Source organism: Corylus avellana, chromosome ca8 (genome assembly GCF_901000735.1).
Source record: "Corylus avellana chromosome ca8, CavTom2PMs-1.0".
In the NCBI taxonomy this organism is placed as follows: Eukaryota; Viridiplantae; Streptophyta; class Magnoliopsida; order Fagales; family Betulaceae; genus Corylus; species Corylus avellana.
The window spans coordinates 2,410,154-2,481,140 of NC_081548.1; the positions used below are offsets into that span (position 1 = coordinate 2,410,154).

Sequence of the window (70,987 nt, forward strand, 5' to 3'; positions counted from 1 at the left end):
GAGTAATAAGCTTGAGGAGATGATGAAGAAGCTTGCTGGAAATTCTGATCAAACCTGGAATAACACCTAGGAGCTGTGTGCCCATGTTTTCCACATATCTGACAAATGTGGCGTGGGGCAGCATTGCTGTTGTTGGAGTAGAAAGATCCCCGAGCATGGTTTGGAGAGAAGGTTCCACGACCTCGAGAGCCACCACGACCTCTAGAGGAGGATCCACGGCCACGGAACCCACGGCCACGATTGAAATAGCCACGAGCAGTAAAGTGAGCTGCTGGTTGTGAGGCATCAATGAATGAGAGTTCTTGTTCCAGCCGAGCTTCATGTGCCAATAGATGGCCATAGACTTCTTCAAGAGACATGGGATCAACCCGTGTGGTGACTGAGGTCACAAAGGTATGATAATCGGGGCCCAAGCCAGCAAGTAGGAAGGAGAGGCTTTCAAAATCGTTGAGTGGCTGTCCAGCAGCAGCCAATGTGTCACTCATGTACTTGATTTTCTGAAAATATTCTGTGATGGTGGAGTTACCTTTCTTGGCAGTGGCTAATTGAAAGTGGATTTGCATCACCCTAGCACGTGATTGGGAAGCAAACATGGAGACTAAAGTTGTCCATAAATCATAGGCCGTTGCACACCCCACGGCATGTACTACATAGGCGTCCGAGAGGGTGGAGATGAGTATACTAAGGATCATCTGATCCCTCTGAGTCCATGTGAGGAACTCAGGATTGGGAACGGTGTCTGGAGCACCTTCTTCTTTGCTCGTATTGGAAATCATCTTTGGTGGAGGAAGAGAGGATCCATCCACAAAGCAATAGGCATCCTGCCCTTTAAGATAGGCCAAGATCTGAGTACGCCATGACATGAAGTTGTCTTTGGCCAGTCGAATATGAAGTGAATGATTCATATTTGGAATTGTGAAGGCCACAGCTTGGTGGTTGTTGGCTGACTGATTTGTGGTGAGATTGGTTGAGCGTGGTGATTCCGAAGAAGAAGATGAAGATGAAGCGGAAGAAATGAGAGCAAGAGACGTTAGTCTATGAGGGGCTCTGATACCATATAATAGCACACAATTTTGTGATTGAATTTGTAAATCACCGTAATTGAATTCACGGTTTGCATGCTATATATATATAGTGATTTACAAGAGCAAGAGATTACATAGAACTCCTAATTCCTATCCTATAATACATTGGATAACTATTCAAGATTTTAGATAGAGTCCTAACTCCTATGATATTTATCCATTGGATAATTATCTCTAGAGTTTGGATAGACCTAAACTACTAGTAACCAGAACACATTAGATAATTATCTCTAGAGTTTAGGTAAACCTAAACTACTAGTAATCGGATAGGAATGTGCTTCAACAAAAACAACCAAAAATGTAAGGAATCAAAATAACTACCTATACTAAATATATCGCATAATGCCTAAAATTTTACAGTTGAATAGAAACTTTTCCAATGGAAGGAATCAAAAGCTAATAATGTAAAACAACTTTGGGATACAGAGGCATAGGCTTCGAGACTAAGAACAAGGCCAATGATGCCACTCATTCCACACTTTTTTATTATGATAAACTTTTTTTTAAATAAGTAATCGATAAATATCATTAAAAACATAAGGCCCCTTTTCTAAGTATACAGAAAGTATACAAAAGGAACACATAAAAAGAATAAGCAAAAAGAACAAGGAACTCCCAGCTAAAAACACCTGCAGAAGCCCAGATGGAAAAACTACAACGTATCTAAAGGTTACAGCCAAGGTGAAATCCCCAACACACTTTTCCACCACCCTTATGTCCCACATAAACAAAATACCCCATGAAGCCCCAATGGAAACCAAGCAACACCGGACCACAAGATGACATCCCAGACATTTCTTTCCCTCATTCAACACTCTCACAAACCAGGCGCGTAACCAAGGCTTCATCAAAACATTGAAAGTACCCTCTCCTTGCCTATGCCACAGCTAGAACAATTATCTCTAGCATCATAGTTTATGGAGCACTCCAAATTTTTTAGCTCCCTACTACCAAGTATAGATTGAGAAGCCAAAACCTCATGATTGTGTTCCTCTTCAAGAAGTGTCAAAAGAGCCAAAAACTGTTTCCCATGACCCACACATGAGATCCCCACAATAGGATAGATCTCCTTCGCACATTGCACAACCTCTAAGTAGCCGAATTCACCCACCTCTCCAACCTCACCATCACCCACCTCATCTAACACATCCAAGACACCTGAAGTAGGACCCACAGCCAGGATCTCCCCAGCCCCATCAACACCACCATTGTCCAACCCGTCCAAGGGGCACAAAGAGACTTCTTTTCCCTTCCCCTTCTTTTGCTTATCAACCCCCTTAGCACCCACAATCACTTTTGAACTACCTTGCATAAGGCAGGCGTAAGAGGGATACTTCTCAGAGGACCCGGCACCTTTGACAATCCCACCCCATCCAAGAAACACGGTTGTTGTACATGCCCCTTAGCATTTGCAGCCATATCTGAGGACTGCAACAAGCACGCGGTTAGAGGAGAAGCCTCCTCAGAAGAAAGGGCATCTTCAGCATCCTCACCTTGTCTACCCGGACACAACAAACTTTCCAGCACTACAAAGAGAAGGCAAGAGGAAGCCGCTCCAGCCAGGACACAATCAGGGGCGAAATAGGAACACAGCCCCCAAGCAAGGATGCACTGATGTCTCCGGCTATTTTTGGGAGTGAACCAAAGCTGCCTGCAAGTCCAGGAAAAGTGCTAGAACTACCAGAGAAGATAGATGTTGCACCGCTGGGTTTCGCACAGCTACCACAACCATCGATGAGGAATCTCCAAGCGGGTATGCTCCTCGTCGCCCCCAAAGAGAGCTGTGTTGAGACCCATTACAGTTTTCCATGCTGTGCAGGGCTCCTTCTCTCCACCGTGGAGCTCTTCCTCGAAGCAGATGGGTGGTGGACACCTAGGTGCACACTAAGACAACCCTTGTCCTTCAAAGTCCACTTTAAGATGGCCTTGACATGGAACATATGGGCCTTAGGGCCCCAAAAAGCCGTTGGTCCCTCTACCCACTTGAGCTTGGGTTTGGCATGAAATGCATTGGCCTTAGAAGCCAGAATAGCCTTTGGACCCTCAACCCCACACGCCTAGTCCTTTGAAAAAGGCATAACATGGGCCTTTGAACCCTCCTCCAGTCCACATGCTTTAAGCTTCTCATCAAACGAAAGAGCTAGGTCCACTTCCCCTTTTAGTTCGTCCAATTGATCGCTCCAGTTACAACGTAATTGACTTAGTCTCTCCACTTGATTCTCCTCACCATTGTCAGCGCAAAAAGAGGGCAGGGACTGCAATGCAGGCATTGCAAGCACTTCAACATCAGCCTTACCCAATGGTCCTAGGGTCCAACCAAGAAAACCTTCGAAAGCCATTGTTGTCTTCCCCTTATGTCTCATCACCTCCGCAAAGGACCTATAACCAACCCCAGAACACACCTCCTTCCCTGATGAAGAGGGGACACCAAGCGGTTGGTGTTGCACCATGGAGGAGATTCCTTTCCCTACCAAGGAGTCAAAGAAAGCCTTCACCTTTCTTAGTTGGGCGGCAAAAAAACTCCAACCCAGCCTTCTCGTCCCTCCGGGATCATGAAGAATCCTCTCCAGCCACCCACCACATACACCGCCACCTACAAAAACCAATCAGACCTGTTGGAGCCTCTATGAACGATGAACACGTTGGATCCCTCTCTAAACAACTTGAAGAACTCCTTCGTTTTTGGATTGCACACAGAGGCCTCCACCGTGTATTTCAACCAAGCAGTACACAACTTCCCCAAGAATGCAACACGAGCCATGCCCCTCCTCCTTAAATCCATCTTCACCAAACAACTCAAAGCCCTTCACACCTACCCACTAGCAGAACAACACCATGCACACCTTCACCGGCGAAGCCAACAACTAAGCAATATCCACAGACAGCGACAAGGACCTCATTCCATAGAATGACGGAACCATCCAAGACCTTACTGCTGCAGAATAGAGGGACAAGAGAGAGAACTAGTGAGATGCGCCTGCACGCACCACCACTAAGAGAGAGAGAAGAAAAGTATTGCTAGGTTATATTTGATTCACAAGAAAGTTGACCAACTGGTGGAGGTTAAAGTGTTCAACCACCTTGACTCCTTTCTCAACTTGATTTTCAAACTCTGAAATGAAAAGCTATCTATAGATACTAAACTGTTGAGACCTTGATTGGGTACAATCCAGAATAAAAGCTGCATCAAGCATACCAAATTGCACCGGGATGATCATAGGAACAAGCTTCATAATGCCATCCTTTTTTTTTTTTGGTGGGGGGGGAGCTAAAGGAGAAGAAAGAAGCATATTGCATGAGCTATTAAATTTTAAAAATCATCAGTCTTGGTGGTCATTAGAAAAGATCACTTGACACCTTTTGGAACTATTCCAAAATGTAATTCAAATCTTGTCAAAGAATTCAACTACTTCGGAAGTTTGAAACATTTAGTCTTTCCAATTCATGTGCCATGAAAGAATATCTAGTCAAGCTGCAACCACAGATACAAAGGCTATATAGGAAGAAACAAAAAGAAGCTATTATTCAAACTCACCTTCTCTGCACCCTTAATTAAAAAATAACCTCCATGATCGAAATCACAATCACCTTTCTCAGCTTCTTTCATCCAGCACAGGTCAGACTTCACCATAACAGGGATCCTCCCGATTATGATATCCCTATTATCTTCACTTACAATACTCCTGTCAATATATTGATCTTTTCCAGTTTTAAACTTGTCACTTCTTACAAGTTTTTGAGTATAAACCTGGTAAATTACATGAGTGAAACACACCATTAGATAATAAATTATTGTCAGCAGATAATGACAAACATACATAATATAATATACACAAAGAATTCGTCAAATTACAATATTTGGCAGCATACTTCCCTGCAGGATCCTTTTCTTAAAGAGTTCTCACTTTAAAAAAAGCAACCAGTAACTGTGTCATATTTTTCAGAAAGAGGGTATAAAGTACAAAAACAAACAAAGAAAAAAAAAAAAAAAGATAAAAAATAGCAGTTTATTTGCACTTAATAAGGAATAATACCATGTCCTGTAGAGGAGGAACATAATGACAAATCAGGATATAAAAACGGTTGTGTTCAAAGAACAATCAACAGAACAATGTTGCACTGGTTAGTTCAACTTTTAAGCCAATCATGTAATCAACCATCACACATAAAAATAAATAAATAAATAAAATAAATAAAATTATTGCTAGTAAGGGCCAAGTCAGTCGAGGAGATAAAAGAGAGCAAACACTCGTGCACCTAACCAACTTCAGCTAGGCACTTGGATTACCTCATATCCTGAAAAGCAATGAAGTGGTGCATTTTTTACTAACACAGCATAATCTAAGAACTCCACTATCCTCTACTAAAATAACAAAAATGTTAAATCAGCATTTACTTAGCTAATGCATACGGAAATAATGATACAAAACCTAGCCATGAGATGGGACAGTTATATCATCAACCCAAATGCCAAGCACTTGTCAGAATGAAATGGGAAAAATTGTATTAATTTAATGGTATTCACCTGAACACGAATATTCACTTTCATCTTTGATGAGTATGTCATGTTCTGAAGCCGGGCATGCCTAGGAAGCATATCGTACTCCTTCCCATTTCCATCACCACTCTCACTACCCCAGAAGTTTGGCTTTTCAAGATCGACCTTCCCAAACCTAACCGAAGCATATCGCCACTCACTCTCTCCTTTCTTTGATGGATCATAGCCAGGCTCAACTACCATCTCACCAAAAGAATCAATGATCTTCTGGAGGTTATTTTTTATGAAATCGTTATACGAGTTGATCTGATGACTGATCAGACCATACTCGTTAAAGAATGACATTGCTGCCTTCTTACAAAAACTACTAAGAAACTCTTCATCCAAATCATGGATGCTACTTGAGTCAAGAAATTCGTCATCATCTAAATCCATATCTTCCTTGGCATCTGATGACACCCCCATCAGCTTCAAAATCTGTGACAGAAAACAAGGACAACAAGATTAATAATAAAATTAAACCCATTTAAGGGTGCATATTAAACACCCTAATGCCCCCACTTACCCGTGGAGACACCAGTGGCAAAGAAAAGAAAAATAAAACTTACACCCATTGAGTCCATTCAGCAGCTGAATAGAAACCATTTCTTGTTTTCTCATGACAAAATAGAGAAACCACAGAGACAAAGCATGCAAAGTAAATTTTCCAAAAACTCGTCATATACCCAAAAGCCCAAGCATAAAGAAATCAACATACCGACGCAAGAAATGCACCACTTTATTCCCCTGTCATCTGACTCTCTCTTTTCAAATTGTGTAAGAGGCAGCTTCACATTAATCAATTATTGACTCTAATCCCAAAAGATCAAAGACTGACTTCCAAACAGACATCTTCAGCACGCCTCTTTAATGTCATAACCCTTATGTATCTTAGTCAAGTACATAACTTTTTAGATACAAACAGACCTCTAGAAATGCTAAAAATGTGTTCATATTTGCGCTACTCACAAACTAAACCTTAAACCTTCAAACACTAAGAAAAATCACATTTTTGCATAAGCTCTAGACCCCAAGCAGCAAAATATAAGCAAAATGAAACAAACCCACATGCAAAAAGCAACTTCTTCCTCTACCCTTAAACTTTTCCTTCCCAAAACAAAGCGCATTCTGAACATATTTGGGGACTTGGCTTTTCCTTTTCTTACTTCCTTTCCAAAACACCACAAATAAATAAAAATTAATCATTTCCTGAAACCAATCACTTCACATCCACCAGTTGCTTTCAACAACGTTCTTCATACTAAAATCTGATGCTTTTTCCCCGAAACTCCAACTTAATCATTAAAAAAAAAACAGACAGAAAAATATAATTTGTATTATGAGAGAGAGAGAGAGAGAGAGAGAGAGAGAGAGGCTTACCTTTTAGCTTTCTGTGAGTGTGATTTAGCTCGAAGACAAAACCCTAAACCCTTCTCCGTTGAAATCTTCCCTATAGGACTTCCAAAAAAAAAGCCCAAAATTAGTGATTTCTCGGGCTTTTACACTCCCTACTACACAATGTGTGTGCCATTTCTAGGGTTTTTTCACACTACACTCTCACTTTCACAGAGGAATCGGTTTGGTGAGAGTGTAGACGAAGACGACGAATGCTTTGAGAGTAACGTCCCCGGAATCGGAACTGACCCACTTTTGTTGGGGGGGGTGGGGTGGTAATGGGGTCCTCTTTGGGACCAAAAGGACGATTTTGTCTTCCTCACGCGAGTTGGAGTCACGACTCACGAGAGTAGTAGTGCGGTACTGCGCGAATAGAAGGAGGCCTAAAAGACGCATGTGTCCTTTAAGGGTCAAAGTCAATGCTTGGTTGGGTGAGTGGATTTGTGATTTAGATGATACTTTGGTAATTTTGAATGTCAGTGAAAGAGTCCGTTGGTCAAGGACTCAAGGGTACGGAGAGAGAAGACCAATAATGTGAGGATAGAATGGGAACAACATTGTGTGTAGTGCATACCAAGATCAATATGCTGCCACTTTAATAATTTTTCTTGTGATTTTGAAGGATGAGAAATGGAAAAATGCTTATTTTTTTCTTATAATTCTTTTCTCATATTTTTTTTAAAAAATTATTATTGAATTTGTACTTCGGTCTAGATCTCACACATAGGCCTCAAATTTAATAGTAATTTTAAAAAGCGGGAGAATGAGAGAATGTACTATCTCATAAGAAATGCAATGCTTTCTAAGTTTTTATTAGGTTAAATACATTTTTGCCCATGTAGTTTAACAATTATATTTTTTGTTCCCTCGGTTTTGTATCATAAATGGTACCTAAATAATAGTTAAAAATGAATATGGTACTTTTATCTAAATTTCGTCCAAAAATTGATAGAAATTCACATCAGCGCCCCATAGCCCTCTAGGTGGTTCAACCACCCCTAAGGGTTAATCCTAAATTTTTTATTTTTTATTTTTAATTGGCCTTTTGAGGTGGTTCGGCCACCCTAGGCCAAACGGGGGTAGCTAAAGTCACCCCCAAACCGGCCAAGGGTGGCTGGAGTCACCCCTTTTCTGTTTTTATTTAATTTAATTTTTTAATGTTTTTAATCATTTTAGATTTTAAAATTTTTATTTTTTTCATTTTTAATTATGTATATGGACAGATGTCAAGTTTTTTGGTGTGCTGATGGATTTTCGTCAATTTTTTAACAGAATTTAGACGAAGGTATCATCTTCCTTCTTAACTATTATGTATCATATGTGATACAAAATGAAACCGATGGGACAAAAAAATAAAACTGTTAAACCGCATGAGACAAAAAAGTATTTAACCTTTTTTTTTTCTTTTACAAAAGTTAGCTCTAAAGTGATGTTTCATCGTCTCATGTGATAGTAACACATTTTTCAAAATACTAAATTTTATTCATGATGGCACATTATTTTAAAACTATTTTATATATAAAAGTAAGTAAAACACTTCTCTTTTAACATTATACGTTATGAATTCATTTTAATACCACATAACATATTGACACATAACATATTGACAGGTATTTGGCTTTGTTTGTTAATGATTTTTTCATTCTCTCATTTTTTTTTTCTCAAAATAAAGACATTAACAAACAACCTAAAATACAAAACATTAAAAACAATTTTCACCTTGGCGTTACATCAAACATTTTTTCAAAAAAAAAATTAAAAAAAAATACCCACGAAAAAGCATTAACAATCATAGCCTTATAGTTTTGTAATGCTTGTATGATTGTATCAATAATTGGGGTTGTAAGACTCAAAAGCTTCATTTGTTTACCAACTTTGAAGGCATCATCACTAATGAGCACACATATATCTAATCATGCAAACACATATTCACGAAGGTATAGTTTCTTAAATAAACGCAAATTTATTTGCGAAATTTATTAAAATGATGTTATCTTACAATCAAATATAGCAAAAATGTAAATGAGAAAATTTCGATTCTTCATAACATCATAATTAGTTGATACATGAAATGAAAGGGAAAGTAGGCTTCAATCAAGGCGGCGTAGGAGGTACTCAACTTGCACAAGCTTGGTTAGAGGCATCACCCACTCCGCATAGAGGCGAGAAAGAACTGATGGATCAACCTTGTACTTCCCGTTGCTGCCATCAGTCGAGTTCAAAGTCACTTCTTGCCCAAACACCATGGCCTTCTTGGCAACTCTCTTCTTCACTGCTTCTTCTACGCTCTCAACTGTCAACAGTTTCATCAGAGCATCTCTGTTCTGAAACAACCAACAAATTATCATACTAAGATGCATAATCATTTGGCCTGGTTGGATAAAAACACAAGCTCCATTTGTTAACTCCTTTTTTGGGTGTTTTTTGTTTCAAATAATTGTATTTAGTACACTGTCATATAACTAAAATGACTTGATAATGAAAAATAGTCAAATTGTATAACAGTCTACTAGACTTTGCCATTCAACTGTTATTTTGTTTTTTGTTCGCCCGAAAAGGCAAACACCGATTGATATCAATGCAAAAAGAACAAAGGACGATTCACTATCCTTGCAGCCACTGATATCAGTCATGATAAAAGCCTATGGTGAGAAGATGGTTCACTGTAAACAAAGGATACGATATCAGAGTAAAAAAGAAAAGTGAGAAGGAGTTAACAAATGGAGCCTGTTATTTTCCCTTCAGAATTAGCACAAACTAGGAAAATAAGATTTTCTTACAAAAATTTCAACAATATCTTCTCATTTTTCTCAAATGCTTGTCATGGAACTCATCATTATAAATATGATAATAATGAATTTAACTAATTGTTTTGCTGTAATGTTTAATGATTCATCCATAATACCTTGGCACGAATTGCAGGCTCATATTCTTTAGGGGATTCCTTGAATTTTACCTCAGCTACGAACTTTCCATAATGAATCCTTCTGGAAAGGGCCTGCAGGTAAAGGTCATATTACTCCTTATCAAAATATGATAAAAAAACACTCCTTTCTCATCCAGACATCTTCAAAACCTGAACTTACCAAATAAAAAGAAAAAAAAAAAAAAAAAAAGAGACTTTGCACAAGAAAGGGTGTCCAATTGATCATCAGCAGCCGTAAGGTGGTAACTTTGACAACAGCATAGTACAAAACGACGGAAAAGTTACACAACGGAGACACCTTTACCTGTAAACACACAAGATCGCTAGCAGCAGTTGCAGCATAATTGCCATCATCACCCGGGACAGCAAACAATGCAAGCAGTTTATCAAAATAGAAGTCCCATATGGACTTGTTTATGTTAATGGAAGCGGCTGATGGATGCAAAACCTATAATGGGAATTAGATCAAATGAAAATTGACCTTATCAAAATTGAAAAGCAAAAACCAGAGTGTTGGGCATGTCATTACCCCCGTATGGTTTTGAGATGGCACAAGGGAGGCTGGTAAATCTTTTGGAAAAAATGGATTTTCTTCTGGGCTTGTAAATCTACCAGCCTGCAACATTCCAAGTCATGTTAGCAATAAAACTGAAGTAAGGAGTGATAGCATGATCCAAACCCGACAAGGCACTTCTGACTCATTGCCGTGGGTTTACCAAGTTTACATTTGACATTGGCTTATGAATAAAAAAAACATAAACATCCAGGACACATAAATTAAAGAAGAGAAGGCTAAAACAAACTAAATTAAGTCCAACGGAGAAATTTATTAGTTCAGTGTTAAGATTTTCAGATCCTGTGTTGAAATTATGGCTGACAATTTTTTATACGAATCACGAACCTAACACAAAATTAGCAAGTTAAGGTTGAAGGGTATAACATATTTAATTAAATGGGTTGCGTTAGAGTTTATCTATATAGTTTATACTTATGTTTTGATATGACTTGAACCCAACATGTGACATTTAAGTCTGAAATTGTTTGACATGCCGCCCGCGAATTCGACACGAATCCACTGCGAAATTAGCAAGTTAGGGTTGAGGGGGGTCTAGCCCATTTAATTAAATTAATCGAATAAGGGTTGACCTATATAGTCTTAAATCCATGCTTCGACACAACCCGAACCCAACAAGCAAACACGAATTGCCATCTCTAATTGAAATGGTATTGGCTTGGGGTACTCTAAAAATCTATTTTGCTATTAGTCTACTCAAGGTGCTAAAATCTAATTCAAGCATTGGGATGCAAAGGCCCTGTTTGTAAAACAACATGGCACAACACGGCACTGATCATGCATTTTAAATAATTAACAAAAAATAATAATAATAATAATGATTAGTATTGAAAAGTTGAAAAATTTTGTTTTGTAATAATTTTTTGATTTGAATAATAATAAAAAGTAAATAATGTTATATAAAAAGTAAGAATGTTTTTATGTTAATTTTTTGAAGAAAAAAAAATTAAATGAATAGTGTTTAGGGGAGTGGTGGTGTTTACCAAAGGCTTGACAAGCCATTAACACCATCTTTGAAGCCGCATTGTAATTAAAAAATTGGTTGCACATTGTTCAATTAAATACTCACCAAAGAATACAACCATATCAAATTAAACTATAGAATAATGTTAAGAGAAAGACCTATGCTTTCTTTGTATCGACTCTTAAAATTATCATTTGATCAAAATTTACAAATTTATTGATAGTTTTAAAATACACATTAATTTTGAGATGACACAAAGAAGACATGGGTCTTCCTTTTAGACTTTACCCTAAACTATATCCTTTGCTATGAAGCATGCATTGTCAATGATGCACCTAGAGAAACAATAAGCGACAAGGTCGTGGATATAAATAGGCAAGAGTTTCAAAGCAAGGGCTATATCTTTTCCATGGAATTAAATCATGAAAATACTTTTCTAAAACAAAACCTAAATATAGAGAAATAAATTCCAGTACCTAATTTTTACTTATCAAAAAAAAAATATAGAGAAATAAAATCCTGTAATTTTTTTTAAGATAAGCTTGATAATTACTTTAAATGACTCAAAATATATCATCTCAGAATATCAGTTTCAAAAGTATCTTTATTTTTTTATTAATTCATTATAATTTATATGTTTTTAAGTTATATATTCAAATTATAAAATTTGAATCAATTAATTTAAAATAATAACAATTAACAATTACCGTAGTGGGGGTTTTCTTTTTAATTTATAATTTGATATCTCATAATATAAAATATCATCCACATTGTCGACAGCAAAAGAACAGAGAAAAGTGACCCCTCGTCGTCCTCGATGGGCCCAAATATTGAGGCGGTGGATTCCACATATCCACACGCACAACGCGGACCGTCCGATACACGACAAGCCCAATATACGGAATCTTTCGTACCAAACGATACCGAATAAAACGAACCACGACATGGAAAGAGACAGAACGAAAGTGGGGTTCCACGAGACCACCTTGAAAATCAGAATGTGATTTTAAATGGTTAAGAGTGCATTTCACACTTCCATCTTGCAAATTAAAATGTGATTTTAAATTAAATTATAGAAAATATATTATTTAGAAGTGTGTTTTTAAAAAATTGTAATATTAGAAAAAAAAAAAAAATTGCAATTTGAAAATAGTGATAATACTAGAAAATCTCAACACTTTTTTCTAAATTTTTTTTCTTCAAATAATCTGGTCCATTCAATAAATATATATATATATATATATATAAATGTGAGGTCCAGATCATTTGGGAAAAGAAATTTGAAAAAAAAAGTGTTAGAATGCCTAACATCCCCATGAAAATGTATATGAATGCATTTTTAAAAACACACGATTATAAATGTTAGATTCAATTTTAGAGGTCAAATTACAATTCTGCAATAAAATTGGTATTTTTGAAATGAAAAGAAAAAAAGCTAAGGTACCAATTTTTTTTTTTATCAAGAGATGAATACTAAAATAATGTATAGCATATTTATTGGTAACAGTAGCATTTTTCTTGATTTTGATCATTTTCAATAAATAAATTTCACATCACTTTGGCACCCATGATATAAAATTTTGTACCCATTTTTAAATGAGGCATGTTACACAATCATTTTTCAACCATCTGATTTTATAAATTCAATAGATCAATCATTAGATTTGTAAACTCATGTAAATTCTATACAAATTCAATAATAGATTCATCCATTCATTATGAAGATGGTTAAAATATAATTAAAAAATAATGAATTCTATCGTTTCTTATTTTTTAAATCGTTCATCTTAAAATCACAAACACCAAAAAGACCCTTAGTGCAAAATTTTAATTTGGTGGTTTTAATAGGTAAATTTTTCTAGGCCTTCAAACCGATATTATTATTTTTATAATCACACTTTTAATCAACAAAATAAATAGTAAAAAAAAAAAACTCTACAGTAAATTTTTTTTACAAAAAAGGCATTTGTGACAATAGATCCAGTAATGGGCCGAGGCCCATAATAGCACATACCTTAGCTTGGAGGGCCTCAGTTTCATGAGCAACGAACTGAGCCAAGGAGCCAGTAAAGCCAGGAATTTTAGCGTAAGAGGCACTGTAGGTGGGAGAATTGATGGGGAAGCGAGCCCGCTCAATGAGGCCGAAAACGATTGTGTCTTCTTGGCGGATCAACGACTCTCGCACGGACTCGATCGTGGGCGCATTGGCCGAACCGGAATCCGAGAGTGCCTCCGCCATACAATTACTATCTCTGACAACAACACCATGATAAAACAGAAAAAGAATCAGTAATTGCACCACCATGTTTACGCGATTTTCGTTCTTTTTCTGTCAAAAGACCGAGAAGGCCAGAAGCAGAAGCAGAAGAAGAAGAAGAAGAAGAAGAAGAAGAATGCAAACATTGATAAAGTTGAGGAAAAAAATCTCTACCGCAAGATTTTCGTTGCCTTAATTAGAAGTCAATTTGCTACTACGAAAGGTCTAAGAGATAAAATACCTTGAATTCGGAGGAGAACAATTAAACAGGCTGCAATTAGTGAGAAAGAGCCGGGAATGACGGCGATGGGGGTGGGTGAATAGAGCGGCTTTTGCGTGTGGTCCTGGCGTAGCGTGGTTGGGGGGTCGGCAAGCACTTGCTGAAGAAGGTATTTGGCTTTTCTTTTCCTTTTCTTTCCTTTATTTTATTTTTTTATTCGGTTCGTGACAAAACGTGGCTTTTCTTTTACTTGGGTGGGGGGGAATGTTGGAATATATATAATATTCTTTAAAAAAAAAATAAAAAAAAAAAGGTGTTGGAATATATAATAAACATTCATATAGTTTATGTAAATAATTAACGTATTATAATTTAAATTTAAATACATTAACTTAATTTTTTTAAGTTGATTGGTATTTCCGAAGAACTGATCTTTTAAAATGAGATGTTTGGATCGCGTAAACGGAGCAGCTTCCTGTTTTTTTAAGTAAGAAAAAGTAAAATGCATTAACAAACAACTTGGAATACAAAATAATAGAGTAATTTTAAAAGTCTTTCTTTTATGTCTCTTAAAAATTAACTGTCACAAGCTCATTGTAATTTTAAGAGATACATCATCTTTGGAGAAACACAAAATTAATACAAGAGAGACTTATAGCATTACTAGAATCAGTGGCGAAGTCAGCCATTTTATATTGAGAGTGCCGCTAAAAATTTTTTGGCGTCTTAAAAATTTTCTCTATTCTAAAAATTTGATAATTCACACAATATATGCATCACAAAAAATATTTATAAAAGTTCATAAATATGCGCTCAAATTGCCATGGGTTAAATGGGGTGCGGGGGAAGGGTTATTGTGTCTTAGGAAATGGGTAGGTAAAATTGTAAAAAGAATTTTTTCTTTATTTTATTTTATTTTATTTTGAGGGTGCCTTGGGTTAAAAAAAAATTAAAATCCTTGGGGGTAGCAACGTGGCTCTGCCACTGACTAGAATAATGCTATAATTACTCACTTCTTTAAATAATTTCAAAAGTTTCTCGTGTTCTCAAAAAATAAGGTGACTTTTAAAATTATCATTTAATCAAAATTTAATAATAATTAATCATAAGTCCAATGGTGATTTTAAAAGCTACATTATTCTTGAAGAGATACGAGAGTGACTTCTAACAACTCAACTTCTTTATACAATTTTTTCACTCATAGGTGACTTTTAAAACTACTATTAGATATAAAATGAAACTTTATCGAATTTTGATCAATAGTAGCTTTAAAAGCCACCTACGGGTGTGAAAAAATTGTGTAAAAAAATAAGAATAAGTGTAGCATTCGTAAAAAAAAAAAAAAAAAAAAAAAGGGGCCAGCTCAAAAGTTTTATCAAACCAACTGTATCTTTTGGTCTGCTACAAAAACCAAAACCACGGCTTTGTTTGATAACATTTTTTCCTTCTCCTTTTTGTTTTCTCTATTTAAAAGAAATACATTAACAAATAACCCAAAACACATAAACCTAAATGTCAAATCAGAACACAACCCCATGTAAAAAACAATAACAAGAAGAGCCTACATTTTTTGTGGAACTTTTATTGGACCAGACATTTATTTGATCCATTTTCAATTTTTTTTATTGTTTTCATTTAGTATCGTATCAACTGCATTGGAGAGTTTATTTGGCGAGATGGTTTTTCAACTTTTTCCCCCATTCCATTGCTGTTTCTGTAAATCTATCAAGCTCTGTCCTCTGCCATATGCATAGAACCAAGTGAGATCCGGAGTTGTTGAATAATGATCAATGTGCGAGTGGCTTTGAGCAATTCATTATTGCATTGTCGATGCAATGCATGCATGCATGCAACCAAGAAAACTACACTCGTATTTCCTTAAACAAAATCCACTCTATTGCATTTCTTAAAACCGTATATATTATTCTTCTCATTTGTCATCACTACACCTTGTACAAGCAATATCACAGTGTTTCAAACCCAAAAGCCAAAATAGATACAGTAACTCATCATCACAGACCAAGTAAAGTTACACATGCATGGTGGCTTTAACAAAATCTCACTCAAAAGCTATCGTTTACAATTTGAAGCTTACCTACATAATTAAGAAGTTTCTGAATCAGGTTGGGAACTAAGCCGTGAAGGCCCTGGAACATGTTGAGAAATAAGTCGTGCAGTGTCTTTCCACCAAGAAGCTTCTATTTCTTTCTCACGGAGCTTGTGCATAGCACATTCTAGAGCAGCTTCTAGCTCTTTTATCCGTTCTTGCTGCTTTGCTTCCAGTAGTTCATGCAACCTTCTCTGAAGTTCTGTGGGTGGAACTCCACAGTGAACTTCAGTACTGGCATTTTGAAGGTCAATTACCTCCCCAAAACTCGAACTACGGCTTCTGACAGAATCCGTATCGTCAACAGTCACCTGCCATCCTCAGTTTACAGATATTCAGAAATGCAACAGAGAAATTGTGTAGAACATACCAAACATCAGTTTACAGAGAGTTGGGAACTTGGTCAAATTTTCTGACTCAAAAATAAGGACATGTCTAAACTTGTTTTCTTATTAATCTTAAAGGTTGGGTATAAACTGAAAAAGGGAAAAATTTTGCACTTTGATGAATACTCCTTAATTGGTGGAGAGAATAAGGATCACAATAATTGCAGGGAATGATCGCCTAAACTCTTATAGTACCTTACTTTTGCAGAAGGCAATTATTATATCAATAATTGATGAGCTAAAGGTTACAATTAATGAAATTTTCAAAACGCAAAATATAGGTGTTCTACTTAGATGTATGACTCAAAATACCAGAGTAGAAGGAAGAAATGCACTTGTAAAATAAAAGCAAAACATAATGGAAAAAGGAGGAATATACTATGAGAATTTGGTGATCATCTCCAACCGATTTTGAAATACATGCACCCAGGTTGATGACTACAGAAGGGTTTCCACAAGTTCTGAAGGTAAAAACCCCTTCTATATAATTGCTAATCTTGTAATTTCCTTCCAAAAAACACATATAACACAAACACAATACATGGAGATAGCTTGCCTAATAATGAAAACGTAAAACAAGAAAATTTTCAAATCAATGTTTTGGAAATACTAAGAGATTCTGCCTCCTCCTTGGTGGTACCAACACTGGGTAACAGCCATTTAAGAGAGACGTTTCTCTAATACACACAAAATCATTGTAAATGAGCTTTCTGAGTTTAATTGGCCAACTCACAGACATACAGGCATCAATCACAAAGGAAGTAAAAGACAGACCGAAATATAATTCCATGTACCTTTATCCTTTCCTGTAGTGGATGTTTCAACGAATTATCTCTATCCAAGCGGGTCTGCAAACGCTCCAACTCAGCTTCAAGTTCTGCCTCAAGTTCATCCATTCCTTCTACATATTCATCTTGTTGAAGTGTAGATGAATCTGGTACATATTCATCTTTTAAAGGCTGATCATGTACCGTAATGGTTCCTGAATCTGGTAATACATATGATGTTGTTTGTGACTGAAGTGAAAGCCAGCTGTTAAAGTTTGAGCCTTCTTGTACATCAGTGGTGGAATAGGCAAGAGTGTCAATTGACTCAAATGACTTATGCAGTGCATCCTTCCTTTGCAAATCGTCTTTGACATTTTGAAGAAGCATTTCCATTTCCGTACGCAACTCAACCATCTTAGTAAGTTCAGTTTTACTCGCTGCAATGAGATATAGCAAACTACATCCCACTCCCAAGTTGAAAGAAGTATCTTTCCTACACTGTCCTGGATATATTAGAAGCATGTAAAAGATTTAATTCCTACATAGCAATACAAAATGATAACTGTAAGTAGAAAAAAGGACAAAAGAAAAATAAGACACTGTCACCAGGTCTTTTATATGAAATCATGCCCTCTCAACATGAAAAAAACAATCATCAGATGGCTCACATAAGGAGTATTTTGTTCCAAAAACTCGCTTGAATTATGACTTTTTTTGGGTTTGAGACTCTGAATTAAAACCTGCAAGTTCAAATATTCTCTCTCTCTCTCTCTTTAAACATCCCAAAGCATTTCACTCCTATGTAGATTTTGGTTGCTATTGAATGGTTGGTATTACAAAAGGAAGTTCATATGTTTGGTTTACCTAATGGTACTCAAGGGGATGAAGGCTAAACTTTATGTGACGAGAAAAACAGAGATAGCGATGCAACTGCACAGAAGCTCATACATTTTTAGCAATCAAAGATACGGATGTGTGCTATAGTACTAACGTCATGATGAAATCAGTGTGGTACCATTGTCTTAGTCTAGATAACAAGATTGTGTGTATGGTAGTTGTCTATTTAAAAACTAAGCAGAAATAAATGGTAATATTTAGGAACAAGTTAGACAGTGTGAGAACTCGAATCTTTGGCTCATGTTCTATTTGTCAAAGACCTGAAATCATCCATATTATGCTGCATTTATTTACAAAATCAATACAATCTGGACTAATTGATTCTCACCCACAATGCATTAAACATAAAATTGTGAGACCCATCCTACGGCATACAAAAAAATAAGCACAATCAACACAAGCAAAGTACCAACAATCATAAGTCAATTTCTTAAAAAACCAGTCAGTACATAGAGGAGTATATCAAATGGAACAATAATATGTCTCTTTATTTTTCTGAGCAAACAATCATATTTCCCAAAAGGGTAAAATGCATCGACAACCATTATGATTTAATACAACTTTATTGACATTTCCCATTTTTCCAATCAGGACCCTTTGATATCCAATTGTTCTAATTATCTATTTCCATCCCCTTTATGTTAAAATCATTAACGGATATTGTTCACGTGATATGTAAGTGACTCACTCACCTATATCTCCGTAATCACACCCACGTGATGTCTAATGATTCTTATCTGACTAATTTTCGTTAATAGTTTTAAACGGAAAGTAGATGGAAGTAATTCATTAGAACAATTGGATACCAGTATACCACAAAAGGGTTTGAGTAGAAATACCGAAAACCCAATGCGTTCAATAGAAGTACATCAAACCACAAGACTCAAAGCAATCACAAATGACAAACCCGAGCCAAAGAAGCAAACAAACTCAAGCTCTGTCACCTGACTCCTCGCTTTCCGAAGCTGAGGGCGACGAGTCACCAGCATTCAGACTATTCATCGAACGCCTTGCACGCACCACAACATTCCTTCTCTCCTTGGCCCGCCTCAGCGCCGCCAGCCACCGCGCAACAATCCGGCGCGGAGACGAGCACTGGAGGCTCGTAGACCCGTCGCTGCGCCGCCGCCAATCCATGCCAAAATCGCCAACACAGTCCTCCTCCTCCTCCTCCTCGTCAGCGGCAAGTATGTCCGCGACGCGAATGCGTTGGTTCTTGGAGTCGACGCGAATTGAGTTTTGGGAGGGGGATTTAAAGAAGAGGCTCTGCTTCATCTGGGGATTGGGATCGGTGTCAGGTACAGCGTGTTGAAGAGGGGACTGAGTGGGGAATTGAATGCGATGAGAGGGTTTTTGAATTGCAAAGAAGAAAGAGGATTTGGAGGGAAAAGGTTTTCTCTAGAGGAGCGTTTGGTTTGCTCAATTTCAAAAGGTTTTTAAGTTTTTTAATACTATTTTATTTTAATTTTATCTTTGTTGTATGATTGATTGTATTTATAATACCAAACATGATTCATAAATGCTGACATCAATAGTGTCTCCGTGCTTTTAGTAGTTATTTGATTCAGAGCACCAAACGACTACGACCCGTCGACCCGAAAAGGACTTCAAATAACAGTAACTAAAATGTATTTCGTAATTTGCAAATAGTTTTGTATTTTAAATTATTTATTACTAATTTAATATATATATGTTTTTAATTTTAAAAATTAAAAAGTATTTTCAAAATCGTTACCTATGAGATTTGTGATGCTTTTGTATTGTGAACACAGAGCTGACCTACACAAGTCCTTGTCCCCCAAAATTTTAAAATTACCTTTAAAATTTTACTCCTAAAATTTATAGATTTTTATGAAATGTCCCTCCAAAAACTAAATTTTTACATTTTGTCCCCGAACTTAATTGTCTAGTTTTGCCCCTATTGTGAACTTTAATGAATTTTGAATAAAGAAAAATGTTATTTTTTCATCTTTCATCTATTTTCTATCCGTCTTCATTCGTATTTTTTAAAAATTCATCATTCAATGTGTATAACTCATATATGGCTTACATGGGTCCTATAGATTCAATGTTGAATCTATAAAATAGATAAATGAGAGATGAATAAATAGTATATCATAAAAGATAGTTGGTTTGAAATTGTGTTATGAAGTTTAAAAAATGCTTTTAATACATAAAAATATGTGTCAAGCAAAAAAGTCAATTTGATTAAAAATTTAAAAACACGTTTTGACACTTTTGCTCTCAAAAAGGTCAAAACCAATCTTTGAAAAGAGAAATGCTACACTTTCTAATGGTTTTTTTTTTTTTTTTTAAGTTGGTTGTCAAATGATGTGTCAATATCCCATGAGTCGGTGACACATTTTTCTAAAGAAAAATTATTGTGGTCAATATTTTGTCCATATTTCTCCACTATCATCTTACAAATCAACCATTAAGTATTTTATATTTTGAATTACTTGTTAATGCTTTTTTTTTTTTTTTTTTTTAATACTTGACATGTTGGTTAGAATTAACAAATTAAATCTGCAATCTTTGCATCTTATAGTTATAGATAAATAAAATATTTGGGATACAATAGTTTTTATTATAATTATCTTCCAAATTAACGTGATAGTTCATAATTTGTGAAATAATTAAGAGCATATAGTTGATAAGTCAACTGCTAATTAATTATATTAACGAGTCATATTTTTTTTACTTAATTAACAAGAAATGTGTTTAATGTCATTCCCTTACGCATTCATTTGTCCATCGCTTTTGCAAATCTACCACATATTCAATAGTAGATTAGCACATTTCTTATACGGAGATGGATAAGAGATATATAAAATAATGAAAGCAAACATTTATCGATTAACAATACCATGTTTGAAATATTATGGAATAAATAGGGAAAGATACAAAGGCAAATGGCCAAATGATCATATTTATAGTGATTTTGGATACATCTAACGGTCCAAAATCATTTGATCTATATTAAACCTTTAGACGACTAGAAAACATTCAGATTTTCCATTGCCCTTATATGTGTTGCAAGCAGCTTTGTTGCCATTAGACCAATGGCTCTTTTATCCATCACTCAATTTCAACTTAGGGTTCGTTTGTGATTGCATTTGAGGGGCCTAAAAGTGCTTTTAACACACAAAAATCTGTTTGAAGAAAAAAGTACTCGTTTGGTAAAAAAATTAAAAGCGCTTTTAAGGGTTCAAAAAGCCTAAAATTGCCAAAACGCGCTTTTGGCAAAAGCTTAAAAATAAAGCTTTTGCTCAAAAGCTCTTTTGACTTAAAAGCTATATTTTTCAAATGCAATCCCAAACAAGCTATTAGTTTTCCTTCCAAAATTTTGGATTTATTTGAAATACGTAAATCTTTCAATTAACTGTGCACGAAAATTTTAGATATAAAGTAGATTTAATAATTATTTTAAATTCTCAAAATAACTAATAATTTGTTTCTTTGTCAATTTTTTTAGCACAGCCCTGTGGTAGAAAACTGCACAATCACTAAAATACAACTTTTTTTTTTCTTTTTTTTTTTTTTTTTTTAATTGGGATTCTATTATCAAAACAACAAAAGCTCAAAGATCATGGGTTACAGTGTGAATAATGCACTCAGGGACTTCTTCCCACCAGAAGTGATCCTCACTACACGTCAGCCCATATTTGGCAAGAGTGTGGGCTACTACGTTGAGTACGTTACCAGTCCTCTTTACAAGTTTACATGGCTTACCTCCCAATTCTGCATACTATTGAGAGGCTTTGCATCATTAATTACTATTCCATATCTACTCCAATAATTATCTTCCATGTTCAGAGCTTTAACAACCTCGAGTGAGTCCCCTTCTAAGATAACTTTAGAAAATCTCATACCTACGTGTTGTTACCATGCACAATAATTAATAAACAATATAGAATCGAAAAGAGAGAGATTAAGAGAGAAAGTCGACACACAGATTTACGTGGTTCAGCAATTTACCTATGTTGACAAAAAGGCGGCTGTATTTTTACTCATAATGATTCCGAGTTACAGCATACATATGTATAGAAAAACCCTAAACTCTACTTGTACGGACTTATTAAGAAAATCTCCAAAATACCCCGTACCATACCCTGCTCCATGAACGTCGCTTCACTCCGCTCTCGTCTACTTGGTCTTTCACTGGTATTAATATGAGCCACCAATTCCAACACTATGCACGCTTCCACCGTCTTCCATGCTGAAATTGCTTCCACCGTTGTAGGGTCAGTGATGCTAGGTTTGGTTGTTGCCATGGATGCCAACACTCTTCCTTCATGGTCACGGGCAATGTATCCAAAACCCATTCTGTTCCCGGCGACGTCAAGGGTTGCATCCCAGTTTATTTTAATGAAGCCTTCCTTTGGTTTAGTCCACTTCGCAGTCGCCAGTTCTGACTGCTTCGCATTTGTTGTCCTCCTCCCAGCTTTTGCTTTCTCAAAACTGTCGAGCTACCCCATCGCTGTATTCATGATACTGTTTGGCAACGACAAATCCCCCCCCCCCCACAAAAACCATGTTATTTACGCCTCAACCAAATAAGCCGAGCCACAACCGCAACTCTCTCCAGCTCACCTGCCTCCAACTTCTCCACCAAACTCAAAAAAAAATCATGAATCCAACCTCCATTATGGGACACTTTTGGACTTTATTGCTACATATGGCCCACACATCTCGGGCTGCTTCATAGTTCCATAAGATATGCTCCACTGACTCCTCTTCTTGGCAGCAAATAGGGCATAAAGAGTCCTCCGTAACTCCTTTTTTATGGAGATTACACTTCGTCAGAATGATATTGTTGCATGCCTTCCAAAGAAACATCTTTGTTACTGTAGGCATCCTCATATTCCATACTATCTTCCAAATATTGTTGTCACCCACCGGAATTGAGCTGCTGCTATGACTGGCTTCTATTCGATTTTTTGCAATATAGTATGCACTCCGCACTGTGAAATCCCTGTTTTTTGTCTCCACCCATACCAATCTATCCTTTTGTCTATGTGGGCATATTGGTATGTTACTTACAATGATGGCCTCTTCTGCATGAAGCACCTCATTTAGCAAAGGGATATTCCACTAATTGGTCACTGGGTCAATTAAGGAACTGACTTTTGTTTCACTGTCAAGTATCTGAATGGGTGTTTGTATTGCATAGGTTGAAGATGAAGGTATCCACCTGTTGCCCCAAATATTAATCGAAGTACCATCTCCAACCCTCCATATCAAGCCCTCCTCAAGCAACTTTTTAGCATTCCATATGCTACGTCACGCATAGGACGAATTACGCCCTAGCTCCGAATTAAGAAAGCAACCATTCGAGTAATACTTCTGACGGATGGCTCTAGCTGCCAAAGTCATAGGCTGCTGCAACAATCGCCAACCTTGTTTGGCTAGTAATGCCATATTGAAGCTTTCAATATCCTGATATCCCATCCCTCCTTTCTCTTTTAGTCTGCCCAATATCTCTCAACTCATCCAAGCAATCTTGGTCTCCTTGTCTTTTTGCCCCCACCAAAAGCTTGACATCATTGAATTAATGTCCTTACACACTGATTTAGGCAACTGGAAGACACTCGTAGTATATGTTGGGATGACTTGGATTACCGCCTTCAAAAGCACTTCCTTCCCTACTTGTGACAAAAACTTTTCTTTCCAACCATTAATCCGATCCCATATTTTCCCTTTTAAACCGGAGAAAGCTCCCACTTTTGATCGCCCAATCATTGCCGGCAGCCCTAGATACATCTCATAGTGGGTTGTAGAACTTACTCCTGCCATAGAGAGAATATGCTGCTTTGTCGCCCCCTTCGTGTTCCGGCTGAAAAATATAGATGTTTTCTCACGGTTTAATTTTTGTCCCGAAGCCATCTTATATATTTTTAAAATCTCTTGAATATTGACCCACTCCATAACGTTGGCTTTGCAAAAAAGAAGACTATCATTCGCAAAAAAATAGATGATTTAACCTCAAACCCCCTCGGACAATTGGCAACCCTGAGATCCTTCCATCACTAAAATACAACTTGGTACAATAATTGGATGTATTATTTATCATTACATCATAATGGGGCTGTTTGCAAAAAAAAACTTTATACTATGCATCTCAAAATCAACTCTTTAACATTATTATTTTTTAAATTACGTGTCAAAAAGTGACACGTCAGAAAATTTTCTAGCGTGTCATTTTTGGCATGTCAGAAAATTCTAACGTGTTACATCTGACATGTCAAAAAATTTTCGTTTCTGACACCTAAAATTTGAACGTCTGACACATGTCAAAAACGCCTCATCAGGAAAATTTTCTAACGTGTCAGACCACCTGACACGTCAGTAAACCCATGTCAGCAAAAAATTATTTTTTTGTAGTGCATTAATCACTTTTTATTTTTTTAAATTTTTTTTCTACTTTCAAATAAAAAAATAACTACAAAACAAATTTTTTTTTTTCACTTTTTATACAAAACATTCTTATTTTTTTCTTACATCAATCAAATTTTGCTTAATTCATATTTACTAACTAAATAACAATGTCCAATAATCTATGCATGTAAAATCAAGATGATGGTTCATGGTTAATAGGGACGGAGGAAAGGGGGGTCAAGAGGGGGTAAATGATTCTTCTTACCCACCCAAAATTTATAATACACCATATGAGAAATGTTTTGTTTATTCCCTTGGTCTTTCTCTCATCCTTATACTTTTTAAAATTATTATTGGATTTATGGGTTCCATGTGAGTCCACATATGAGATTATCAAAATAGAGAAGAAGAAGAAGATCGAGGAAGAAGAAGCTCAAGGAAGAAGAAGAAGTGCACCATCTCTGCAGAGATGGCAGAGATCACCATCTCTGCACACCATAAACACATGTACGTGTTTATGGTGTGCATCACCTGCATGGCAGCTCCTCACGCTGCCGTGCAGAGGAATTCTCAAAAAAAAAAAATTAATTAATTAATAAATTTTTAATTCAAAAACAAAATTCCAGAATTTTTTTTTTTTAAAAAAAAATTAATTTTTTAATTTTCTGACGTGTGTCAGAACTACCATGTCAGAAAATTTTCTGACGTGGTAATTCTCACACGTCAGGAAATTTTCTGACGTGGCAGAAATGCCATGTCAGAAAATTTTCTGACGTGTGAGACAGTAGAACGTCAGAAAATTCTGACGTTCTACCCACTGACACATCAGAATTTTTTTTTTCCTGTCACCTATGTTTCTGACAATCAACACGCGTCAGAAACGCCACGTCAGAAAATGCTAGTCAGAAAAAAATTGTTTTTTTTTTGTAGTGAAACATCGCCTTCCATGGTTTGAAATTGACGTGGGTCATACTATTTTTGTGCATAAGCTTTAAAGATATATGTTGCAATATGCAAGGTGATCTCTATTCATAGTGAATTACAATTAATTAAGAGTCTGTTTGGGATTGCATTTGAAAAATATAGCTTTTAAGTTAAACAGCGCTTTAAGCAAAAGCTTTATTTTTAAGCTTTTGCTAAAAGTGCTTTTTGGATCCTTAAAAGCGCTTTTAATTTTTTTTACCAAACGAGTATTTTTTTTTTCAAACAGACTTTTTGAGTGTTAAATGCATTTTTAGGTCTCTCAAACGCAATTTCAAACAGGCCATAAGGATGCATTTAGCATTGTGATTTCATAAACAAAAAGTATGATTTTAAACAAAATAGCAGACAAATAATCGTTTGGGATTGCCTTTTTTTAAAAAAAAAAAATTGTGATTTGAAATTGAATAAAATCTGTATTTTTCAAATCCCATGCAAAGTAATTTTTTTTGTTTTGTTTTTTTAAATGCATAATTTTAAAGGCTAAACTGAGATTTTAAATATTAAACTGTGATCTTGCCAAACACTTAATTTTAAAATCATTACTTTTAAATCGCATTTTTTGAAATCGCAAACACAAACGAATCCTAAAATGAATTACCCGAAGACACACCAACTATTAACCATCGACTACAACTACAAGCATAATCACATGTTTTGGTTTAAATTTCACCAAAGTTTGAACATCATTTACATTCATTATTAACAATGAGAATTCAGCATTATTACTAAAAACAAAATTATTAACAATTCCGTTTGAGAAGTTATAAGAAAAAAAAGAAAAAAAACTGTCAGCTACTTTGTACTCTTACTTTAAAATCATTTATCAAGTTATCATTAAAGCTTGCTAAAATTATTTATAAAATTCAATCTAATTTAATAAAGAATTAATTAATTTAATAAAGAATTAATGTAGAATTTTGCACTTTAAACACCTATATAATCCATCAATTCAATGCGTTACCCCATTCAATATGAGACTTAACTTATTAAGATGTCACACTTTCTTTGAATGTGCTATTGACCAAATGAGTATACAAGTAACACCATTATTGTGTTAGACTGTCATGTCAGTATTATAATATCAAAATGTAGTGTATATAACATTTATCCTGATACAATAGTTGATTGGTTGTGCAACGACAATAAACTAAAATAAAAATATAATTTTTAACATTTTTTTTTTCCTTTCGAACAAAATTATAGAGTAAATTAACTTGATTTTGACAAGTTTTTAAGGCTTGTTTCGTAATTAATAAGAGAATAGCAAAAGACAAAGTGGCTTTCAAGGTTTGTACAATCATTTTCTTGGAACAAGGATTAGGAAAGGGTAGAGTCAAAATGTGATGGGACCTTGGACCCTTGATTAATGCTTAATCATGTACTTTAACAAACACGTCAATTTGTGAGGAACCCCTAAAAGGAGATCTGCGTAAAGTGGTTTTGGTGGGCCAATTAAAGCGGATTTTCGTTCACTAAATGCCAGCCGTTGCGCCATCTTCTTTGCCAAGGTCCAATAGTAAATCATATTCAATCTTCCTATCTTATCAACTCTCTCTCTCTTTTTAAAAAAATTATTTATTGTTAAATAAAATATTAATAAACAACTTAAAAAAACAATTATTAAATGTTTACAATTATGTCACATCAATATCTTATTTTTTCAATAAAAAAAATAAAAAAGCATACTCTAAAAAACATTAGTAAAAAGAGTCATATTTTTCTATTTGGGGGTTGGTTTATTCATTATAAAGGAAGTCATGCTGTCCTTTATATTTGACCTTAGAAAAAAAAAAAAAAAACTAAATCTGCTTTGGCAACATGGCTACCACATTTTTATTTTTTATTTTTGCAATTAATATGATACTGCAGACTTTGTGGGTATTACGTTTTGAAAACATGTAGCCATCTAACTTATGGAAAATGTTGAGGTATTATATTTTTTTTTATTACAATTCTCTTTTAACTTCATAGTGGTAGGCTGGCCGCATCCAATATTTTATGAAAATAAGTGTCATGTGACAATCTATTTCGGTGTTGATATGACAAGTTTTATGTCGATTTTGACGACAGTTTGTAAGCATGATAAGTGTCATGTGGTGTGATATGTGATAATTTACATTTTAATAACTCACGTAATAGGTGTTACGTGGATTGTTACATTTTTTTTTTTTTCCTAATAAAATAAGGGAAATGGGTTACAAGGGATCGTACAACAACAAAATGGTGGCCAACCCAACAACAAAGCCCAAATAGAAAAATATAGCACATAAACAATAACAATAACAGACAGTAGGCAATGATCTCATTAATGATCCCAAAAAAATCATTAACAAGCCGAGCCTTTCCAAAGGCCTCACAAGGCGGTAATAAGTGGCAATAGGACTCTGTAAAGAGTCAAATACAGTGAAGACAACAACCATAATTAAGAGGAGGTTGCAGAAAAGGTAATGTAATAAATCAGTTAGGAGCCGTTGAAGGACGAACATCGGCCCAAAAAGTTTTTTCCACAAGATCAATTTGTAATGAACTTATAATAAAAGCTGTAGTATTCTTAGATTATTGGCTAATTGCATAAAATGGTGGTATTTTCCATCCCTCACCCCCCAAAGCTAAGGCAGGACTTAATTTGGGTAATTCATTTTCATTTTCAATTACACTATTCACTAATAAAACAAGTGGTCATAAAAATTAGAAGCTTTAGGATGTTGTCTAAAAAAAAGAATAGGAGATCTCCAAGGTTAGTCATGACCAAAATTTTTGGGTGTGAAAATAGGTACATAAAACTTTATTGATTATTATATGAGTAATGCTATATAATATGCTATCTTTCGTTTGCTGAAATTTTGATAAAAACGTATGGCCACCCACAATGATATAGGATCTTCAAATGGAGAGTATTATTTAATGATCAAGATTTTATTTTGTTGTTGTTGTTGTTGTTGTTGTTTTTTTTTTTTTTTTTTTTTTTAATGATAGGTCCAGACAATGGAAGGATGAAGGGGGATTCGAACTAGTGATCCCTGTTTCATTAGGCGTAATCCACATCCAATTAAGCTACCCCTTGAGGACCTATTTTGTTGTATTTAATGGTGTACATGGTGCTACATTATTTAAATTTTTTAAATTACATGATAACATATATTTTAGTAAATCTATAAAATATAGTATGAAATACAAGTTATTTTGGTAGCAAATTTGAATACAAATCCTATTATTTCCTAAATAAGATTTATGCTATGTAATGTAAGAGTTTTATGCTCTGAATCTTTTATGAAACGAAAAGAGGTTTACTTATTCAGAAACAATTTTTTTTTTTTTAATTATTTTTTATCCCATAGAAGCTTAGAAATGATCAAATTATAGAATATAAATAGGAAATTGATGGAGTTTAATAATTTACTAAGTTGAGGACAGTTTTTCTATAAATTAGGTTGGAGAAAATTTCTATAATTTAATTTATTAAATTAATGTATAAATTCTCATAGATATTTTATTTTCAACCCAATTTGGAAGAAAGTCTATCTTTTATTTTATGTTATTTTAATCTATTCAAAAAAGAAGAATTACCGTTAAGATTTAATGTTGTTGTATCTAATAGTGTAGATGATATCATATAATTTCAATTTTTTGAAAGACATGCTAAGATATTTATCACGTTGCATCATTTTTACGGTTAGATTAGAAATAACAATCTTAATTTATGATTATTTAACTTGAAATGGGAATAAAAAAAAGGAAAAAAATAAAAATAAAAATAAAAATAATATATGATGAAACTAATCTCCTTGCTGGGCACACACACACGTGCTACATCATTATCATCATTCATCAATCTTTTCTTCAAAACACAAAGACACAGACACACACAGAGACAGAGACAAAAACAAACCTCAGATCCTTTGGGAATCCCATAATTCCTCTATAACAACCACCATATCTGACTCTTTATTGGATTGTTACTAATATACAACGTAGGTATATACCTAATCTCCTTCTATTTCTCTCTCCATAATCCAAAACTAGTTCCCTCTGTCTCTCTCTGGAACTCAAACCTGTCTTGATTGAAAGCTAAGTCTCTCTTTGATACACAAAAGTGTAAGTGTGAATGTGAAGAAAACGACACCAAAGGATACCCAGAAAGTGTTCCTTCAAGACCCAGCAAAATCCATGCCTCTGGTTCCTGAATATACACTCTCTTCAATACCATCATGACCATTCTCAATTGAGTTTTTGTGGGGTTTCTGTGATCTAGGTATTTCAGCTGAAAATGGGTTGAGGTTTGGTGCAATGTGGGTTGTATTGGAGCGTTTCTAGCTGTACCGGCTGGGTATTCTTTCGAATCTTGAAAGACTATGGCGTTGTTCCGGAAGTTCTTCTATCGGAAGCCCCCAGACGGGCTTTTGGAGATCTCTGAAAGGGTTTATGGTATGTTCTAAAGGTTCAATTTTTGTGAATTTTGGTCATTTGGGGGTTGAAGATTAATACGACCCAAAAAAGTAACGGATTTTTTTTTTAAAATTTTCTTTTTTATTTTTTGTGAAGGGGGCGGGGGTCTAAAGATTAATGGGTTTCTGTTTAAATTCTTATCATTTAGTTATAGCATTGTCAATTTCCATCATTGGTGTTAATGGTAGTGCCTCTGTACATTGTAATATATATATATATATATATATATATATATATATATATATATATATATATTACAATGTTTGTTTGTTTGTTTTTATTTGAACAAAACTATGAAAAGAGGATAAAAAGATGGTACGGGCTGTCCATGGTTCTACACATTATAATCAATCTAATTGAGAGTTGCTCAATGTGTAATTAGCATCTTTATATATCTTTGGAGATGGAAATTCTGTATATGAAGCTTATATTATTTATTGGAAAGCACTAAGAACGTCAGTGATATGGAGATAACCTCCATGTCAATTAACTACCGAAGCTGAATCTGTTGTAGTGGAAGTGGAACTGTTAAATGAACAATTTGTGTCACAATTTTTAGTATGGCTGTATTGGCCAATATATTCAGAGAAACTCTTTGGGGGGGGAAAATGTTAAATTTCCATTGTGTAGCAATATTCTTTCTGGGTGATGATGTAAGTTAGTAAATAAATGAGGCGTAAAGAAAAGATAACTTACCAGAAAATCTTGGACGAACTCATTTCATATTGAAACTGGTGCAGTGTTACTCAAGCAATGTTGATGTTCATCACAAGTAGTTTTGACTGGCCATTGAATTATATTATCTGAAAATGATTTAAGCCACTTTCCTTGGAAACTTGACCTAATACTGTTTTTAAGTGAAGCCCCATCAAGAAGTATTCCCATATGTTACTTATCAAAAAAAAAAAAAAAAGAAGTATTCCCATATGTGAATTATCATAATGTTAAATTTTTTTCCCAAGGTTCATACACAGAAAGTCCTTAGTTGCTTTACGAACTCTGATAGATTTTGGACATGTTATATACGCACAAGTATTGTACTGCATTTAATTCTACACATAGACACACACATGTGGACTTGGTTATATATGTGTATGTACTATTTATGCGTGCGTATGTAAGTACACAAGTGTGAATTGTGTCTATGTCTGCATTCATTTAGTCTAATACTAGAATATGTAAATTTGGTTTCCAAAAAACACATGGATTAAATTGCAATTAATCCATTTTATTTGCTGTAAAAGCTTAAAGAAAAATGGCTACCTTATATGTATAGTCTTTGCTTGTTGCCTTATTTTGAGTGTTTTGGAGGACATGTACATTAGACCCGAATATGAAAATCACATTGCTTGTTTTCTTACTGTAAAAGGATTTACAGAACATTTTACTTATATGGCTCTGATCACTCTGTTTGCATGTGTAGTCTTTGACTGCTGCTTCACCACGGATGTTTGGGAGGAAGATGGATATAAAGTCTACATAGGAGGAATAGTAGGTCAACTCCGTGGACACTTCCCTGATGCTTCATTCATGGTCTTCAACTTCCGAGAAGGAGAGAACCAAAGTCAAATTGCTAACATATTGTCCGAGTATGATATGACGGTGATGGATTATCCACGACACTATGAAGGGTGCCCATTACTCACAATGGAGATGATCCACCACTTTTTAAGATCTAGTGAAAGCTGGCTGTCACTTGGGCAGCAAAATCTGCTTTTGATGCATTGCGAACGAGGTGGATGGCCAGTTTTGGCTTTTATGTTGGCTGCCCTCTTGGTTTACAGAAAGCAGTACACTGGGGAACAAAAAACTCTGGACATGATTTACAAGCAAGCACCTCGGGAGCTTTTGCAGTTAATGTCACCACTGAATCCAATGCCTTCGCAACTGAGGTACCTTCAGTATGTCTCCAGAAGAAATGTCGGCTCAGAATGGCCTCCACTGGATAGGGCACTTACCTTGGACTGCGTCATTCTTAGATGTATTCCTAACATGGATGGAGCAGGTGGTTGCCGTCCAATATTTAGGCTATACGGACAAGATCCTTTTATGGCTGCTGATCGGACCACCAAAGTTCTGTTCTCAACTCCAAAGAGAAGTAAACTTGTTCGGCATTACAAGCAGGTCAATCTGAGTCTTTTAACTCTTCCAATATGATTGCCTTTCTATCTGTGAATTTAGTTAGGGTTCTTGCTGGAAGAGAAAGAAGAACTTATCTTCATTTAATTACGTAATTGACTTAGATCGGTTGCCCTTCCTAAGATTTATTTCACTTTTAGAACGACTAATCACTTTCTGTGCGGTTTGTCTAGACTGTGTTTCATAATTTTTTTTTTTTTTGGTGGGTCATAATTATTCATGTTTCTTTCTTCCAGTAAATAATACTGGTTACCAAAGGTAAAGCTCATAATCCTTGATTCTGATACTGCTGATGTATGTGACATAAAAGTGCCATTACCTAGTGTTGGTTCTACCAAGCATATGATATAACAGTTTATAAGTTTTTAATCCAAGACAGTTATCACCATTAGCATATAATGAATCTGCTGCATTCTGTAAATTTTGCCCATTAATAGTTGCCTCGAATGGAGAGGATATCCACCTTTTAAAAATGGTAAGTTGTTCAATTCACAATGTGAGAGAAAACATGTAAATGTCATAAGACTGTTGCGTGATGATCTATGCTTGGAAATAATTCTGGCCATAGGTCAGCTAATTAGATGAATAAACAACTGAATAAATTGAAAATTTGCTTATGATGGTTCCATATGTGATTTTATTATTATGGTCATTGTTGTTGTTATATTATTAGTTATTTTGCTTTATGTTGTATTGAATATATCTTTATGAGAATATATGGATTGGTCAGTTTTTGAGAGATGAAGATTAGAGCAGAAGAACACCATAACAACTGAGAAAGGTTTTGCCAAAAGCAATTGTCTTAGTTCTTCATATTTTTGGTCTTTTTCTATTTCTACAAAAGAGGTTTTGGTATTTTTCTAATTCGAATAGAATAAATCTTCAAATATACAACATTACTTATAAAAAAAAAAAAAAAAAAAAAGGAAAAAAAGAAAAAAAACTTCAAAAGTATGCTTGCCCATTTTAATCAAATTTAAACTGGCTGTAGTGACCTTGTACTAAAGATAAATCCAAATTCTATTACAAATGTTGAACAGCCCATATATTTAGAGTGACTGGGTCGGTACCTTGTCACCATTTGGAATGGTTAAGTCTCTGCCACTTGTTAGCCCAGTCAGGAGCATAAATATTTGTTTCTCACGGTTTCATTTCTCTTTATGTTGATGCATTGCCCATGAAAGGGAGCACAAAATTGCATAACAATTTACTTCTACATTATTCTAATGTGATTTTTGTTCTTACCATCTTGTAATGCAGGCAGATTGTGAACTTGTTAAATTTGACATCCATTGCCGTGTCCTAGGTGATGTTGTTCTTGAGTGTATTAGTTTGGATGATGATCTGGAACGTGAAGAGATGATGTTTCGGGTTATGTTCAATTCAGCCTTTATAAGATCAAATATTTTGATCCTTAACCGTGACGAAATTGACATCTTATGGAATGCTAAGGATCAATTTCCCAAGGATTTTAGAGCAGAGGTATTAATCGATCTCTCCCTGTTCTTAATTATGTTTGGTACAACATATTTAAGAACTATAAGGATATGGACTTAATCATGAGATTCCCAATATTTTGGTGAACCTGATTATAACCTCATATAATCTTTATTGTAATGGTGTGTTATATGTCATTTAGTAGTTCTTGGATTCTGCTACTTCTCTTATTTGATCTGACAACTTGTGAAGGTTCTTTTTTCGGAGATAGATGCTGCTACTCCTCTTGTTCCAATTGATTTGCCTGGTATCGAGGAGAAAGAAGGCCTTCCTGTGGAGGCATTTGCCAAGGTTCAAGAGATGTTCAGCAATGTGGATTGGCTAGATCCAAAGGCGGATGCAGCACTAAGTGTGCTCCAACAAATCACAGCATCCAATATCCTTCAGGAAAGATTGGATACCTTTTCTGTGTGTGCTGCAGAAACAGGTAGCTTGTTGCCAGATTCAACTCCTGCAAAAAAAAAATCAGAAACCAATGCCTCCGAAAACAACGCCAGGAGTCCCTCATCGATGGCTGTGCTCCAACAAATCAAATCATCAAATGCCCTTCAGGAAAGACTGGAGACCGTTTCTGTGCCTGCTGCAGAAGGTAGCTTGTTGCTGGATTCAACTCCAAAAAATCTAAAATCAGAATCTAAGGCCGCAGAAAAAAACACCAGAAGTCTCACGTTGATGGCTCAAGGGAAACAATCTATTCACTCTTTTAAACCATCTCTAGATTCTATTTCAGTTGAGAAGAAGATTGAACCCCAAGAGTTACAGATTGCCCTCCAACGGCCTGCCAAGTCTAAGATCATATCTCAAAGAGGACCTCCAACTCCCCTATCAGCTCCAGTTTCATATGCTGGTTCTTTGCAAGGCTCACCTCTGCCTATATCAAGATACCATAGTGCACCCTCGGCCCTTGGCATTACAGCTTTGTTGCATGATCATGCCACATCTAATAGTGAAGAAGTCAAGCATGCGGTGACAGTATCTTTACCTTCCCCTGCTACTTCAGCTTCTTCTATTTCAAATATAACTAAACCTGTAGAGCCAATTAATGTGCCTATTGCTTCAAAGCTAGCACCTTCATTGTCCCCTTTCTCAGTGCAATCTTCAATGGATGCTCTTATAACTACTGGAAAAACTTCTGCTGCTCCTCCATCTCAGTTGATGTCTCCACCAATTTCAAGTACGATAGATTATTCACCTCCCCAACAGGCCGGGACCAAAATACAGTCATTGTTGCCTCCTCCCCCTCCTTTTTCAGGGGCATCTCCATTGTATGCTACCGAGAGTTCACATTCAATCCCCTCCCCCCCTCCTACTCCATCTTCTTTTTCAGGGTTATTCAAGAACTCATTTTCAACTCCTCCGCCACCTTCACCCCCTTCTTTTTCTGGGACATCCTCATCTTCCACTATCAAAAATTCATTTTCAACCCCACCTCCTCCTTCACTCCCTGCGGTTCCTACATTAGATGCTTGTGCTGTTCCTTCTGCATTACATATGAAGAACTCAGCAACTACATCTGCCCCTCCTCCACTGCCTCCACCTCCTCCACATTCTGGGCCTGCCTCAGGTCCTACTAGAACACCTTCAGCACCTTCGCCACCCCCTCCTCCTGGTTCTGCTTTGAAGGATTCTTCCCTAAAGAACTCTGTTCATGTTCCGCCTCCACCCCCTCATGTGAAGAACTCAGCAGCTACATCTGCCCCTCCACTGCCTCCACCTCCTCCATATTCTGGGCCGGCCTCAGCTCCAACTAGAACATCTTTAGCACCTCCGCCACCCCCTCCTCCTGGTTCTGCTTCGAAAGATTCTTCCTCAAAGAATTCTGCTCATGTTCCGCCTGTACCACCCCCTCCAGTTCCTTTTGCTGGGTTAACAAAAGCTGGTAGTGCCTCTCCACAGTCTCACTCGGGAGTTAGAAATGGAAATGTACCTCCAAATATTCCTGGACCGCCTTCAGGTACTTCATTCAGTCCAAAAGGAGTGGGCCTATCACGCGCAGGTCCCAGACATCAAGCTCAGCCTAAAAAGAGCAATCTTAAGCCATATCATTGGTTAAAGTTGACAAGAGCCATGCAAGGAAGTTTATGGGCCGACGCACAGAAAGCTGATGAAGCTTCCAAGTATGCATCTTCTTTGTCAATCATCTTTCCCTTACTTTTTGAAAATGGTGTTTTTAGTTCATGTGATTCTTGTAGACATTTTATTGGTCTTATTTTTCTTATTTGTGACAGGGCTCCAGAGTTTGACATGTCAGAACTTGAGAGTCTTTTCTCTGCAGCTGCACCAAATTCAGATCATGGAAGTGCAGGTGGAAAATCAAATCGTCGTGCCTCTGGAATGAAGTCTGAAAAAGTTCAGCTGGTTGGTGTTTATCTCTATTTGTATGGAGCTTATTTATAGTTGTTTTATAATGTGAAACAACCAGGATTCACCTGGTTGTGGCCAGTAATTTTTCTCAAGGGGCAGTGTTGGGGTTGCACTGTTCAAGCTAGGGGTGAAAATGCGGGCGGATAATAACCGCCTGCATCCGCTATCCGCACTTATCCACAATCCACAGATGCGGATGTGGATAGCAAAAACTAATAATCTACAAATGTAGATGCGGATAACGGTTTTAAGGTATGCAGATACGGATAATATTTGCATCCACATTCTTTTATATATATATATATATAATATTTTTTAATTTATGTTTGTCGGATTTGTAATGTATGTTTCTTATATTTGCTAGATTTGTAATGTTGTTGGATTTCACTTTTAGAAAACTCTTTTAATTTGTTATGATATATATATATATTTTTAATTTGTTATGATTAATTGTCTTATATGTTTTTCATTTATTATTATTATTATTTTTTAAATGTTTTTTCTTGTTACCAACTATAGATTTACTAGAATCTAAATATTAAATAATGTATGTGACGAAAATTTATTGGCAAAATGATTAGAAAGTGTGATATGAATAATAGTGTTCAACTATAAATAATTGTGTGTGTGTGTTTACTAGAAGCAAGAATTAGTGAATTACAATTTCAAGGTCTAAAACGCTCATTACCTCAAATGCGGATAGCAGATAATATCCGCATTTATTATCCGCATTTACCGCACGGATGCAGATAGTAATCACATGATGCGGATGCGGATATCAAAAATCATTATCTGCATTTTGCGGATATTACTATTATCTGCATCCGCATTTTCACCCCTAGTTCAAGCTAGGAAAACAAAGAAAAAGAAATTTGGTTTGGGTTGGTCTCCTAGTTCTTACGGGTAATTATTGTGGGTTAACACTCGAGCTCTTGTTAGAGAAATCTATATTGGGCCTATGTGTTATAAAATTTAGGGAAGCTATATTTACACTCCTTAAACTACCATGCAATTTGCAATGTCCCTCTTATGTCAAGATTTTTTGTCAACTTAAATGGCAAGCGAATCACGTGACCTACACATGATGCAAATGTCCATTATACCCCATGAAATTTGTAAAAATACAACCATATCCTTAGTTTTTTCTAAAAAACTTCGCTGGGAGGTGACCCACAGCCAGCCTTGGGAGGATTTTTATGATTTTTTTTTCCTCTCTCAATTGTTTGTATCTTTTGCAAGGTATTTTCGTCATTTTAGGTCACCTGAAATGACCATTATACCCCCTACATTAAGATTTAACAGAAAATTCTAACAGAGGGGGCATTACAAATTGAGTGGTAGATTGGTAGGATACATTGCAAAAATTGGAACATTGGGGACATTGCAAATTGCGTGGTAGTTTGAGGAGGGTAAATGTAGTTTCCCTTTAAATTCATTACTATTATTACAAAAATATGTAATGATAGTAGAATACCATTAGATGAAGCATTTTGCACTGAGGGTGTTTAAATTGCTTTTTCCAACTCTTATGATAGAATACTATGTTATTACTTGAAGTTAAAGTGTTTGAATCTAAAGGCCCCTGAGTATCAGGTTTGGTGTTTACAATTTGTGTAGGTTTTAATTTATTTTCTTTTTGGGTGGGGGGAAAAGGGGAGAGCTTCATTTTTTAATCTGTTTGTGTGTCATATGCATTATACTTCCCCAGCCACTAAGAAACCTATTTGCAGTAACTTTTCTGTTTCTGAGAAGATGATGGTTTTCATGAAAATCATATGATCCTTCTATAAAATAGACTATAACAGAAGTTTTAGGACCGGGAGAGGACATCGGAGGAGATTAAGTTCTTATTCTTCAAAACTTTGTATTTTTGGACAACTACATATGTTTCTCCTGTGATGATTAGTAATAGTGATTTTCTTGTTCTTTTTGCTCCTTCTAGTTAGGTGTTTTCTTTTGAGTTCACTGAACAGGATTAGACCACCACCCTGGTTTAAGTAATAAACCTGCGACTTTTTGACAAAATAAATATCTCCTCACCTTGTTGCTTCTTGCACTTTTGTGATGCTTTCGAGTGAAGATATAAGATAATGATGGACACAAAAGAGATTCATTTAAAGAAACTCTTTTTTTGTCAGAGAATGGTAACTGTCTCTTTGATGAGTAACAATTTAATTGTGAAAAGCTATGCTTCAGAATTGAGACTCTCCATCCCAGCATTACCATGTTGGAAGTTTCTAGAACATGAAAATATTGCCCTTGTGTTTCTACAATATGCTAAGGCAAGAAACCTTTTTAGTCTCATACCTCAAGGAATACTTATGAGTGATGACTGATCATTTGGCTGAGCAATTGATAAAGGAAGGGTACTATTTTTCATCCTTAAGATGTTGGAAATGGTGAGTTAGTGACTCATATTCAGGGAACTTAGAAGAAAATACTTTTGTACCTTGAATGGAGATGGATTTTCTAGCCTCTGATACCATAGTGATAATTCATCCACTGGAGACTTTGGTTGGTAGGCTTTCTGGTGGTGTTTTTCATATTGCTTTTGAGTGCACGAGAGAGGAACCCCCCCTCACATAACCTTTACCCATTATTCTCCCATTTAAATTTAAAATAGGAAGTATAATTGGTTAATTTGTAATCTTTTAAAAGTTTTATCATACAACTAGTTGCCAATACTCCCTGTGTCCTCAAATTATAGTCCTCTTTGACACAGCATACATTTTAAGAACATTAATCGCTTAAACTGCCTTCATTCCATCATTATTGTTTGTTCAAATTTGAGTTATGCTCTATTGCATTTTATAAATGCAATGACAAATGGCATTGTGGTAAAAGTCTAAAATTTATGTATTTTTTTCTTTTGGTCATGGACAATGATTTTTGGGACAGCAAAAACGAAAATGGACTATCAATATGGGACAGAGGGAGTATGTTGGAAGAAAGATTTTAAATATGTAAAAGTGATCTGGGACACGTGGAAAAGAAAGTAGGTATACAAGTCAAGGTTCCTTGAATTTATGACTTAGGAGTAGATGATAAAAGGGATGCTTATAACTAAAGATGAGGAAATGCACAAGTGAAAATTGATGAGGTGATTGTTGATGTCTCCGTCTTATACATTACAATTTTAATCTCTTGTAAGAGGCCCATGGGATGTGAAGAAGTAGAAGACAATTGCATGTTAGGTCACTGTTGTTTGGGTGATCAATTTGGATGGATAGGACTGTATACCTGGTAATTGTAGGTTTTTTGTTTGCTCATAATATAAATAGTGGTGTAGTTGCTAAAAATCATTCATTTAGCAGGGTCCTGGAGAGTTGAACTTCATACTAAATCTTGCAGACCAAATAGCCAGGTGCTTTTGGAGCCATAGTTTGTATTATGGCTTGCAAGAGTATTCTTTTTCTCATTTTCAGCACATAGAGAAAACCTCTTGTTTATTGTATTTTTGTCTGTCATCATATGTGCATTATAGCTTCTTCCATTTTATATATTTTGTCTTGATAGATAGATAATCGCGGATAGTTTTGCTGCCTCATATGGAATTTACTTGTTCTTGCAGATTGAGCTAAGGCGGGCCTATAATTGTGAAATCATGCTTACAAAAGTTAAAGTTCCTTTGCCTGAATTGATGGTAAGTTACTCCTTATGGTATTCTTTTTTTTTATTTTTATCACTCCTTATGACATTCATTTGCACATAAATGCTTCTTTAATGGTTGAGTTGAACTTGAGGTTCTATAGGGTTATACACATCTTACAGTTTCGAAGTGAAAATTTAAACTTCTAGCTTGTTCATTTTTATATAAATGATTGACATATTATTGCTCTCCTTTGACTCTATTACTTTAACCAATTTATTTGCTCCATCAAGACTTTTTTTTTTGATAAGTAACTCTTACATGTAGGCACAATGTACTAGGAAACTGTTTTTATTTTTGATAAATAATCGAGATATCATTGAAAGCGTAAGGCACGCCCATGTATACAAGAAGGATATTAGAGAAGCCACCTAGGTAGTAGGGGCAAAAAGAACAATGAAATCATGAAAACTAATCACTAAAGTAGAAACATAAGCAATTGTTCAAATATACAAAGTGTTGAGAAAAAAATATTTTAACTCTAAAAACCTCTTGCGGTCCTCAAAACACCTATAATTCCTTTCCTGCCAAAGACACCACAAGAAGCACAAAGACACCATCTTCCAAACAATGGCATTCTGAGTGCTGCCGACGGTCCGCCAAGACATTCCAAATAGCACAAGCAACCTCACAATGACGAAGAAAGTGATCTGCACACTCCATTCTTTTTGCACATAACACGCCAATCAATCATGATGACGTGCCGCTTTCGGAGATTGTCTATGATAAGGATCTTCCCTAAGTTCGCCGATCACACAAAAAAGGGCACTCTAAACGGAACCTTAGTCTTCCAAACACTCTTCCAAGGGAAACGAAAACCATCATGACAACCCATGATATTGTAGAAGGATTTAACACCAAGCAGTCATCTTTTGGAAGGGACCCACCACAACTTGTCTTTCCCTTCCTGTCTCATTCTTACTAAATATAACAACCTGTAAAACGAGGCAAAGGCATTCGCCTTCCAATCTTAAGCCGCCTTAGCAAATCTCACGTTCCACTGAATGGCACCTCCTGAAAGTTCCATGTGAGTCTTAACAAGATCATCCCTTGTGCGAGCAATACCAAACAAAACTGGAAAGACATCCTTAAGGTTCATATCCCCACACCATAGGTCATGCCAAAAGCTAATCTTGGAGCCATCACCCACTTCAAATATGATGTGACTATATTACTTTCCCCAACCCCTCATAATATTCTTCCATTAACCTACCCCATACGTTCCAGTAGACTCGCTAGAACACTACCCTCCCAATGAACTTCCATATTTAGAATCCACCACTACTCTTCACCAAGCCTCTCTCTTAGCCCATAATGCCAAAGCCATTTACCCTAGAGAGCATGATTGAATCTCAAAAGGTTTCTAATTCCCATCCTTCCCTCAGGGATTGGCTTACACACCTTCGGCCAACTCACCAAGTGATATTTGAACTCTTCTTGTAGTCCACCCATAATAAATCATGTTGGAGCTTCTCAATATAGTTTGCAATAGTCGAAGGGAGAGGAAAGAGGGACATGAAGTACATAGGTAACTTGGAAATGGTGCTCATGATAAGGGTAATCCTACCACCCTTGGACAAATACAACCGTTTCCAACTAGCCAACCGACGTTCAATCTTCTTGATAACACCATCCCATATATGCTTGGCCTTATTGGAAGCCCCCAAAGGAAGACTGAGATACTTCAAAGGTAGGGACCCAACCCCACATCCCAAAATCAAGGCCAACTCAGCCATATTATCAACATTTCGCATTGGAACCTATTTCGACTTGGCTAAGTTCGTCTTCAAACCCAACATAGCTTCAAACAATAAGAACAAGCTCCGTAAATTGTCGAGATGATTTGGGTCGGCCCCTATATAAAATCAAAGTGTCATCAGCAAATATAAGATGAGAAATATCAACTCCCGTCCCCACAGAGAAGCCAGACAACAAACCTCCACTCACAGCAGATCAGTAGAATGTTTGGAAACAGTAACTACATATTTCATAGATTTTATGAAGGGAGAGTTTGGTTCAAGGTGGGGTTTAACTAGGGGTGGCAATTCAATAGTGCCCCTATATTCTGACTGGTGTAATTATATGATCATGAAGCCTCTTTTATGATCTATTTCCCCCACCATCATCACCTTAAGCACTGGTCTGCATTATTTTTTCTTTAGTTTTTGAAATTAAATAAAATTTTAATTCCAAGTTCAATCCCAGGACTTGGATATTATGACTTCTCCGGGCAATGGAATTCAGTTTCTATATATTCTCAAGCTTGATGTCCAATTCTAGACACATTCAAATTTTATGCCCAATTGTAGCTGTATAGTTGTTTGTGTCAATAATGACTATTTTGTACCTGGAAACTTTCTATATATCGTCATTGAATAGCAAAAAGTATGAAAATATGCCTGATGATGTTACCCATATCAGAAAAAATCTCATGATTGTTGAATTGTCTAAAATTGGATCTGATGTAATGGAATGATTACTTTTTTTTCAGGTATCCCACATATTTTTTGCATTTCTTTGTGATTGTTTCGATAAAAATTGTGTGAATCATATGATAATAATCTCTGGATCAAGTTGTTTGGAATTTACTCTATAAATGTGTGTTTGTGTGTGTGTGTGTGTTAATTCTCTTCTGGGTTTAACAATTGTGCTGTTTGATAAATGCCAAGTTGCATAATTATTTGTGTCTGCATGTCTTTTCCCCTGAAGTGTGGTCCTGCATATGTTGTTCAAATTCTTATTTGGTGCCCATCGTGAATTTATTCTTTCTTCTTTCTAAACTTCTTATGCTGCATTGTTATCCAACTTTACTTGTAATTTCATTTATTTGCTGTTCAGAAACTCTCTACAATATGTTTAGTTAGTTTTTGACTTGACTGTCGTACATAAGTTTCTGGTGTTACCAAGACACAATCATGGACAAACACAAACAACTTAAACACATATTAACTGAAGATCTAATGGAGGCTTATATTTACCATTGCTAGATATTGGGGAGTTTGAAGTGATATACACATTTTTAGTTAACAGATCATATCCCATAAAATGGGTCCTTGAATGGCCTCTTACATTACTGCTTCCCTGCCTATTTCTTTAGAGTTCAGTCCTTGCCTTGGATGAATCAGCACTAGATGTTGATCAGGTTGAGAACCTCATAAAGTTCTGTCCAACGAAAGAAGAGATAGAATTGCTGAAGGTATTGAATTTTCTTTTTCTTTTTCAGTTGAAATCTTCTACTCCTCCATGTCACTGAATATTTCATTTCCATTTTGAGTATAATATGTAGATATTTGTTATGTTTCTTTTGTGTTATAATCATGCTTTGGTGTTCAGGGTTATGGTGGAGATAAGGGGAACTTGGGAAAGTGTGAACAGGTGAGGGAATTTTTCTTCTTATTTCTTTTCGCTTTCTTTCTCACATGTAAGTTATTCTTTGCTTACTGTGGCTGATGCCACCATTACAAATTGAATGGACAAAATGTAGTTCTTGAATTGTAAATTGGCCTTCCTTTTAGTCGATTAAAATAAGGCCAGGAAAGATGACATACAGACGATCATCTATGAGCTGTCAATTGCATTATTTTTTAGCTTATCATTCAAGTTGGAGTCCTGCTTCTGTATTAATGCTTGAATTGTCATGATGTTCTGACTAACTGACATGTATGTTTTCTGACAGTTCTTCTTAGAATTGATGAAAGTGCCACGGGTGGAGTCAAAGCTGAGAGTTTTCTCCTTTAAGATACAATTCCATTCTCAGGTTAGATGACTATTTATTTTATTGTTTTTCCTCATGCTTTCTGTTGTTGTTGTTCTTGATGTTACGTCAGCCCTTATCTTTTATTTCTTTCAGGTTTCTGACCTTAGAAATAATTTGAATGTTGTCAATTCTGCATCTGAAGAGGTGAGTTACATTTTCATATTACGTTCTCTTCTGTCTTCAAAAGTATTTTCAGTACGGTTCCATCTCTTACACCATTTTCACAATTGTGCTTATCAGATCAGGAATTCGGCCAAGTTGAAAAGAATCATGCAAACCATCCTTTCTCTGGGTAATGCTTTGAACCATGGAACTGCAAGAGGTGAGCTCAAATTTCCTTGGTAGTACTTGTGCCTCATCTTAAAGTATATGAATTTTAGACATACAATGTTTCACTGTATACAAGAAATTAGCGATAAAGCCACTTGAGTTGCTAATGGTTATCGTAATATAGGTTTGCCATATGTAAAGGTATAAAGAAAATTTAGAACTTCAAGCCAAAAAAAAAGATATATCTTTCCTAGGCAGATTGCTATACTTATTAAAGTGCGTTGAAGTTTTAGTCTGTGTTGAAACCTGATGTGAGTGTGACTATATTCTGGGTCTGATGTAAATGTAAAAGGAAAAAACTGGGAAATTGGTGTATCTTCAATTTGTTGGCCTTATGACTGGGCGGCATATATTTGTCTGTTTTCATACTGAAACCTGGCTGATCTACCCAAGGATTTATTCTAGTTTGATATTAAGTAGTACCAACCAATGTCTCCATCCTTTGGTTGATTGGAGTTGGACCTGCAACCTCATGGGTGCCATTGGGTCATTTCAAATCCGGACCGACTTTTCCATTTATTTATGGATTTTCTGACTGCTATAGATTAATGTGTATATATGGGGCATATGTGTGTTTGTTGACATTTATCTTTATCTGTTGTGTGCTAGCTTTTCTCTACAAGCTCCAGTTGTCAGGGTTTGCTTTAACTATGCTGTACAATCATTCTTTGGAGCACCAATGCCTCTTGCTTTCTTCTTGCAGTACATCTATTAACAATATTGCTGCAGGTTCTGCTATTGGATTTCGATTGGATAGTCTCCTTAAACTCACTGATACACGGGCCCGGAACAAGAAGATGACACTCATGCATTATCTTTGTAAGGTAGAATATTTTTCGTTTTAGCCACTTCTGATGTTGTTGTTGTTTGTTTTTTTCTTCCTGTCAAGCTTGTCTCATTAACTTAAAAAAGTTAAATACATGTGCACTTGTCACTTTGATTTTTTTTTCCCATTACATGAGCTTTCACTTTAAGTTCCCACAGGAAACAAAGGTGTCTGTGGTGTGATGTAAGACCAGAGGGTTCTTTTATTTATTTTATTTTTACTTTTATCTTTTATGATCATCATTTGGCGTGTCTTCAAAAATTCATATATATTTGACTATGTATCTGATGCATTCATTTAATCTGGAGTTATGGACATTAGTAGGTGTAGAGGCCTGACTTCCTACATTCTATTGAGATTCTCTCTCTTTCTCTCTCTTGGCATAAAGTGGTACTCCCCCCAAATGGAGGTCATTTTTGTCCAGCCTCTGCCTCCTAAATGTCGGGGGGCGAATTGGGCAGAAGATTCAAAAGAGATCCGATCTTCTTCGTTATAGCCTCATCTTCACAATCCTCGTTTGACTTTGGCCTCCACGCATTGAATCAACTAGAGAAGAAGGATGACGACACAGTAGAGACAAAGAAAGATAGAGAGAGTCTCAAATGGTGCAGGAGAGGGAAGGAAGTGATTTTGGGTTTGCATCAGGGAAGCTTATCGGGGCCCTATAAAATGACACTTTTTTCTTTTGAAAAAAATCTCTAAACAAAAAACGACGTCGTATGTCCTCAATTGAAATCATTAAACATAAGAGGAGTACTATATATCCCAAAAGTTAATTTCCAAATGATGTATCACTATTTCATAAGATTTATCATTTTAGAAAGTGTGTTACCAACTCATGGGATGGTGACACATCATTTGGGAATCAACTTTTGGGAAGAAAATTTGGGATGTGTAGCATTTCTCTAAACATAAAATGATGTTATTTTATGAATTATATTTAAAAAGATAAAGTCGGGGCCGGTTGGAATTCCGTCAGAAACTAACTAATTGAATCTTTTGTTTATGGATGAATTGAGTCAATGGTGGAGGAGGGTTAGGACAAGGCATGTCTAAGGTTGGAAGTTTATTATGCAGAAGAAAATATTAATAAACTATTAATTGAAATACATGCATAACATATGCCTCTATGCATTCGGGGAAAGGATTTTAAGGAAAGTTTAAAGCATGTACTTGGTAGAAATAACTATGGTCATTGTTGGAATTCAGTACATAATATCTGACATTATATCAGTCTCTCTGAACGAGCTCACCATTGAATTATTTTGAAGAGAAAGAAATGTTGTAATTCTTGCACAATGTGGATCTATTTTCAATTTGTTGTTGGCTGTCATTTTTTTTTTGATAAGTAATAACCAGTCTAATTAAAGGCTGCCATTTTTCTTTTGATAAATAATTAATTTCATTAAAGAGCGTAGAGGGGTGCAAACTTATTACACATGATGTATACAAAGAAAGTCCCCCTTACCTCTTAAAATAAGAACAAAAATCAACAACAATTAGAAAATTAAGATTATACACCATAGTCCAACTAAAAAGCTATTTGACCATGTTGTTTTTGAGTTCTTCCCTTGTCTTCTCACAATCTTCAAAACATCTAGCATTCCGCTCTCTTCATATACTCCACATTAAGCACAATGAGGTTATCCTCCACATATCTAGAGCTGAGAATCTACCCACCTGACCTCGCCAACAATCTAACACCTGCACTGCTCTTGTAGGCATAACCCAATGATCTGAATAGGGTAAAGATCGCATTCCGTAATTTTCTTGCCACTTCACAATGGAGTAAGAGATAATCAATAGATTTTCCGCTCCTACATCCAATGCCATTCCAAAGCTATGACTCTTCTCTTTCTCAGATTATCCATTGTCAAAATCTTCCCATGAGCTGCTTTCTACATAAAAAAACTCACTCTCAATGGGACTTTTAACTTTCCAAACACTTCTCCAAGGAGTGGTTAGTTTGACTTTTGATCTTTGCTGAAGTAGCTTCTCCCTCATTTTGTCCATTTTGAATTATGGAGCGGTTAAATATTCAACGAAAAAAAAAATGGTATAAAGTCTTTGTCTGGGTTTAGTCTCAAGTTGATTTTACTAATTCATTTGGCGAAACTCAACTAAAGAAAGTCTTAATCTCAATCAATTGTGTTCTGCACTACATGGACCCTTTTGCACCATCCAGTCATATATATGGTCACCTTTTCTTACAAGGTTTCTTGGGATCTTTCAGTAGTTGATTAATCCCTGGGTACATCTTTTATAGTCATATTCTTCCCTCGTCACTGTCTACATCATTACGGTTTCATTTTACCCTATTTGCTTCTCCAGCTCCAATCAGCAAAAAAAAAAAAAAAAATTGGGATTTTTGCACACTTTTGTTTAGGAAAATTCATTTATTCTTCTTAATAATCAATTTCTGCTTGACAAGCTGTAGGTGCTTGCTGAAAAGTTGCCAGAACTTCTAGATTTTCCAAAAGACCTTGTGAGTTTGGCAGCTTCAACAAAGGTATTATTTCTTGGTTTTTTTTTTTGGGGTGTTGATTTTGTGGAAACAGTTCATTTCCTGTATTTTCTATCTTTGTAGCTCAAAGATTTATTACCATGCAGATACAATTGAAATATTTGGCGGAGGAAATGCAGGCCGTTAGTAAGGGGCTGGAGAAGGTTGTACAGGAATTAACTGCCTCAGAAAATGATGGTCCTGTGTCAAATAACTTTTGCAAGGTACTCGTGTATTGGCTGCATATGTGTTCATACGTGTGAATGAAGTTTCTCTACATATGTTGCTGTTTGATTTTCCTGCTCTGATGGATGCATTGCTTTGAGGCATGCAATAATTGTTAAGTATTCTCCTCCCAATTCATAGCTTGAAAGTATTTGGGTGGAGCAAATTCTGAAAAACCAATAGTATCTGTTACCTTCATGGCAATTGTAAAATTTGGGGGGCCCCCCGGGGGGGGTGGTGGTGGTTGGGGGGCGATGGTCTAAAGCCTGTCTAAGTTGTGATTCTTTGTAATTTGTGGCACAAGTCTTCTCTGTAGACTTTTCCTTTCTTCCCTAACTGCTTTACCATTTTCTTATGCCTTGTCATCTAATCTGAGCTCCATTACCTTTCTAGAAACATTCGCCCCCATTGCATTTCAATCCTCCTCTAGACAAGTGAATAATTAGTTGAAAATGTCACTATCTACAATTTCTTAACACGATTGGTAATGAAGGGGCTAAAAGGAGGGAAGGGGATTAAGAGATACTTTTAATCTTTATCTAATATTATTCTTGAAACTTAGGAATTAGAACATGTTCCTTTATATTGCCTCCTGGGCATGAGGATAAACTGCTTAGCCCGTTAGGGGTGAAAGCTCCTGGATTACCTGGTAACTAGTTCTGGCGGGTGAGGTCAGTTACCGGTAGAAGTTTGATTAACGGTGAGGATTGTTGTACAGTATGTGTTTGCGACGTGCAATTAATCTGAGTAAAATTCTCCTACGTTATCAAAAAAAAAAAAAAAAAAAACATGTTGCTTTATACTAGTCGAGTTCCTAGACCCAAATTGGTCAGACTTATTGATTATAACTGAAAGCTGAAATTGGCAAATATCACATTACGTGACATACATGATTTTCATAAGATAAAACTTGAAGTTATCAGTCTTGTGAGGATGATAGATTTTACGTTATTTATCGATTGATAAATTACACATGCTCCCTTGGGTCCTGAGCTCACGACTTTGCCTTTGATCCTATTCTTACAGAGAAAGGAGGTGGAGCTCGCTGGTTTGCTGTAATAATAAATATTTCAATGATATCATTAATGAATCAGTCAATGGAGCCTCTTTTTGTTTTTGTTTTTTTGTTTTTCTGTTTTGTTTTGTGTTTTTTTTTTTCCAGCTGTGAAGGTTTCTACTATCTGTATAACTAATGTTCAAAGGGTTCTGACTTCAGTACTTATCCACACCCTGACTGGCACCTACTGGGTCCATCTTTCCTAAACTTCCACCTGGTCTTTGGCCCGAGCTGTGTGAGGCAGAAACTTGTCTCACGTATGGTGTCAGGGACCAAGCCCCAGCCCACGAGTAACAGTGTGGCTTAGGTCAACTAACACAAAGAAGATACAGTTCTCTCAAAAATTGTCTATGGGTTCAAAACTTCATATTGGGAAGGAGTGTTGTTGGTTTCAAGGTCTTGATCATTTACATGGACTCACTTTTTCATTCCATTGTGGCAATTCGATGACTTATAAACTGCCCAAAACGAGTGATTTGCTCAGGTTTGAGCATAATTGATCCCATTGTGCTGACCTGATGCCAGTAAACTTTTCAGCCTTGTACAAGAATGGAAAACTGGAGTGTTTTCTGCATTGGTGGATAAAGAATCATTATTTGCCCCCTAGGGCACCTAACAAAGTAGAACATTCTGCTTGATCTAATGCGCCCATTTGAAGAGGCCATCCCTTCTTTCTTGTTTAAACACTCGCATTTGTCTCGCTACTGCGTTGAGTTTATTTTGATTATTTATCTGATTACAATTAATTCAGTTATTAATATTATATCTTTCATTGAAATATTCAGATTTTAAAGGAGTTCCTTGGTTTTGCTGAAGCGGAGGTGAGGTCTTTGGCTTCACGTTATTCTAGTGTGGTATGCATCAAGCTCATTTTGATGGAGTTGATTTTAGATGATAGCTTTCGAGATGATATACACACAGTACTAGACATATTTCTGAATTTGGATGTTTTCAGGGTAGAAATGCAGATGCATTAGCTCTTTATTTTGGGGAAGATCCGGCCCGTTGCCCATTTGAGCAAGGTATTTTTAGTCTTACAGTTTTGATTTCTCTGTAGTCCTGTTCAAACTGCAGTAGGAAAAAAGAAGTGAAAGAATATTAAAACTACTACTTCTTTATGCACCAGTTATGCATCATTTAGTAGGAATAGTTCTAGCCATGTTTAACATTCTCACTCCTTGTTTGTTTGTTAGCTTGATATTTGCCTTTTCCTTTCAAAGGGTTCTGATTTTCTATCTTTTTTTATTATTTGGTAATGTCCTTTAGTCGTATCGACTCTGCTCAACTTCGTGAGGATGTTTGTACGAGCACACGAGGAAAACTGCAAACAGATTGAGCTTGAAAAGAAGAAGGCCCAGAAAGAGGAAGAAAATGAGAAGGTGAAGGTCGGTACACCCAAAAAGGAGTCGGTACACCTGCGGACTGCCATCAGGAGTGGAAACATCAATTGATCAAGGATTATTCACTCTACATTCACCTGAGCAACACAAGATAATTGCTGCTTGGATGGAAAACCCATACAAGGAGTGAGAATACAAACTACAAACCGCAGCATTGATACTGATGGCATGGAGAATATTTAATCTAATGGCAACAATAAGTCAGCGGTTAATGAAAATGCAGGTGTACAACTGGGGAGATTTATTTCAAGCAGTAAGCCTCATACGTCCCCTTTTCTGCTTTGGAACTTATTGTAGTTTATGAATCTTGAACTTAAAGTCTTTTTATTTTTTATTTTTTATTTGAATGATTTAATTTGTTGTTTTTGGAGCAGTGATGCTGGAGCTGAAGGAGTCCTGTTGGATGAGCCACTTTTAAGATGCTCTTAATTATTTTTGCTGTAACCGCGGCGGGGTTTCGTCATTGTTTCTGTATATTTTTTGAATGATAGGCAGGTGTACAATCGTTTGAATGCATGTACAGAAATAAAATTTCATTGAGAAGATATGATAAGCTCTTGAAATAGGTTGTGTTTTGGCACCAAATAAGAAAAGAAAAAGAAATATGTGATGTCTAGATGGAAAGCAACAATAAGTGCCATTATCAAATTATCAAGGTTGAGTGGTGAACCCCCTATCACACAATGTGCTTTCCATCTAAAACATTTCAATACTTACTGAGGTCACCACAGCAAATTGTATTAGATTTAGAAAGTATATTTCTTCTGGTAAAGACGGTGGGTGGGGAGTCTACATGAGTACTTGTTTGCTTCAGATTTCTCAATCCAAGCCCAACTCTAGCATAAGTGGGTTGGGTTTTAAGCTCAAGCCCTTGCTCAATTTGTTAGCCACCAATAAAAGCTTTTTATCTGAATGATCGATGGTTTTATCAGTGAAAAGTCAATCTCATTTTTTTAGATACACAAGAGACACTTCTAGAATACTCAAACTAGATGGTTAGAAAGATTGCATAAGTGCAGAAAGCTAAAACTTATTGACTAATCATACGCGGGATTTCACCCTACCAAGCCACAACCCATTATCTATTTGAACAAAGTTTTCCTCTAAACTTAGTTGTAGGATTTTTTTTCTTCTTTTCAATTCAGTTTATTAAGCTTACACGTGTTCATAATGCATGTGTGAATCACATGTATTTTAAACACATGTCAGTTTAATCGACTAGTTCTTCCTATTCAATTTGTTTCGTTAATATGACCCTTTTGAAACTAGTTTGTTTTGAAAACATGATCAAACTTCAAAGTTGCTTCTTCGAGTGAGATTGCATCAAATCTATAGGGCTTGTCTATGCTTTAGGTATCACTACAGAGGCACTAAAAAAAAAAAAAACAAAGTGGTACATAATTCACCAATTTTTCATTCTATTATCTTCCATGACAATAACAGCAACAGCTTCACTTTTCCAAGAGAAAACGCATGTGTGACACATGATCATGCCATTTTCACTTTGATGGCATCTTTAATCTTTATAATGATGATCAAAGCTGAATACTCTCGATTTCATAAAAGGAAAGAGAAAGTTTAGAGAAACTTAAAATACTCAAACCTTATTTTTAACAACTAAGTACCTAAAGAGTGTTGATAGGAGCACTACAGTTAACTTTTACTACGAACCTTAGAAACGGATGTGGTAGTTCACGTAACACTTAACACGACATAGTGAGTTACTATCCAAAAGAAAACTTAATTAGTTAGTGTTTGACGTAGTAAATACCATATGAACTACCACGTTTGTTTGTAAGGGATCGTAATAAAATCTGTAATACTCCAACCATTTTCCGACACATAAAAGAAAACCTATCGCTAGACCATTTTTGTCTCTTTACAGTTGCAGAGATCAGGTATGGTGTTGAGATTCAAATCTTTGATAGTTTAGGTTGTTGGGTGATGGAGCTTGCAACAGCTGCAGCTAAAGCTGCAGTGAAGTTAGGATCCTTTGTTAAAGAGGCAGCATATTCTGCAATATTGTTGTAGCTGTTGTTGTGGGAATCTTCCACAGAATTTTGAAAGGGTCTTCGATTTTCTTGATGAGGAGCAGAGAGAGTAAGATCGAGCGCCGTAGGTGGGAGAAATGGGTCGTTATTATTAGGCATGCGTGGAGGAGAAATAATATTTGCCATTGAGCCTCTGGCCATTGTATAATCTGATGAAGATGAAGAGTCCCCAAGAGAAGAACCATGAACATCATGGTTGTGTTGCCCATCATATGTTGCCACAAGAACAGACTTGTCTTCCCGACACCTTTGTACCTGAGATTGATGCAGGAATCATGAGGAAAAAATAGCATTTGATTAGACAACAACTTGTTTGTTTTTCTTTTTTTTTTTTTTTTATTAAGGGGAAACTTCACTTTAGACCCCTGAATTACCTCGCGTTTTACAAGTTTTCTCAAACTTCAAAACCTCTCAATCTAACTTCTAAACTTTCAACTGCACCAATATGAACTCCAACCCCTCACGGCCAAATTTAGTGTTAGAAATACCAAAAAAGACCAAAATATCCCTGATTTTCGTTATTTTTTTTATAAGCGTTTTGGAATTAAGGATAAAGTTGAAATTTTATAAAAAAATCAGGGGTATAAACGCCATTTAACGTTTAAAATCTGATGGAGGGGTTCAAATTGACTGCAATTGAAAGTTTAGGGGTTCAAATTGAGAGGTTTTAAAATTTGGGGGAGTTTATCAAAACGCGCGGTAATTCAAGGGTTTAAAGTGAAGTTTCCCATTTTATTAACTATATATGTCATTAAATAACATGAAGGCTATGGAATTAGAAAAAGAAAATAGAGGAATAGGAGAAAATAAATACTCGAAGAGCTCAAAGGATTACATCTTCTTCTTATTCATTAATTATTTACAATATAAATAGTTCGTATTTATAGGAAAACTGTGTTAGGTGGAGAAAATATCAAATTAATCAGTATTCAACAAATATTAATCAATCTGAAATCAATTATAAAATGGGATTTGAATACAATCAAATTTGATCAAATATTATGTTAACATAACATAACATATAAATTTTATATTTTATTCAATTTGATGGAAAGATTTAATTAAGTAAGTCTGCTAATTGCACAACAAAATTTCTGAAGCTTTTACAGCTGCTATAGTCTATATATGTTTCCAGATTTCTTCAGAATAAAACTTGATCAGTTTCTTATCTAATTTTCTGTTACCAAACTAATAGTCAATTAATTCATGAAATTAATGGAATATCATTACAATAAATTTATTCATTAGCGGCGACCTTATTAGCATCGACTTTTGATGGTCGATTTACGCTAATAAGCGACTATTAGTGTCGACAGAAAAAACTATTAGTTGCTGCTAATGTTTAGAAAGAAAAAAAAACAAAAGAAGCTTAAAACTGTGATTTTTATGATCTAACAACTCCACAGTATTATATGATGGCTTAAAAATCCTTATTTCTTTTATAGAATTCCATGTATACCTTCTTTTTGACAGGGCATGCTGGAGCCATGGAACACCTGAAATAAGCTCTTGGTGATGGGTTGTCTTTGGTGACCTTCTGCCCATATTTCCTCCATTGATAGCCATCTCTCACTATCTAAAATCACAAGAAATATACAAAGATACCGTTAAAATATTTGATAAAATGATTAAATTTATATCGCTTTTAAGATAAGTGGTGATTTAACATGATATCATAATAAAAATGGAAGGTTGAATATTGTTTATGTCAATTCATACTCCATTTCGGTTGAATATTCTAAATTTTAGGTCTCATTTGAGCCCACACACAGTAAAATAAAGGTTAAAATATTGATTAAATTTTATCGGTAGCCATGGCAGATGCACAGAGACACACACAAATTAAGGAACATATGAAGAAGACTTACTAGGCTGTTGCCGTGATCATCAGAGTCGGTTCTCACTAGGATTCTTTGTGTCTTATTATGTATTGGAACCTCGGATGTCCGTGCTCTCTTGTTTGCTTCATGGTTAAAGCCTGGTTGAGTGAGATTGATGTCCATTTGTCTTGCTTTTGCCTCTTGGAGATGGGCTTGAAGAATGTTGCATTTGCTGTTCATAACGTCAAGCATGAATCTTAAAGTTTCATTCTCTTTTCTCAAACACTTCAAGTCATCTTGGAGGGTTTCCACCTGGAGGATATATTAATATATTAATATATTTTCCCTTAATTAGTTTTTTTTTTTTTTTTTTTATATGAAAGTGTATTATTCTATATATGTATAGTTTTTCCCTCTTAATTTATAGAAAATTTTCTGTTCCTACAACATGGTCATACTTGAATAATATTGTCAATAAATCTAAAATCCAGCTTATTTTTCAGAAAGATCTGGGGGCCAATTACAAAGAACCAGGACAAAAAAAATCTTAATTTGCTTTAGATCTTTTTACAAAGCATCTATATATATATATATATGATCTGGGTTTGATTGAACATCAGAAAAATCATGAAAAAGTGGATTTTTTTTGGACATTAAAACCATGCCCAGATGAAATTAATTAAGCAACAAGATAGACGAAATTAAGAGTCACCTTTTCTTTACAAGAGGCATGAGCTGCTTCCATGTGTGCAAATGATGATGATGAAAAAAAAAAAAAAAAAAACTTCAACTAAGGATAAGTCATCAGAGTGTTTGGAAGAAGAGAAATAATATTATTTTCTCATGCAGTTGTGGGTATTTATGAGATGGAGAAGCCCTATATATATATTCTCATGCAGTTGTTGGTTCTTTAAGGCTGGCTCGTTCGCAGAACCTTCGCTCAGATCAAAGAAGACTAGTTTGGCGGCTCCCCCTCTCTCTCTCTCTCTCTCTCTCTCTCATAGTTTTGTTTTTACGGGAGACGTTGAAATCAAATCCATGTGTTTGAGAAAAAAATAAAGTTACTATTTATCTCGATTTATTACACATATTTTATACTGAGTAAATAATGGTTAATTAATTTGAATCATGAAATACGACGTCAACACTTAAGATTCATTACGTCACCAGCAGTGACGTAAGGCGAGGTTGAAAGGTTCTTTCATCCATTAACTGTTCGTACGTCCTTCTTCCTTTTTTATAGTCTTTGAAACGTGCAGACTAAAGCCATAGACTTGAGTAGACTATAAAGAAACTGAGATGGAAAAAAGTCACGCAACTTGAAATCTTTTAATCTTATAGTAAATGATAAATTGCAGAAGCCAAATCTCAGAAAAAGAAAAAGAATATATATATATAATAATAATAATAATAATAATAATAATAATAAAGCAAAAGCCAAAACACGTAGACATGCTGGTTAGTAGGAATTGTTAACTAACATATATTTTATTTAACCTTTATGGACGAAGTTTTCTTTTGAATAATTAATTATGACCTCTAATTCAGTCTATTAATTGATATATTTTTTTGGATTATATGATTTTTATATATAATTTTTAGTAGAATTAACAAAGTAATACATGTGAGAATCAAATACTCTAAGGACAAATGTCAATTTTATATATTGAGTTCAAAGTTTTTTTCAACCCAATTTTTTTTTTTTAAAAAAATGTAATGGGTCTAAGTCATCGAGAAGGAGGACTTCATATTGGAGAAGAAGAATCTTGCTCATAAAGTATGACTCATAGGAAAATAAGGAATTGTGTATTTTAATATCCTTGATTATTATTATTTAGCTCTCACAGTTGTTTTGGGAGGTGTTAAGGGACCCTAAATTTTTCGTTATGTACGTGTTTGAGAAATTAATCCAATAGCAAAAAAACTTTGATATATATATATAGGATAAGCACCGGTGAAATCCGAAATAGATTCTGTCAAAGTGGAGGATTGAACTCCAGTAGCAAAAGTCTCCATCCTAAGATCAAAGTACAAAGGCACAAGGAAACTAAATCCCACAAAAATCAACAAGAAAAACATAAAATAATTAATAGCAAAATATACAAAAGAACCAATAATAAAAAAAAAAAAACACAGCAAAACACTCAAAAACAGTAACATCAACGGAAGGAGATAACAGTGGGGTGGAGTGTGGAGCCATGCAAGGGCCAAAAGATGGAAGCTTGAGATCCACGCCAGCGCGTGGGGGGTCATACAATGGTGTAGAGGGTGGCATCAAAGATCGGGGTGAGGCGCGTTGTCGGCCAGGATGAATGGAGGGTGACATATCGGGTTTTGTAAAAATTGCAATACCCCGATTATTAATAAAGGTAATAATAAAAGAAAATGCATTTATCTACATTTTATAAAAAAAACACTTGTAATTCAAAAGGATCTAATTCATTTTATAAATTTTTCTGCTCTGGTTGAACTTTGAAGTTACCCCGGAACATACAATGAAACCCTAGATTTGAATGTTTGAGTAAAACTCTATAATCGTTAGTACAATCGTACACCAAGCGTTTGAAGATAGTACACCGAACTTTCGATGAAGCCTAAAAATCAAATTTATCTTATTAGTCACATCAACAAACCTTATTCACTTCACCAACTCTATAAATACCTCTTCATGACCCTTCATACCCTAGTCACCCCATGCATCTCTTCCACCTAAAAATCTAGAGAGAGAGATTCTAGAGAGAGAATGAGGAGATTTTGATGCTGTTTTATCTTCATTAAAGTAAACCCTGAGCCTTACTTGTTCTCATGATTGTTTATATTTTGACCATGCGATTTATCATGATTTTTATAAGTCTTAAGTATGACATAATGCAATTATAATTTATCCCTCTTAAAAGTAAACAAATTTTCCAAAAGTTTATGAACTTACTCTTGCTTTTCAAGATTTATTACTTTATTATAATTTAACATATTTTTGTTAAGTTGTTAGAAGCTTTGGTTGGGGTTTTGTACGTGTTAGATGAGAATTTAGAGTTTTGCATGCATTCTGGTACATGTCGAATGTTCTGTGGTATATGGTTGAATGCTCGATTGTTATGCACCAAACATTTGATATTGAGGCTGAATGCATGGTTTGGCCACCCCCTAGGGCCAAACCCATAAATTGTATTTTTTGGGTTTGGCCCTAGGGGGTGACCGAACCACAATGAAGCCACCGTCAACTAGTCTTTGGGGGTGGCTGAACCACCCCCTAGGGCCATGGAGCCACCCCCAACCAACCCTTGGTGGTGGCTTTCGGCCACCCCCATGGCTTAGTTGGGGTTGTCGGCCACCCAAGTTTTTTAATTATTTGATTTTAACTTTTTTTTATTTGATTTTAATTTTTTTAAAGTTAATTAATATTTTATTATTTAAATTTGAGTGAAACATATGGCGTAATGTGGGCAGTTAGATAAAAATGGACAGCCATAATATACAATTGGATAATCTCCAATTTTCCCACTAATGGGAGGGGATCCTATTCAAGCCCAAGGAAAGTAAACATGTCCTAGTGCTTGTGGGTCCACATTTATAATGTGTTCCATCATCTCGGGTTTCTCCACAAAGATCATCCTAGCTAAGTCATCAATGGTGAATTTTTTGTGCGGTTACCTATACGTACAGTATCATTCTTGAAAAAACACTCAACTATAAAACAATACATGTTTTACATGTGGTAAGATAAATTGTAAGTCTAGTAATAATACATGTGGTAAACATGTTTTACATCCATGTATATTCGTAAATCTGATCCTTAAGTTTGAAATCAAACTTTCGTAATTCTGATGATAACGGCTATATATATATATATATATATATATATATATATGTTGGAGCTGATCCTTAAGCATGGAATCAAAATTCATAATTTTGATGATACACGACTTTGAAGTTTCAAAATAATAAACACCCATGTACGCCGATATTTGATCCTCAAATTTGAAATCAAACTTTGGACATTTTCATTAATTTGCAGCTTATGATCTTTATTTTCAGCATCTTAAGAATTGTCTCAAGTATGGAAACTAGTAGATGAATGCTATGGTTCCTCTTGGTGTTTTTCTGATCCTAAGTGGATATTTTTTTAAAAAAACTTACCCCACTTGTCCCTCATATAGAAAAGTATAGAAACTAGTAGAAGAATGTTATGGTTTCTCCTGGTATTTTTCTGATCCTACGTAGATATTGTTTTCTTAAAAAGCAGAAAAAAAACTTACCCCACTTGTCCCTCATATTTTTTTAGAAAATAATATATACGTAATTAAGCATTTCTCAAACTAAAAAGAAAATGGGGATTATTTTCTAAAAATAAAATAAAAAAGTGGCTCTTATTTCTTTAACTTAGTTTTTAGAAAATAATATCTACCTAGAACCAGCAGAGCACCTAGTATTTTTCAAAGAAAATAGAGGAAGCACGGATTTTAGGTAGTTCGGCCTATGACCTATGGCCTACATCCACATGATAAAGCTTTTTTCTTGATATATGATTTGAGTACATGGCTCTATTTATAGAGCTTTAAGGTGATTTCAAATACAAAACAAATTCCTTGCATTAAGGTAATTAAATAATACAAATCAATTCACATTGATCACAAATCAAATTCCCATTAATCAAAAGGATTTCTATCCTTAATTAACGTAAAGGTGGTAACACTTTAACAGTCTATACCCTCAAGAATCAATTTACTTCTCTTTCTTGTGTGTTTTCGAGAGAGAGAGAGAGAGAGAGAGGGTGGTTCGACATCTACTTCAAATATTGACAAATGACAATCTTTATGACCAAAATCATCAAAGTTGGCTAGCTATTTTTTCCCCCCACCCATTTATATGATTGTTGAATTATTCCAAATAAACTGATATTACGTACTGACAAAGTAATCTTCAACAATAAGATAATTGAAGAGTCTATATCTGACAAGTTAAAGGCAACTTGATCTACTAAATTCAAGAGTGATCTCTCAATTAATGGTGCAGAAAGAAGTTGAATATTAGCCATCTCTGAATAATCAAACTCCAGTCCTTGGCTTAGCATTGATTCTAATTAATGATATTAATTTCTTCTTTCCTTTTATATATAGGTTTAGTGATGGACACCACAAGGATAGCCAAGTGGCATGGGCCTACAAGTCTTTGGCTCATTCCTATCCACAGGGGCGGAACTAGGATTATTTTTGTGGGGGTCTGAACATTTACGCACGCACACACATATATCTATGTGTATTCGCACATTTATGTCAAATTAAATTAGCCAAAAAATCTAATAATCAGTAAATATTTAAAATTTTAATATAACGGCACCACAAATACATAATAATATAAACTAATGGCAAAATAAAATACGCACAATTAATAGGGCCTAAAAAAAATGGATAACTTTTTAGGAAAAAGCATTATCTTGATAGATTTCTTAGAAATAAACTAAACACAACCAGGTGTTAGTTAAATACTACAAAACAAAAAATAAATTAGAAGAAGAAATTAAATAACACAATAAAAAAGAAGTTATCTAATTTTTTTTTTTAAAAAAATTAATAGTGTTGCATTTTAATTAGTACATCGGCTGAAAACGGCATGCCTAGTTTTCACACTGCCAAATAAATTTTAGTACTACTACACTAATAAATTTCACGCTTATCTCTTAAACACACTAATTAATTGCAGTATTATTATCTTTTATTTGTCATTTTATTTTTTATAGGTTTATTTTTTTGTAAAGTCTTAGTGTTGCTAGTTTCTATAAAAAGTTTCTTAATAGGTTTAATTTATTTTATGTCATTTACGATTATAAAAAGTTTCTCTCTCTCTCTCTCTCTCTATATATATATATATATTATTGTTTTTTCTTCTTCTCTAGTTGCCTAGTTGACTAGGAGACGATTTTTTTAAGGTACTGTGTGGCAGGAGAAATTGGGGTCATGATACAGGGAACACTTGCGTGCATGGCACACTAGTCAATTTTTTTTTTTTTTTAATATTACCCTAAAAATGACACTTTGGGGTCATTTAATATTACCCTAATATTCCCTTTAGCATTACCCTAAAAATTGTCTTGGGGGAGAAAACCTTGCTGGTGCCCTTATAAGGGCATAATATTTTTTTTTTATGGGAAAAATACATTTTGATCTATCTATTCATTTGCACTTTGACCTTTAATGTTTAGAAAGTGACATTTGACCCCCTAAACTTTTAAATTGTTGCAATTCGACCATTCTGACTTTTTTTTTTTTTTTTCCCAAAATGTTCACATCTGAAGTAAAAAAAAATTAAAAAAATTAAGGGGTGTCCAGTCTGAGGTGGCTTTGCCCTACTGTAACTTTTTATTCTTTTAAAATTTTTTTTAATTTTTTTTTTTTAACTTGGGATGTGGGCATTTTGAAAAAAAAAAATCAAAAATAGTCGAATTGCAACAATTTAAAAATTTAGAGGGTTAAATATCACTTTTTAAATATTAAAAATCAAAATACAAATGAATAAATAATTTAGCAGTAAAATGTATTTTTTCCTATTTTTTTAAAATTACAAAGGCTTTAGAAATCCTTGGGGTGCCATGGACTCCCCAAGGCATGCTGTAGGGTATGTCCCCCCTTGCCTATCCATCTTCTTCCATCCGACATTATCATGGATATGGACGACCTAGACTTTCTAATTTTACTATTCTTGTGATTTGACCCAAAAGAAAAGAAAAAATAATAATAATTCAACTAGAAAATAATGAGGGGAAAATTCAACTTGGAAATTACGTCACCTGCGCTAAACATGACTTTTTTAGACATACATGGTCCAAAATGCCCCCATTTTTGAAGTTCTTTGTGCCACTACTGCCTCAACAATTTTTGCACCACTAGTCGCCCATCAACGGCTCATTCAATTGTCGCACTTGATGGAGTTCTCAAGGTCACAAAAAATGCTTATCGCGACTTTGTCGAGCCGTGTCTCGGCCTCTAAGACCACACCCATTGCTGATTTAGAAGTGGTCGATTACCCTTAAAGCTTTTCTTTTTTGTGTGGCCGACCACTAGTTAACTAAAGGGAGGGCCGAGAGGGGCAATGCTCATCTCCACCCTCAAATAAAATTGTTTTAATACATTTTTTAGCATATTTAGGCTTTTTATTATTATTATTAATGATGGCCTCTTAAGAAAATTTTCACCCTTATGGGCTTTTTTAGAGTTAAATTCCTAGTTTCATCCCCACTGCTGCGGGTGCCAAAAGTCAAAAGTCTTTGCTGAGAAAGAGTCAATAGGAAATATTGAAAGTCAATCACAGAAGCCTCCAGATAAAGGAATATATATATTCAGAGATTAGACAAAGACAATCAACTCAGTCCATGGACGAAATTTCCCACTTGACTCGAGTAGTTGATTCCATCACCTAATGGTGCATGAACGAGTCTCCCTTTCGGTTTGTTTCTTGCCCAACAGGCGGCGTGGCCCATGCTGCTGAGGTGCCCGGTGCATTTGGTCCACAGAATTTGTATTCGCCTTTGATTTGTTCAACCTCAAATTTGTGTACTTTGGGTACTTCAAGTAGCGTTTGAAACTTCCAAGAAGTGGGAGGAGAGAAAAAAATAAAAATAATAAAATAAAATAAAATTCAATTTGGATGGAATTATTTGAAGAGAAATTCAAGGATTGGAATCTAACGAGCAATGGTGGAACGCGGAAGTCGTTGCGCTAACAGATTAGCATTGTTGAACAATTGTAAAATAAAAATATAATTTCTATCGTTACTCTTACATTAAGTATTGGAGTTCAAATCATAGCAACATAGACTCGAGCAACCTACCAGTAGGTAGTAACAAAACTAGCTAACACATTAATTCCTTATTAGAGAAATTTGACGGTCTACATGAGTGTTACGTGCCACAACATGAGTGAAAAAGTTAAAGTAACACAATTTGACAGATAAATTTAATTGTTTAGTAGTTGATCTAATAAGTAACTAACAAATAGACTATATAATATATATATAATATCAGTTTATAAAGAACTTGTACTAAAAGTTGTAGCATCTCTAGTGGCATTCCACATTTAATTTAAAAGTCTTCTAATTGCAAAAAGTTAATTATTATTAGGAAAAACTTCACAAAATTTCCCTAAACTTCCATGCATTTTGAAAGTACCCACAAAGTTTAAAAACTCTTAATTAAGGGTGTCGAACTTTCAATTTATTTCAATTATCTCATTTCGTTATAATTTTCCGTTAAATCTTGCCAAAATTTTCAAAATACCCCGTTTTTATTATATAAAAAATTGTAAAGATTCATATATATATATATATATATATATATATATAAACATATTTGCAATATTTTCAATATTTTTGCAACATCTTTGCAATTTTTTTTTAATAAAAAGAGGTATTTTGGACATTTTCACAAAAATTAACGAAAAATCCTAACGGAATAGGGTAATTAAAAGAAATTGAAAGTTCCATATCCTTAATTGAGACTTTTTAACTTTTGAGAAATAGTGTATAAACGAGTAAAAATTAAGGAAAATTTTCTGAAGATTTCTCTTAATATTAAGGGGAAACTTCACTTTAAATTCCTAAACTATTACGCGTTTTAAGAAGACCCTCAAAATTATAAAAACTCTCAATTTAACTCCCTAAACTTTTAATTTGATTCAATTAATCCTCCTTTGTCAAATTCAGCAATTAACTCCTAACAGAAATGACTAAAAAGACCAAATTATCCTTCAATTTTTTTTTTTAAAAAAAAATAATAATTTGAAATTAAGGGTAAATTTAAAATTTTATAAAAAAAAATAGGGAGTATAAAGGTAATTTTATCACTTTTAACATTTAAAATCTAACGAATTGGGGTACATTGCATCAAATTGAAAGTTCAGAAGATAAAATTGAAATTTTTTAAAATTTAGGAAGTATTTTCAGAATGCATGATAGTTTTCTTAAATGAAATTTCCTTTGATATTAATTAGCCTCCAATTGGGGTTGAACAAAAGCATATCCTCCCAGCCGCTTAGAGCGCCACTTTAGGCTGCTTTCATGTGCGGTCCATGTGGAGCCTGAAGACTTTCTTTCTCGTAAAGAAAGAAGACCAAGACCAAGAGCTTGGTAGCCTTGATATATACATACATTTCAATTTTCAAAGACATCCGCATCAAACACACACACATGTTGTTGTTTATTCAATTAAAACGGCTATATTATACTTTTAATTGGGTCATATCATATCCCAATCTCATGGATAAAACAAAATTAAGCACAGCAACATCTACTACAAGTCTATGTTTTCTCGTCCATTTTTCTGTATATATTACCAAGTACACACATGGTGTTGTTTGTTGTATACAGAAAAATCTTTAGTTGTTTGGTGTATCTTACACAAGTCAATAAGTCATATATATTATTCAAAGGATTTCATTCCAAATTCCTCCAACTACAAGTAATTGTGCCATAAGAATCTCAACAAGAGCATGCACTATTAATGGGCATCTAACATCCTAAAATTAGTTAATTTGTCTTTGTTGATTGATAGACCCATTGTGATGGTAAAAAGTAATAACATATCCAACTAGCTACTTGAACAAAAAACCAAATTTATAAGCGAACCCCGTCTAAACCATAAAATATATTGACGTGTGGGGTTATTTGTTAGAGTGCTACTAGGGGTATTACATTTTCAAACTGATGTGACAATCCCATCTGTGACAGTACTTGTCAAGTCAACTACTAAAATTTGTACTGTCACGTGACAGTCTATATGACACTTATTATGTTTACAAATAGACGTGGTAATCCACATATAACACTTACTATATTAGCCACTAAAATGTGATTTGTGAGTTTATAAGGGGCTGTAATAATTCCAAATATTTCTTACATATTTGTTATTGTTATATTTATTACTTGATATTCACGTACTTTTACTCAAGGAATTTTTTTTTTACTAAGTTTGAAGATTTTAGGAGAAAATACGCTTTACTTCTCCAAAGTATCACCGCTTTGAGACTTGTACCTCTAAAATAAAAAAGTGATAACCAAAACCCACCAACTACCTAATCCTAATACTTAACACCATTCATTAGTTTTTTCCATCAATTTGGACCGAACTTGTGTCGTACGTGACATTTTTGAACCAAATCTTCCAATAATGCTCCCATTCATATATATATGTAGATTTTTTTATATCAAGTCTTTATGAAGGCACCTTGCCACAATGCTCATGAAATCATGGAAGCTCTTGCCTGAAGCCTTTAGCAGTGTCTCAAGCTCGAACCAATGGCACCTAATCTTGAAAGAACAGCCCCCAGTTCGATAATGCTTGAATCAGTGGCACCCAATTTGTTTGCCCTGCTCTGCTCTTGTTGCCGTTGATTCTCTGCACCCTTCTGATCGCCTTGGTGTTCATCTTCGCCAACAGAGCTATGTGGCCTCTAAAAGCAGCAATGATTTTGGTCACAAAGTGAAAACCTTTTTAGCACTTCAAAGGTTAAATCATTTCATGGCAGCCAACTCAGAAAGTCAATCATTATATACAAAGTATATATACTTACAACCCCTTTGTAAAATACTTAAGACTCTATACGCAGACAAACTTCTATATATGACCTCCTTACCAAACCACCGGTAAATTTCAAGTGGTTGAAGGTTTAAATGATAATGTGTGGTTTGAAACATTAATGGCCCTCAATAGATGTTCTCTTGGCGCACAAGGGTGAAGCTAAAAATCGCCAAAGTTGGTGGCAATGGCAGCCGGAGATGGGCCCTTAACAACAATAAACCGAAAATGGGCCATAATAGGCCGAACAACTTTGGCCGAAATAAGGTCAACTATGAGCCAAATATTAGAGTCTACTTGGGCCAAAAATAGCGCTAACTATAAACCTTAAATGAGCACGGGTTATCAAATAAAACCAACAAAGGACAAGTAATTGGGCCAACAAAAGGCCGAAAGATGGACCAACAAACAAAGCCGAAAGATGGGTCACATAAGCCAATATAAGCCATTTGGATAAAATAAGCTTATGGTCTCCAAATCAAGAAAGATTCTCACAATTCACAAGCATGCCAAAAGCCAATATGATTGACCAGTGCTTGACAAAAAGACAATCCAGAGAAAGCAAATTAATGTAAATATACACAGCGGCAACAGCAATGTTACAAAACTACTACACAGAAGAGAATGGGCACCACCGGATTATAGTTACGGTGGACAAGAAAATGGACTCTCACAAATCGATTTGGTCTCTAATAACAGAGACAAAAACGATGAGAAGAGGAAAAAAAAAAAAAAAAGGAATCCCCAAGACTATTAGGGATTGAAAACTGGCTTTAGCCAATGACTATGATACCATAAAGAAATTCCTAATAAAATTAAAAATAAAAGCGGAATAAAGAGAGAAATTGGAGACAAGATTTTACGGTAATTTAGTATTAGATAGTTACATCCATCACTAGGGAAGAGCCCCAAAATGAATACATGTTGCTCTTATTATAGGAGAATAGTGTTAGGCGAGAGCCTCTGTGACACTATGATCCAAAAGCCACGCAAGGTGCATTTATAAAAGGCTTGATACAAATTTAAGAATATTGGTGGTATTATTGAAAGATTTGGTTAAAAAATGTCACTTGCAACGCATGTGACATGAGTTTCATCCAAACTGACAGAAGAAAAAAACTAACGGAAGGTGTGTTAAGTATTACAATTAGGTTGATAGAGATTTAAGTGCCACTTTTTAAACTTTGAAGGTACAAATGTCAAAATAATGACACTTTACATAGGCTAAGTGTATTTTTCCCGGGTTAAGATTTATTGAATTGGATAATTGGATATGAAATGCTCGTGCGATTTCACAAGGCAAAGGTTATAGGAAAGTATTAAACAAGATATCCTTAATAGTTGGTTTTCTCCTCTAATTGCATTTGAGGTCCAACATGAGTTGGGCTAGCTATATGATCTTGCTAATAATGTTCTTTTTTTTTTTTTTTTGGTGTTCCTATTCTGGGCAAGCATCACAATCTCTGCTATAGTATCTTCACAATTATGTCGTGCTCTCATAGATATCATTCCATATGCTTGATTAAGTGCATGCATAAACAACAAAAATCTTATGTTTGGTTGTGACAAATGCTTCACTCCTCGTTAAATTTTAGATAAACTACTATATTGTTCATCAATTCCCACAAAATAAAATAGAAAAAAAACAAAGTTTTTCTTCAAATTGGGTTGTCGGAAATTCCTGTGACCGGCCACTTTGACAAAAAACTTTATCCCAAAATAAAACCATCAAAGAGACGCACAATTTTTTTCTCCCTTACTTTCTAATCTCTATTTACATAGCTAAACTCCCCAATGTAACCAAGACAATAATAACATAAAACTCTCTGCAGGCATCTTCAACTCTTTTCTCAAATTTTCAGTTAGTGGAGTCTAAAATTCTTCCTGAAATGGCTGCGGCAAGTGCTGCTGTGAAATTGGGATCTCTTGTCAAGGAGGAAGCCATTTGTTGGACCAAGAACTGTTGGAGGGGTGGTGATTCAACTTCTTGGATGGAGCTCTTGGCTCTACATGACAACCCTGGTTGGATCAAATCAAGGGTCATTGTAGGAGCTGAAGATCTCATGGGTGATGATATGTGAATAGAAGAACCATGGTTTGCACATTGGCTCGACCGTAATGATATTTCAGCATGAGAAGGGCTCATGTGGTTGTGCACCCCTTCATAAATAGCCACCAGGATACATGGATCCTCAGCACTTCTTTGCACCTAAAGATGAAAAAAGAAAAGAGGATCAGTTATCAGAAGAGATTAAGAGCGAGTTTGGCATTGCGATTTCGCAGACAAAAAAGTGTTGTATTAAACTTAATAGTAGAAAATAGATCGTTTGAAGGTGCTATGTTTAAATTGCACGTTTTTCAAAGTGCAAATCCAAACTGACCCTTGTATCGCTTAATTACCTTCTTCTTGACTGGGCAGCTGGGTGCAAAAGAGCACTTAAAATAAGCTCTAGGAGAAGGGTTGTCTCTAGTGACCTTCTGACCATATTTTCTCCATTGATATCCATCCTTCACAATCTGCAATGCATTAGGGTTTTCTTAATACTTGGAAGCTAAGCAAACTTGTTTGTATATACATAACACAAAGTCCAAAGAACTTTGCAATGCATATAATTATAAAGAACTTACTAGGCTCTTATCTGATGCATCAGTCCGTACACAAACCCTTGAAGCCTTTGTCTTGATGTTTTCCTTTGGTCTTTTACATGACTCTTCGTCACTAGAGCTGCACTCTGTATTTCCATCAATTCCAATCAAATTCCGGCTATAGTAGTCACTCTCAGCCTTTCTCTTCCTGGAATTGATGGCTTCATTTTTGGAGTTCTTGCATGCCAGATCCATCAAATGGGTTTGCAAAGTATTGTAATTCTCACATAAGTGAGCTAGCATTTCTGTCAGCTTCTTGTTCTCAGAGCTCACCCGATCCAACTCCCCGGCTAGGCAAGCCTGTTTGCAAGAACAACTTTCTGATTTAGATGTAGAAAACAGACTAAAAAGTTCAGGTAAGTAAGAGCCAGGGTGTTTAGTACACCAATTACCAAGAATTTTATAATAATGTAAAGCAGAAGTTTGTTATACCAGAAGTAATCTGAACACGAATTACTATATATTAAACTAATAATCTTGGTCAAAAGCAAAAGAAGAACTAATAAAGAACTTGGTTAAAATCTTTTACCAGGAGAAGAGAAGAAAGAAAGTATCAAACAAATAAACATATTGTTGATGGTTAGGATCGTGGGGAGCAGCCCTTGTCTTCTGTATTCTTTTCATTTTGTTTAATTGATTATTATTCATTGAAAGAAAAAAGTAGTATTCTAGAAGAAAGCAAAAGTACAACGAGAAATACGATTCTTCTGCTTTTCAAAATTACTATTGAATCTGTGGGTTAACGAGGTTCACACGTGAAACCTACATATCTAATGATGATTTTGAAAAGTAGAAGAACCATGGAAGGATTTATAGTATGCCTCAAGTTCAACTCATATTAAAATGAAATATGAATGTTTCATATCAAACTGACCTCTTCTTTAACCGGTGCTTGTGCTTTCCCATCATTGACCTGAGCCAAACCTCCCACAAACTCTCTCTTCTGATCCAAATTAGTAGATGAAGATTTCTATAAGTTTGATAATTCTAACAAGATCAACAAGCTATATATATATATATATATATGCAAGATGAGTTCCTGCAAACTGACCTCTTCTTTAACAGGTGCTTTCTCATCATTAACCAGAGCAAAATCTCCCACAAACTCTCTCTTCTGCTCCAAAGTAGACGAATATTCTTGTAAGTTTGATAATTCTAACAAGATCAACAAGCTATATATATATATATATATATACATACACGAGAATCGTATAACAGTCTACTAAATACCGTTACTAACCGGAGGAGGAGCTTCATCTTCATTGATGATGTGAGGGAAGGAGTTAAGGTTGAGGTCGAGAGACGTGTGGAGGCAGTAGTTTGAGTCCATTGTAGAAGGAAAGGCTGCAAAGTTTGTGTCTCAAAGAAAAGGTGGTCAAGTTGAATGAGAGAAAAACCCCTCAAGGGGTGGGGAATATATAGGAAAAGAAAGGCAGAAAAAGGCAAAGATAGAAGTCCTTGCTTTAAAGTTCCAAGGAAATTAAATTTACGGACACAGCAAGAACACGTAGAGAATTTTTATAAATAAATAAATAAATAAAATCACATAAATTAAACAAGACACTTTTTGATAAGAAAAAACAAGTTAACGTTGACTGCAAAATTATAAAGGACGACTTTGGTGAGCTGCGGCCAATCCACTGCATTTGCCGGCCTTCCTTGCTTCTTCCTTTGCATTACAAATAATAATATATTTATGAAAATGAATTAAGGCAGCCATTTTTCCACGGCAAAAATAATATTTAGGCATGAAAATAACCTGACCCAGATTTTTTTTTTTAGAAAAAATGCAAAATTAATCAATGTGGTTTACTTACGATTAACTCCTTGTCAGAGACGGAGGTAGGGGAGACCGAGGTAGGGCATGGTCCCCCCCAAAATAAGAAAAAAAAATTATAAATAAATAAAGTAAAATTTTAAGTTTAGTCATTTGGACATCTCCAAAAAAAAATTTGGCCCTATTTTTAAATTTTTTGGTCATATCTAATAAAAACTTTTGGCCCTATTTCTAATTTTTTTTGGGCCATACGCATTAAGTTTTTATTTTTATTTTTGGTCCTTACTTTCAAATGTCCATTTTTTGGCATTAACTTTCAAATGCTCCATTTTTTCGCCTTTACGGTAGTCTTTATTTCATAAAAAAAACAACCAAAATAATTTTTTTAATAAAAAAATTCTAAAGAACTGAAAAAAAAAAAAAAAATAAAACCAATAAAATTGTGATACTTATCTTATTTAAATCAGTATCACACTAATAAAATATATTAAATTAATGAACAAAATTTAACTATAAGAATTAAATTATTTTTTTTTGGCATTCCTCAAAACCCTTAAGTTTAATTTGATAACACATAGATAAATGTAAATAAGGTAAAGGACAAAAACTAATTTTGCATTTTTTGTTTTTAATAAGATATTTTTGTTGAAGTCCTCTTTCTTATTGACTCCAAACCCAAGAGGATATGATTGCAACTGGCAACACGGTTTTGAAGCTTCGTGCCACCCCTTTTTCAACCACCCCTAGGCCCCAGTTGAACACTTTCCTTTGCTCTTGCCAATTGCTCGTCGGCGACGTCGGCTCTTTTGTTGAGAAAGTAATAATTAATTGAAACATTTCTTCCTATGCATTATCTCAATAAGACTTTTTTTTTTCTTTCTTTCTTTCTTTCTTTCTAATTGGGTTTGAAAACATGTAAGAAATTATTAGAACAAAATTTTCCTCCATGTTAGGTGACATTTGTTGTTATTCGGGTATGTACTAATATGAACGTTCCGAGCACGTGGCATCTGTTCTTAAGACAGGTTAAAAAAAAAAAATTTCAATTCAGTTTAGAAGAAAATTGTGTCTATCTTATCTTAATATGTTCGAAATTATAAAAAAGAAAAAAAGAAAAAGGCAAGTAGAGAAAATGTCTCTTGGAAGGAAGTGAAGGGCTGAAGTTCCTTCATTCTTTTCCCTTAATTTCTTCTATATTGTTCGAGATAAGGATTGGTTGGGCCACATGATCAATAAGTCAAAATCTTGACAGGGCCAGCTATAATTTGATATCAAAATCTTTTTTACTAGCCGCATTTGTTGACATGATTTCTGTTTCTTAGAGTTTCCACGAAAATATATATATGCATTAAAAAAGTAGGCTCTGTTTGGAAAGAGCCTCCAAGCTTTTTTTGGCTTTTTTTTAAAAAAAATAAATAAATAAAAATTGATTGATTGATGTGAAAAAATAAAAAAATAAAAAAAGTAAGAATGTTTGGTATGAAAAAGTAAAAGAAATTATTTTATAATAATTTTTTATTTAAAATTTAAAGTAAAAGTATTAAGATTTAAATTTTGTTGATAAATTGTTAACAGCTGTCGCCAAACGGAGCCGTACTGAGATGGGAATAGCTATAAAATAAAAATAAAAAAGAAATTAAGAAGAGGAAAAAAGAAGAGCTATAGCCTACGGGCATGTGAAGTTGTGAACGCAGAATTGTCCTCATCGAAATTGGCTCCCCTTGACTTAGCCAAAGACCGTGACCATTGACCACAGTGCATCGTGGGAATTTCAAGGCAAAATTGGGATTTTTCCAGTTGATCTCCTTATCATTTACGCAATGCAAATTACCATCATGATGGCTGACATCCAACTCGAAATTTGACAAAAACTTGATCATTTTGGCAGTGTTTGCCAAGAGGCTGGACGAGCTCTTCCTCAATAAAAAAAAAAAAAATATATATATATATATATATATTCACCTCAAAATTAATCTTAATATTTTTACTTTTTATATTACATCCATCATTTTTTTTTTTTATTTAAATAAAAAAATCACTACAAAATAAATTTTTTATATTTTTCCATATAAAATTTATTTTTTTCATAAAATATTTTCACTAAAACCAATCAAACACATATTCTTAAAAAGGCACTATAGTCCTGGCCCTGTGTCCAGCCTCTTGGCAAACCCCACCTTCAAAACCCTATTAGCAATTTGAGTGCGGTTTGTGGTACTTTAGCTTGTGCTATAAGTTTTTAATGGTACTTCATTTATTAATTATTAAACAATTATATTTGAGTGTAGTTAAGGGTATTATAATTTTTACTACCGACTAGGTACCTTACTAATCGATGCAACCGGTCGTCCATAATTGTCACAACTGGTTGCATTGGATGAGAATAATGTTGTGTTCAATGTGTTCACATGCCTATAGCGAAATCTCATTTCGTGTATTTTGTGTGTGTGTGTTCCAAC

General features: G+C 35.1%; 6 protein-coding genes across 10 annotated transcripts; 1 reads left to right on the forward strand and 5 right to left on the reverse strand.

Moving 5' to 3' along the window:
• Positions 1-4,563: 4,563 nt before the first annotated feature.
• Positions 4,564-7,337, reverse strand: LOC132189025 (DNA-directed RNA polymerases IV and V subunit 2-like). Its single transcript, XM_059603500.1, has 3 exons — positions 7,003-7,337; positions 5,611-6,060; positions 4,564-4,833 (listed from the first exon to the last, which is right to left on the reverse strand). The coding sequence occupies exons 2-3, from the start codon at positions 6,046-6,048 to the stop codon at positions 4,579-4,581; spliced, it is 693 nt and encodes a 230-aa protein (XP_059459483.1). The 5' UTR covers positions 6,049-6,060; positions 7,003-7,337; the 3' UTR covers positions 4,564-4,578.
• Positions 7,338-8,989: 1,652 nt separating this feature from the next.
• On the reverse strand, positions 8,990-14,153 carry LOC132190125 (chorismate mutase 2). 3 transcript variants are annotated; one of them, XM_059605018.1, is made up of 6 exons: positions 13,980-14,153; positions 13,496-13,733; positions 10,473-10,559; positions 10,248-10,391; positions 9,923-10,015; positions 8,990-9,341 (listed from the first exon to the last, which is right to left on the reverse strand). In XM_059605018.1, the coding sequence occupies exons 2-6, from the start codon at positions 13,718-13,720 to the stop codon at positions 9,108-9,110; spliced, it is 783 nt and encodes a 260-aa protein (XP_059461001.1). In that variant the 5' UTR covers positions 13,721-13,733; positions 13,980-14,153; the 3' UTR covers positions 8,990-9,107. The 3 variants fall into 3 exon arrangements, with proteins under 3 accessions (XP_059461001.1, XP_059461002.1, XP_059460999.1); XM_059605019.1 differs by lacking the exon at positions 13,980-14,153 and adding an exon at positions 13,913-13,976; XM_059605016.1 differs by lacking the exon at positions 13,980-14,153 and having other exon boundaries at positions 13,496-13,849.
• Positions 14,154-15,853: 1,700 nt separating this feature from the next.
• Positions 15,854-19,556, reverse strand: LOC132189905 (protein POLAR LOCALIZATION DURING ASYMMETRIC DIVISION AND REDISTRIBUTION-like). Its single transcript, XM_059604740.1, has 3 exons — positions 19,060-19,556; positions 17,246-17,721; positions 15,854-16,376 (listed from the first exon to the last, which is right to left on the reverse strand). The coding sequence occupies exons 1-3, from the start codon at positions 19,388-19,390 to the stop codon at positions 16,062-16,064; spliced, it is 1,122 nt and encodes a 373-aa protein (XP_059460723.1). The 5' UTR covers positions 19,391-19,556; the 3' UTR covers positions 15,854-16,061.
• A 9,775-nt stretch (positions 19,557-29,331) lies between these two features.
• Positions 29,332-50,266, forward strand: LOC132189234 (formin-like protein 6). Of its 2 annotated transcripts, XM_059603864.1 has the most exons (18): positions 29,332-29,902; positions 31,347-32,047; positions 33,323-33,544; positions 33,752-35,676; positions 35,788-35,917; positions 39,495-39,566; positions 42,670-42,768; positions 42,906-42,947; positions 43,249-43,329; positions 43,423-43,473; positions 43,570-43,651; positions 44,389-44,483; positions 46,923-46,994; positions 47,096-47,212; positions 49,056-49,124; positions 49,226-49,292; positions 49,537-49,923; positions 50,045-50,266. In XM_059603864.1, the coding sequence occupies exons 1-17, from the start codon at positions 29,830-29,832 to the stop codon at positions 49,719-49,721; spliced, it is 4,083 nt and encodes a 1,360-aa protein (XP_059459847.1). In that variant the 5' UTR covers positions 29,332-29,829; the 3' UTR covers positions 49,722-49,923; positions 50,045-50,266. The 2 variants fall into 2 exon arrangements, with proteins under 2 accessions (XP_059459847.1, XP_059459848.1); XM_059603865.1 differs by lacking the exons at positions 49,056-49,124; positions 49,226-49,292; positions 49,537-49,923; positions 50,045-50,266 and having other exon boundaries at positions 44,389-44,478; positions 47,096-47,122.
• Positions 50,267-51,161: 895 nt separating this feature from the next.
• LOC132190176 (probable WRKY transcription factor 40) lies at positions 51,162-54,308 on the reverse strand. Its single transcript, XM_059605082.1, has 4 exons — positions 54,254-54,308; positions 53,590-53,853; positions 53,181-53,297; positions 51,162-51,976 (listed from the first exon to the last, which is right to left on the reverse strand). The coding sequence occupies exons 1-4, from the start codon at positions 54,284-54,286 to the stop codon at positions 51,584-51,586; spliced, it is 807 nt and encodes a 268-aa protein (XP_059461065.1). The 5' UTR covers positions 54,287-54,308; the 3' UTR covers positions 51,162-51,583.
• Positions 54,309-65,742: 11,434 nt separating this feature from the next.
• Positions 65,743-68,136, reverse strand: LOC132190535 (probable WRKY transcription factor 40). Of its 2 annotated transcripts, none has more exons than XM_059605555.1 (6): positions 67,992-68,136; positions 67,803-67,865; positions 67,626-67,691; positions 66,734-67,051; positions 66,506-66,622; positions 65,743-66,314 (listed from the first exon to the last, which is right to left on the reverse strand). In XM_059605555.1, exons 1-6 carry the CDS (start codon positions 68,079-68,081, stop codon positions 65,964-65,966), a joined length of 1,005 nt encoding a protein of 334 aa, XP_059461538.1. In that variant the 5' UTR covers positions 68,082-68,136; the 3' UTR covers positions 65,743-65,963. The 2 variants fall into 2 exon arrangements, with proteins under 2 accessions (XP_059461538.1, XP_059461537.1); XM_059605554.1 differs by having other exon boundaries at positions 67,626-67,694.
• Between the last annotated feature and the right edge of the window lie 2,851 nt (positions 68,137-70,987).

Bases quoted from the DNA above. Each gene is read 5' to 3' on its own strand.
- LOC132190535 (XM_059605554.1), bottom strand. From the start codon at position 68,081: ATGGACTCAAACTACTGCCTCCACACGTCTCTCGACCTCAACCTTAAC. The intron at 67,052-67,625 runs GTCAGTTTGATA...TCTTGCAAACAG, and splicing joins AAGCACCGGTTAAAGAAGAG to GCTTGCCTAGCCGGGGAGTT. The intron at 66,315-66,505 runs GTAATTAAGCGA...TTTCATCTTTAG, and splicing joins GCTGCCCAGTCAAGAAGAAG to GTGCAAAGAAGTGCTGAGGA.
- LOC132190176 (XM_059605082.1), bottom strand. From the start codon at position 54,286: ATGGAAGCAGCTCATGCCTCTTGTAAAGAAAAG. The intron at 53,298-53,589 runs GTAAGTCTTCTT...TTGTGATTTTAG, and splicing joins ATGATCACGGCAACAGCCTA to ATAGTGAGAGATGGCTATCA. The intron at 51,977-53,180 runs GTATACATGGAA...CATCAATCTCAG, and splicing joins CATGCCCTGTCAAAAAGAAG to GTACAAAGGTGTCGGGAAGA.
- LOC132189234 (XM_059603864.1), top strand. From the start codon at position 29,830: ATGGCGTTGTTCCGGAAGTTCTTCTATCGGAAGCCCCCAGACGGGCTT. The intron at 43,474-43,569 runs GTGAGTTACATT...TGTGCTTATCAG, and splicing joins TCAATTCTGCATCTGAAGAG to ATCAGGAATTCGGCCAAGTT. The intron at 46,995-47,095 runs GTATTATTTCTT...ATTACCATGCAG, and splicing joins GTTTGGCAGCTTCAACAAAG to ATACAATTGAAATATTTGGC.
- LOC132190125 (XM_059605016.1), bottom strand. From the start codon at position 13,786: ATGGTGGTGCAATTACTGATTCTTTTTCTGTTTTATCATGGTGTTGTT. The intron at 10,560-13,495 runs GTATGTGCTATT...GGAATGTTGCAG, and splicing joins CTGAGGCCCTCCAAGCTAAG to GCTGGTAGATTTACAAGCCC. The intron at 10,392-10,472 runs GTAATGACATGC...TTCCCATTATAG, and splicing joins CATCTCAAAACCATACGGGG to GTTTTGCATCCATCAGCCGC.
- LOC132189905 (XM_059604740.1), bottom strand. From the start codon at position 19,390: ATGAAGCAGAGCCTCTTCTTTAAATCCCCCTCCCAAAACTCAATTCGC. The intron at 17,722-19,059 runs GTGACAGAGCTT...TAATATATCCAG, and splicing joins TTCGGAAAGCGAGGAGTCAG to GACAGTGTAGGAAAGATACT. The intron at 16,377-17,245 runs GTACATGGAATT...TGAGGATGGCAG, and splicing joins CACTACAGGAAAGGATAAAG to GTGACTGTTGACGATACGGA.
- LOC132189025 (XM_059603500.1), bottom strand. From the start codon at position 6,048: ATGGGGGTGTCATCAGATGCCAAGGAAGATATGGATTTAGATGATGAC. The intron at 4,834-5,610 runs GTGAATACCATT...GTAATTTACCAG, and splicing joins AAGTGAATATTCGTGTTCAG to GTTTATACTCAAAAACTTGT.